The sequence below is a fragment of the Staurois parvus genome, unplaced genomic scaffold, assembly GCF_062004578.1.
Source record: "Staurois parvus isolate SC_StPar_1 unplaced genomic scaffold, SC_StPar_1.0 ptg001724l, whole genome shotgun sequence".
Classification (NCBI taxonomy): domain Eukaryota; kingdom Metazoa; phylum Chordata; class Amphibia; order Anura; family Ranidae; genus Staurois; species Staurois parvus.
In genome coordinates, this window is record NW_028319520.1 from 27000 (window position 1) to 99088 (window position 72089).

The following is a 72089-nucleotide window of genomic DNA, read 5'->3' on the forward strand; positions in this document are numbered from 1 at the left end:
GAGACTGTCACGTGCCTGGTTGGGGAGCCTGACGTGGAGAGGAGGCGTCCTCTTACTACTCCCGCCCGGAGCCCCTGATAGTGGGAACAGAGGGCGCAGAGCCAGGAGTGGCACGAGTGCCGGGTGGGTCTGGAGCTGGTGGAGACCCAGGAGATCCGGATGCAGGCCCAATGCGGATGCAGGAACGTGGGTGCAGCAGCAGGCAGGTATGGCAGCAATCAGGATGCAGACCAGGAACGGACACAGGAGTGTGGATGCGGCAGCAGGCAGGTATGGCGGTGACCAGGGTGCAGGACCGTGGGTGCAGCAGCAGGCAGGTATGGCGGTGACCAGGGTGCAGGACCGTGGGTGCAGCAGCAGGCAGGTATGGCGGTGACCAGGATGCAGGCCGGGTGCAGGACTGTGGGTGCAGCAGCAGGCAGGTATGGTGGTGACCAGGGTGCAGGACCGTGGGTGTAGCAGCAGGCAGGTATGGCGGTGACCAGGGTGCAGGACCGTGGGTGCAGCAGCAGGCAGGTATGGCGGTGACCAGGGTGCAGGACCGTGGGTGCAGCAGCAGGCAGGTATGGCGGGGACCAGGGTGCAGGACCGTGGGTGCAGCAGCAGGCAGGTATGGCGGTGACCAGGGTGCAGGACCGTGGGTGCAGCAGCAGGCAGGTATGGCGGTGACCAGGGTGCAGGACCGTGGGTGCAGCAGCAGGCAGGTATGGCGGTGACCAGGATGCAGGCCGGGTGCAGGACCGTGGGTGCAGCAGCAGGCAGGTATGGCGGTGACCAGGGTGCAGAACCGTGGGTGCAGCAGCAGGCAGGTATGGCGGTGACCAGGATGCAGGCCGGGTGCAGGACCGTGGGTGCAGCAGCAGGCAGGTATGGCGGTGACCAGGGTGCAGAACCGTATGGTGCAGCAGCAGGCAGGTATGGTGGTGACCAGGGTGCAGGACCATGGGTGCAGCAGCAGGTAAGTATGGGTGTGACCAGGGTGCAGGCCAGGTGCAGGACCGTGGGTGCAGCAGCAGGCAGATATGGCGGTGACCAGGGTGCAGGACCGTGGGTGCAGCAGCAGGTAAGTATGGCAGCAATCGGGATACAAGCCAGGTGGAGATACAGGTACGTAGGTGTAGCAGAGTCAGACAAGCCGGGTCAGGATCAAACGAGCAAATCAAGTACAAGGGAGCAGGCAAGCGGATAGTCGGGTAATCCGGGGTCGGTGCAGGCGGAGTTCTTTCTTAGTCAGATCAGATACAGGCAACAGAATCCGGTTATGGAGTGCAGGACGTTATAGACCAGAAGGCATTGATTACACTGTATTGCAGGTATAAATAGCCTGCCTTGCGGTGACATGTACACTACTGCGCATGCGCGCACTTGCATGCTCCTGCACCGCTGCGGCCCGAAGGGGTCCGTCGCCGTTGCACGGCGGCAGGATCCCTCACAGACCTTCTCTCTAGCTGCCTTGTCACCTCCTCCCACGCTCGCCTCCATTGATTTCTTCAGAGCCTCTCCCATCCTCTAGAACTCCCTTCCCCCAATGTGTCCGTCCATCTCTGTCCACTTTTAGACAATCTCTGAAAACTAATCTCTTCAGAGAGGCCTATCCTGCCCCACCTAACAACCGTACATGTATTTTGTCCATCAGCCCATCCCCCGCAGTTATTACCTTTTTTTTTGTATCTCTCGACCCTTCCTCTTAGATTGTAAGCTCTAATGTGCAAGGACCTCTGAATCCTCCTGTATTCATTTGTATGGTAATCGTACTGTCTGCCCTCATGTCGTAAAGCACTGCTGGCGCCATATAAATCCTGTATAATAATAATAAACCCAATGATTTCCAAAACGGTTACATTCAAGGCTTGCCAGGATTGATCACTCTGTTACATAGTTAGTCTGGCTGAAAAAAGACAAAAGTCCATCCAGTTCAATCATTAAAAAAAAAAAAAAAAAAGTTATAATCCTACACCCACAGTTGATCCAGAGGAAGGCAAAAAACCAGCAAAGCACGATCCAATTTGCTCCTGCAGAGGAAAAAAAATTTCCTTCCTGATCCCCCGAGAGGCAATCGGATATTCCCTGGATCAACGTCACCTATAAATGTTAGTATCCAGTTGCTTGTGCTCTCAACCAAACGATCAAGGCATCAGACGGTGTAATGGATTGTGATAGACAATCTGTGCTTTGTCAGATGATCAGTAAAATGACCATTTTATAGCCTTGCTTCTCTTTGCCTTTTGCTCTTTAACCATTTCCATACCGGGCAATTTTCCCCCTTCCTGCCCAGGCCAGTTTTCAGGTTTCAGCGCTCTCACACTTTGAATGACAATTGCGCGGTCATACAACATTGTACCCAAACTAAAATTTTATAATTTTCTTCACACAACTAGAGCTTTCTTTTGGTGATATTTAATCACCGCTGGGGTTTTTATTTTTTGCAAAATTAACAAAAAAGACCAAAAATTTTGAAAAAAAAAAAGTTTCTTTGTTTCTGTTATAAAAGTTTGCAAATAAATAATTGTTCTTCATAAATTTAGGCCGAGATGTATTCTGCTACATGTCTTGGGTGAAAATAACCCAAATTAGGGTGTATTATTTAGTTTGTAGGAAAGTTATAGAGTTAACAAACTATGGTATAGATCTGAAAATGATTAATCCTGAAGTACTGACAGCCAATCTAATTTCTTGAGGTCCAAGAATGTCAGGACAGTACAGATATCCCCCAAATGTCAGAACGGGACAGATATCCCCCAAATGTCAGGACAGGACAGATATCCCCCAAATGTCAGGACGGTACAGACATCCCCCAAATGTCAGGACGGTACAGACATCCCCCAAATGTCAGGACGGTACAGACATCCCCCAAATGTCAGGACGGTACAGACATCCCCCAAATGACCCCTTTTTGCAATGTAGACAGTCTGCCGTACTTTATAAGAGGCATGGCGAGTTTTTTGAAGTTGTATATTTTTTTTTGTCATTTTTCGGAAAATTAAAAAATTAAAATTAGTTTCACAATGTTTTTTTTTTTTTTTTTTTACATACTGTCACCAGTGCAGTACAGCGTCATCATATAACTGGCATGGCGGTGATCAGGGACACTGACTGGTGACAGTATGGGGAAAAAAAAATTATATTTTTTTAAATTTTTTTATTAAATTTTTTTTTAAGATCTTTTTTTTTTTTTTTTTTTCATATTTCACTATGACCAAAGTAGTACAATGTTACCATAGTAACATTGTACTACTTTGGGGAAGTGATCAGTATTTTTTTTTTTTTTTTTTTACACAATTTGCTTATAGCAAAGAATTACTTTGCTATAAGCAAGCATTTACCTGAATGACATCAATTCATTCAGGGTTTTGTTTTTTTGTTTTTTTGTGCTTAGCTGTGATTTGGCCACAGCTAATCACATGACATGTGCATGTGATTAGCTGTGAACATTCACAGCTAGGCAGTAGTATACAATGGATGGCATGAATGAAGCCATCCATTGTATACAACTGTCATGTGACCTGCTGTGATTGGTCACAGCAGGTCACATGGTACCTGCAAGGGGGCCGATACTCAGATCTGTCATCAGCCGTGTCCGAGGTACAGGGCCGGTGACAGATCGCGCCGCTCTGCAGGAGCGCAATCTGCGCATGTGCTGGAGGACGCCATATGACGTCCACCTGGAACGCTGATGACATTTGCCGCCCGCCGTTCGGCCATAGGGCGGGCGGCAAATGGTTAAATTCCTTACTCTCTTAGGTAAACAGTCAGATATGGGTTAACAGAACAATGATAATTAAGATGGCGCCTTCATCCGGAGTGTCGCCCGAGGTGACTCATTAGCAGGAAAAGCACCTTTCAACGTAAACAACCCCTATAAATGGGAATGAGTCTCATTTGTGACAATGATTGGAAGATATCAATGCGGATGAAAGAACACACAGGAAACTTAGGGGACTTTTCACCCAATCATCGCATATGCTTCGCTTACGTCATGAGACCTATAAATGTTACGATTGGTTCCTCAATAAAGTAGAATTTAGGAAGTTGGCAAACAGTGTCAGTGTCTTACTTCCACGTGCACGTATTTCTATACAAATTAGGCTCACTGGTAGATCACAGTAAATGGTCTGTGAGTGACCTAGTCCAAAACAATTTGGCGCCCAACGTGGGGCCCCGAGTTCCAAACACCGGACCAGCCGACCGAGAGTGGACGAGGGGGGCCGTGGGGCAGACCCGGAACCGGAGACTGATCACCTCCGAGAAGCAGTAAGTGAACTTATGTTAAATAATTCCTTACCTGCATAGTCTGGGATTGCCCAGCAGGACTACTCACCCGTCTGGCTGTCCGTTTGTCAGCAAAGGACAGGTACTTGCTCGGGGCCTCTTTGAACCCACCTGTCTGCTTAGCGTCATCTACCAGTGTGTTATGTGTTAAATGTTGTCTGTGCGCACCGCCGTGATTGGTTGTTGATGCGCCTGTAGGGGAGGGGAGAATTACGACACAATATTCCTCATCAGGAGTGGCCTGTCAGACACTGCGGGTCTCGCCGTGGCGCACAGGTCTGCGCATGCGCAGATTGCCTAGGCACTAGGACCTGGGCGGCGGCAATTGCGGCCACGCATGTGCACGCGGGCGCGCGCCTGGCACTAATGACGGTGCAGGGCGCACTATTTAAACTGGGCAGGCGGTGACTAGGTTGCCGCAAGGTCTAGTTCCTGTACCCGTGTTCTGAAGTACGTTCCTGTTGTACTTCAGAACACGGGTACAGGAACAGAGCAGAGAGAGGGAGGAGAGCATGTAAAAAGGTTGGGGAAGTTAGGCAAATTGGGTGGAACATGTAAAAATGGCGGGAGGTTACAGGCGGAGGATTGGAGAAAACTGTGTAAGGAGAAGAAAGGGCTTTTGATAATGCGTAACATGTTTGGTATCTATTTACTCAGCATAACATGTTTTATATTTTCTGAACAATTAAGCATTCTATTTTGTTTTTGCCCATTAACTCAAATTGTATTATTTTCCTAAAAAAATTGTGTTTGAAAAGCTGCTGCACAAATATCATGACATAAATTGCAACACCTGTCGCAAACGTGCGCATCAGCGATGGACACGGTTCAACCATTTTGGCTTCAACCTCCATCTTTGCGAAGGAGCTAACTGTCCTGAAATATATTTTTCCTTCATCCTCCCCCCTTCCTCTCTGTTCGGCCACAGTGACATCAGGGAGCCCAAAGCTACAAAGCCCCCCCCAAGAGAGCTGGAGTCTCCCTGGCCAAAGTACCTGTGTAATTTCACGCCTCGTGAAAAGATAATGGAGCCTTCCCAGGAGTTCAAGGCATTCCCAAGAAGCCTACACCAGATAACATTTTTAAGAAATCAATTTTTCCTCTGTCTCATATCTTGGAATATGAGAAACCTACATAAAAGCAGGACATCTCATCAGATGGACGATGAGCAGGCGAACAGTTTGATGGGTCACTCGCCTTATCTCGGGCGCCCGGGAAGGCAGAGAAATAGATCTCGCAAACCGTGTAGCAAACAATTTCATAATTCATATCTAAATAATCCCCAGGCTTGTCTGCATAATATACCTGTGGGTGGTCTGTCGCTTGTGCAGATGGTAAGTTATGAACCAGAATACGAATTATGAAAGATGTGGGCTCCAGTTTAGGGTTCCGCCCGACGATGCCTCCCTAAACAGGGGATTGGTCTCTTACTTCAGAACCACCCCCTGCTGGGAAACTTTAAAGCAGGCTGTCAAGCCTTAGAGAAGTTTAAGTTGAAGACATCTCCAATTTTAACATCAATATACCACCTGGGGAGACCTGTGCCTTTCGCTCTGAAACGTGATCTGCTTACATCCAACGCTTAATTGCAAGTAACTTAACCCTTTAACTTCTCCCTGTTATCTCTTTGCTGTGCTGTGCTGTTTTCTGTGTGTGTATATATATCTAAGTTACATCTTCTCTGTAAATATTTTATTGCACCTGTTTGACCCTTTTAGTAATAAATCTTTCTTTCTGAAAGTGTTGAACTGTTTCTATAGTTCTTAATTGCAATTTACGAATCCCTGCCTTTAAAGAGATGCTACTGTTTGTTTTGACCCTCTGTATAACAGGCCTGTGTGATGACCGTGTTATGCAGTCGATTAGATCAACCATTATAGTGTTATAGTGGAACGCTGAGTTTCCTCTTTCTCTGATTAAAAAGGAGGTGGTGGCAGTGTGAAGGGTTAATTGCGTAATTAACCTGACCCAGTAACAATCGATTCAGGCTGCTGGCACATCGATCGGTATCCATTAGCTGGAAAATCGTTGTGCAGGGTGCAGCTGGGTGTGGCATTGTTACGCACGTCACATCGCAGTTTTAGATCGGCTAGCCCTTCGGTCACAAGTTTGGGTGAGAAGGTCTGGGGTCTGACGCCACAATCGTGACAACACTATTTTATTCCCTAGGGCCTATGCTTAAAAAATATATCACGTTTGGGGGTTCTAAGTATCGCCTAAAAGTGAGCAGAGTAGGCGATAGTCTGATAAATTGGGGTAGTGCGTTCTTGTCAGGGCTCTGGGTATGACCAGAGGTATGTGAACTGACGCAGGGAAACGCAGGCTTCAGATAAGTTATAAACAATACAAACATAAACGCAGTGCACCAAACCCCAAGCTAACACAAATACATACAACAAGGTGAAACAAACCCAAACCTAGACTGATACAGATACACAGGTACATACACATATAGAGCACAACGTAATCAGGCAGGCCGGGTCGATAACTATCGGGCAGGTAGGTACAAGAGGAGCAGGCGGAGAGAATGGTCAGGGTCACAAGCCAGGGATCAAAACAGGAGAAGTCAGCAGAGGTCAGGATCAAGCAGGGTCAGCAACAAGTCAGGCAGAGGCAGGAACAGGACCAGGAACGCAGGTTACAAGATACAGGGGCCCAGGAAAAACACACACCAAGGCCCAGACTGCAGGTCTGGCCAGCCCTTAAATACACCTGCATAATCAGCTTCAGGTGTTTGGCTGGCTGCAGGGTTGAGTCTCTGATTGCTGAGAGCACCCGCTGGCCAGCCCTGGTACTGCAGCCCACAAGGCAGGTGAGTCCCACCATTACTGGCAAGTCCATTACTGACAGTTCTAGAGGATGGGGGAGGCTCTAAAGAAGTCCTGGAGACGAGCATGGGAGGAGGAGACAAGGAAGCTAGAGAGCAGGAGGTCATGCGAAGAGTACAGTTTGGGTGATATTATAATAAGTTCACTTTCATTGTTAACAGACGTTGGGGGTTATTTACCAAAACTGGAGAGTGAACAATCTGGTGCAGCTCTGCACAGAAAACATTCGGCTTCCAGGTTTTGTTGTCAGAGCTTAATTGAACAAGCTGAATTCAGAAGCTGATTGGCCACCATGCAGAGTTGCACCAGAGTTGGCTCTCCACCCGTTGTCTCTGGAGCTCTGTGCCCCCAGAACTGTACGGAGCTCCACCGATGTTTTTATGTGGCAGTAGGGCAGTGCACCACCCCCATCCCATAGTTCAATTACTGGTGCCAAGCTCTATTGCTAGACCTTGGCATGGTCTCATGGCACACAAGGGCTTGCCCGCATCTATGCAAATCACCTTTTTGGGAAAGTTGCGATTTGCATAGTTATATTGACGAGGCTTTAGGCTGAAAGAATGGAACGAGAAAGAAGAAGGTACCTTTTTCCTTGTTTATGCTGTCAGCCTTTTGTTGGCCTTAGTTTTGTAATTTTACTTATCTCACAAGTTTTACATTAATTTCGGCTGCTTCTGGGATTTAAAGCCCAATTCCATTTACTTTTATCTGAATGGACTAGTTTGCATTCCTGGACAAGCAGACAGTCTTTTGGCTGAGCATACATTTTTGGTTATTGTGTCATCCTATAAAATTGATCATGGGGGAGAGACCAAGTACTGTATAAGCTAATTCTGGGGTCCTATCGTGGGCCATGAAAGGAGGAGGAAAATGGTGGCCTTGAACAGACGTGGTCTGAATCATGTTAATGGAAAGGGCATCTGCTGCGTCCCCATCACTTTTGATTGCCTTACCTACTCACCTGTTCTTCTTGCTCCTCTGCAGCCGGTGAAAATACCTAACTTTTCTGAGCACAGGGGACCTTGTTACCACTCTGCCCCATGATGGTGCCTAGGCTTAGCAGGCCATTGATTGGCCTGAACTTAGTCACATGACCGGAGAAGTGACATCATGACTGTCCTGTGTCAGACACAACCAATGCTTGGAAAGTCAAAGCTGCCAAGAAAGTTATTGGTTATAGTACCCAAAAGAAAAGGGAAGATGGTCCTGATCACTGAGTCCGTTTTGAAAGATGGGATTCACAAATATACGGACTGGATGGTAAAGGAGGGTATTGTTTCAAAATGAAACCCAACCTGTGACACAAGAAACAGGTAAAGTACGTCATCAGTGTGGTCAGGTGGGCCATTTCCCTAGGGCAGGGGGTCTCCAAACTTTCTAAACAAAGGTCCACTTTATTGTCCTTCAGACCTTGAGGGGTCGGACTGTGGCCAGAGTGAGGAGAAAAGGCTCTGGTGTCATTGGGAATAAGTAATGCCCCATCGTTGGCGTCAGTGGGAGGAAAAGTGTCCCATCGTTGGCGTCAATGGGAGGAAAAGTGTCCCATCGTTGGCGTCAGTGGGAGAAAAAGTGCCCCATCGTTGGCGTCATTGGGTGGCAAGGTGCCCCATCGTTGGCGTCATTGGGTGGCAAGGTGCCCCATCGTTGGCGTCATTGGGTGGCAAGGTGCCCCATCGTTGGCGTCATTGGGTGGCAAGGTGCCCCATCGTTGGCGTCATTGGGTGGCAAGGTGCCCCATCGTTGGCGTCATTGGGTGGCAAGGTGCCCCATTGTTGGCGTCATTGGGTGGCAAGGTGCCCCATTGTTGGCGTCATTGGGTGGCAAGGTGCCCCATCATTGGCGTCAGTGGGATGAATGGTGCCCCAAGGTCCAGATAAAGGCAAGCAAAGGGCCACATCCGGCCCCTGGCCACAGTTTGGAGACCACTACCCAAAAGAGTGAATGGGTCACTAGTATGAGGCAGTAGTGACTTGACAAATTAAAAATGATTTCTGTGCTTTGACTGGGCATATCACCGGGCTCACGAAGGATGCACGATTAACAGCTGCCTCTGCTTTTTAAGGCTTGGTTCACACTTGTGCAGGTGGTTCTCGCTGCAGGTGGTTCTCGCTGCAGGTCTATGCCTGTTCCCGCAGCCACAACACCCTGCACAGGAAACCACAGGAGAAGCTCACGGGTGACATGAATCCTACGTTGTTGACACACAACTTTTTTCGATGTTTCAGATTGATATCTGCCGAGAAGTGGAGCTTCAATGGGGCTAGATTTGTGCCCTCAAATGCCAGTCTCTACATCTATGCGGATAGCAATGTGTGAACTAATGGCAACAATTTGAAGTAGAATGTTTACAAGCAGCAGGAGGGGACGTCCCCTCGCCTGAGCTGATGGGGTAAATAAAAGTACAGTTGTGAGGCAGGAAAGGCTTCTTTGAAGAGAAGGGTTTTCAGGGATGGTCTAAAAGCAAACAGAGTAGGAGATGGTCAGACAGATTGGAGTAGGGAGTTCCATAGGATGGGAGAGGCTCAGGAGAAGTCCTGGAGATGAGAATGGGAGGAGGTGACAAGGGCAGCGATTCTAACACCAGACCTCCTGTGTAAATCTAAAGTGGTGAAATAAATGACAAGCGGTAACCTGCAAAGGCTTTTAAAGTGTCGCATATGGTTCAGAAAATTATTATTATACAGGATATATAGCGCCAACAGTTTGCTCAACGCTTTACAATATAACGGGAGACAATACAGTTCAATACAAGAGGGTTAGGAGGGTCTGATCCTGGGAGCTTACAATCTAAGAGTCATCGTTTTTGACAGTGTCTGTTAAAAAAAAAAAAAAAAAAAAAAAATCACACAGCCGCAAATGATTTTAGTCCATGTATTTCTTTGTATTCTTTTGTTACTATAAAGATTGACAAGATGTCATTTTAACACTTCTATCCCTTTTGCCTAGAAAGTCCCATTATGGGGGTTCATGACAATGAGACCATTTGGGTAATGTAATGAGAAAACAAATGTGTCTAAACATTTTACTGATACACACCAGGGGTCTCCAAACTATTCAACCAAATGGCCAGTTTACTGTTACCTCGGGGTTGGTAGTTGGTTACATAGTGCCTGTGGTCAGTAGAGGGAAGAATAGCTCCCCATGATTGGTCTTACTGGAGGAAATAGTACCCCATCATTGGTGTCAGTGGGAGGAATAGTGCCCCATCATTGGTGTCAATGGGAGGAATAGTGCCCCATCATTGGTGTCAATGGGAGGAATAGTGCCCCATCATTGGTGTCAATGGGAGGAATAGTGTCCCATCATTGGTGTCAGTGAGAGGAATAGTGCCCCATCATTGGTGTCAGTGGGAGGAATAGTGCCCCATCATTGGTGTCGGTGGGAGGAATAGTGCCCCATCATTGGTGTCGGTGGGAGGAATAGTGCCCCATCATTGGTGTCGGTGGGAGGAATAGTGCCCCATCATTGGTGTCGGTGGGAGGAATAGTGCCCCATCATTGGTATCGGTGGGAGGAATAGCGCCCCATCATTGGTGTCAGTGGGAGGAATAGTGCCCCATCATTGGTGTCGGTGGGAGGAATAGTGCCCCATCATTGGTGTCGGTGGGAGGAATAGTGCCCCATCATTGGTATCGGTGGGAGGAATAGCGCCCCATCATTGGTGTCAGTGGGAGGAATAGTGCCCCATCATTGGTATCGGTGGGAGGAATAGCGCCCCATTGTCGGTGTTGGTAGAAGGAACAGTGCCCAGTCATCTGTGTCGGTGGGAGGAATAGCACCCCGTAGTCGGTGGGAGGAATAGCGCCCCGTAGTCGGTGGGAGGAATAGCGCCCCGTAGTCGGTGGGAGGAATAGCGCCCCGTAGTCGGTGGGAGGAATAGCGCCCCGTAGTCGGTGGGAGGAATAGCGCCCCGTAGTCGGTGGGAGGAATAGCGCCCCGTAGTCGGTGGGAGGAATAGCGCCCCGTAGTCGGTGGGAGGAATAACTCCCGGGTGTTGGTGTCGGTGGGAGGAGTAGCGTCGGTGTCGGTGGGAGGAATAACTCCCGGGTGTTGGTGCGAAGAATAGCTCCCGGTCGTCTGTGTCGGTGTGAGGAGTAGCGCCCGTCGTCGGTGTCGGTGGGAGGAATAGCGCCTCGGTGTCAGTGGGAGGAATAGCGCCCAGTCGTCCTCCGAGTCTCTTCCGACAAGTTTTCCTGGCACCAAGAGAAAAATGGTGACAAGAGAAGGCACAGTCTGTGATTTACAGCCTCAGCTTAGGTGAAGGGGGAGGGGGGGGGGGTGTCCCTTCCCTCCAATCAGCTTTCAAAGTTCTCTTCACTGATGTAATTTCAGCTCCCCACCCCCTGCTTTTCAGAGCTGAGAGATCCTGTGTAAATTCTGCACTTTGAATGGATGTGGAGGACAGGCTACAGATAAACAGGTATAACTTATATAGGAGGATTTGCGTATCGCCTGAGGCCAGTCATTTGAGGGGTATATTCCACTTTGGTAATGCTATATTCAATTTGCTTTAAAAGAGGTTTTTTTTTTAGACCTTTTTTGTATGTTAAAGAGCAACTCCATTTTTGTTTAGGGAATAAACAAGCCCCTCCCCTCAGGGTGATCTGTGTACCAAACTTTGTTGCAGATTCCTACCGTCTGTTATTCTGTTTGTTTCTCAGAAGTATGAGTATAAGGTGAAGAGCCGGAAACTCGTTCCCCACGCTTTATTAATAAAGTACTTTTATCCGGAGAAAGTTGTCAGCTCTTCACCTTCTACTCTCCTGCTGTATAAAGAGCCAGCAAGATATTGTGAGCTTTGGAGAATCGTTGGTCGACCTCCAGAGCAAATCGACCTAAGAGTACATTTTCGGTTGTTGGTTTGTCTGTGTCCCTGTGCAGAGTGAATGCGAATGGGAGTGATTTATATAATTGTCAATCAGGGTCATAATGAGGAAAGTGGCAGCGTCTGCATCCCTTTTAGACGTGATTTCCCTTTGGGAGTATCTCACCAACAAGGACACTTTTTGTTGTTGCAGGGAATGCCCACAATCTGACTTATCTCTTAGTGCAGACTTCTGGGAAAACCCGTGAGCCAATCACAAAATGAGATTTCTGTATACCATCTGTGTACAGAACGCCTCCAGGTTGCCATGTTGCATTTTTAAGAAAATTACAGCGGCTACAGATTAAGAAGGAACCACTACGCCCCCGGTAAAGCAGAGGTGCTGACCACTACGCCCCCGGTAAAGCAGAGGTGCTGACCACTACGCCCCCGGTAAAGCAGAGGTGCTGACCACTACGCCCCCGGTAAAGCAGAGGTGCTGACCACTACGCCCCCGGTAAAGCAGAGGTGCTGACCACTACGCCCCCGGTAAAGCAGAGGTGCTGACCACTACGCCCCCGGTAAAGCAGAGGTGCTGACCACTACGCTCCCGTAAAGCAGAGGTGCTGACCACTACGCCCCCGGTAAAGCAGAGGTGCTGACCACTACGCCCCCGGTAAAGCAGAGGTGCTGACCACTACGCCCCCGGTAAAGCAGAGGTGCTGACCACTACGCCCCCGGTAAAGCAGAGGTGCTGACCACTACGCCCCCGGTAAAGCAGAGGTGCTGACCACTACGCCCCCGGTAAAGCAGAGGTGCTGACCACTACGCCCCCGGTAAAGCAGAGGTGCTGACCACTACGCCCCCGGTAAAGCAGAGGTGCTGACCACTACGCCCCCGGTAAAGCAGAGGTGCTGACCACTACGCCCCCGGTAAAGCAGAGGTGCTGACCACTACGCCCCCGGTAAAGCAGAGGTGCTGACCACTACGCCCCCGGTAAAGCAGAGGTGCTGACCACTACGCCCCCGGTAAAGCAGAGGTGCTGACCACTACGCCCCCGGTAAAGCAGAGGTGCTGACCACTACGCCCCCGGTAAAGCAGAGGTGCTGACCACTACGCCCCCGGTAAAGCAGAGGTGCTGACCACTACGCCCCCGGTAAAGCAGAGGTGCTGACCACTACGCCCCCGGTAAAGCAGAGGTGCTGACCACTACGCCCCCGGTAAAGCAGAGGTGCTGACCACTACGCCCCCGGTAAAGCAGAGGTGCTGACCACTACGCCCCCGGTAAAGCAGAGGTGCTGACCACTACGCCCCCGGTAAAGCAGAGGTGCTGACCACTACGCCCCCGGTAAAGCAGAGGTGCTGACCACTACGCCCCCGGTAAAGCAGAGGTGCTGACCACTACGCCCCCGGTAAAGCAGAGGTGCTGACCACTACGCCCCCGGTAAAGCAGAGGTGCTGACCACTACGCCCCCGGTAAAGCAGAGGTGCTGACCACTACGCCCCCGGTAAAGCAGAGGTGCTGACCACTACGCCCCCGGTAAAGCAGAGGTGCTGACCACTACGCCCCCGGTAAAGCAGAGGTGCTGACCACTACGCCCCCGGTAAAGCAGAGGTGCTGACCACTACGCCCCCGGTAAAGCAGAGGTGCTGACCACTACGCCCCCGGTAAAGCAGAGGTGCTGACCACTACGCCCCCGGTAAAGCAGAGGTGCTGACCACTACGCCCCCGGTAAAGCAGAGGTGCTGACCACTACGCCCCCGGTAAAGCAGAGGTGCTGACCACTACGCCCCCGGTAAAGCAGAGGTGCTGACCACTACGCCCCCGGTAAAGCAGAGGTGCTGACCACTACGCCCCCGGTAAAGCAGAGGTGCTGACCACTACGCCCCCGGTAAAGCAGAGGTGCTGACCACTACGCCCCCGGTAAAGCAGAGGTGCTGACCACTACGCCCCCGGTAAAGCAGAGGTGCTGACCACTACGCCCCCGGTAAAGCAGAGGTGCTGACCACTACGCCCCCGGTAAAGCAGAGGTGCTGACCACTACGCCCCCGGTAAAGCAGAGGTGCTGACCACTACGCCCCCGGTAAAGCAGAGGTGCTGACCACTACGCCCCCGGTAAAGCAGAGGTGCTGACCACTACGCCCCCGGTAAAGCAGAGGTGCTGACCACTACGCCCCCGGTAAAGCAGAGGTGCTGACCACTACGCCCCCGGTAAAGCAGAGGTGCTGACCACTACGCCCCCGGTAAAGCAGAGGTGCTGACCACTACGCCCCCGGTAAAGCAGAGGTGCTGACCACTACGCCCCCGGTAAAGCAGAGGTGCTGACCACTACGCCCCCGGTAAAGCAGAGGTGCTGACCACTACGCCCCCGGTAAAGCAGAGGTGCCGACCACTACGCCCCCGGTAAAGCAGAGGTGCCGACCACTACGCCCCCGGTAAAGCAGAGGTGCCGACCACTACGCCCCCGGTAAAGCAGAGGTGCCGACCACTACGCCCCCGGTAAAGCAGAGGTGCCGACCACTACGCCCCCGGTAAAGCAGAGGTGCCGACCACTACGCCCCCGGTAAAGCAGAGGTGCCGACCACTACGCCCCCGGTAAAGCAGAGGTGCCGACCACTACGCCCCCGGTAAAGCAGAGGTGCCGACCACTACGCCCCCGGTAAAGCAGAGGTGCCGACCACTACGCCCCCGGTAAAGCAGAGGTGCCGACCACTACGCCCCCGGTAAAGCAGAGGTGCCGACCACTACGCCCCCGGTAAAGCAGAGGTGCCGACCACTACGCCCCCGGTAAAGCAGAGGTGCCGACCACTACGCCCCCGGTAAAGCAGAGGTGCCGACCACTACGCCCCCGGTAAAGCAGAGGTGCCGACCACTACGCCCCCGGTAAAGCAGAGGTGCCGACCACTACGCCCCCGGTAAAGCAGAGGTGCCGACCACTACGCCCCCGGTAAAGCAGAGGTGCCGACCACTACGCCCCCGGTAAAGCAGAGGTGCCGACCACTACGCCCCCGGTAAAGCAGAGGTGCCGACCACTACGCCCCCGGTAAAGCAGAGGTGCCGACCACTACGCCACTGTCGCTTTAAGTATTTGAAACTAATATTTTGTTCATCTATACAAAACTGATCACACCGATCTTTGTTCAATTAACCCTTTTAATAGAAATGAAAATGAAGCCTTGAAATGCGTATGGAGGACACAGCCTACCAGTTTGACTTCTGGTTGTTGTCCAGGTATGACCGTGTTCAACAATATGGATTTATTAAAGGGAACCTGTAGGGATGGCGGTTTTCTGGCACAGTCCATGTTCCCTACGAATGGAGGGTGTTCTTAGCTAAAATTGAGCAGGGCGATCTACCTGACCAGCATCTATTGTCACATGGTACAAGGCTGTTGTGAATAGCCTTGTACCATGTGACCTCAGTGATCACATGATCAAACTGGATGGACTTTTGTCTTTTTTTTTGCCAAACTAACTATGTCACCACTGTGGGTAAGGCAGGGACAGTGCTGGTTGATGGGCAGCAAATGGCCTCACAGACTACTTTTTAGAGATGCGTTGAAGAGACTTCCTGAACTTTGCACAGCTGCACTATTCTCACAATCGAAATCGCAGTTTTCAGCTAAAACCTTTTAATATGTACTATAAAAATTGTATACTTCTCAGACTGATTGGTGCGTTCTTCTTTTCTAGATGCATGTGACATTCAATGATGTAGCCGCGTACTTAACGGAGGAGGAATGGCGGAACTTGAACGGTGGTCAGCTGCAACTGTACATGGAAGTCATGAATGAAAACTATGCCAGTCTACAGTCGCTGGGTAATGATCGATCCCTTTACATGATGGACACGCAGGGCCAAAAGTGAATTTTCTTTATTCTAATGCTGTACCCGCACTCACAATACACACATGTGCCACAATACACACATGTGCCACAATACACACACGTGCCACAATACACACATGTGCCACAATACACACACGTGCCATAATATAACTGTGACCAGAGCAGTGAGTACCGACGGTAGAAGAAATCTGAAAAGTTTTAATTCAAGCATTGACTCTCCACAAACCTCTAAATTACTACAAAGTAAAATGCTTGCTCTGTATAGGGTCCCCTCTTTGTAGCCAGAACTGCAAAGTACCTGGTGCTTCCACATATGGGGAATATTAGACCCCTTCCCATAATGCAGTGCACAGTCATAATGCAGTCACTAGACCAAGGCGCTGGTCACATGATGAAGAGGGTGACATCACGGCCCCGACACCGGGTAATTTAGTGATGCTCTGATGGAGGAAGGAGGTGCAGGACATTAGGTAATGGCTGTTGCCTACAGTGGATATAAAACATCTACACACCCCTGTTAAAATGTCAGGTTTCTTTGATTTAAAAAGAGACCAAGATAAATAATTTCAGAAACTTTTCCGCCTTTAATGTGACCTATAAACTGTACAACTCAGTTGAACAACAAACGGAAATATTTTAGGTGGAGGGAAGTAAAATTAAAGAACTAAAATAATATGGTTGCATAAGTGTGCACACCCTTCGTTGAAGCCCCTTTTGATGTGATTCCAGCACTCCGTCTTGTTGTGGAGGAGTCTATCAGCACGGCACATCTTAACTTGGCAATATTTGCCCGCTCTTCCTTGCAAAAACACTCCAAATCTGTGTGATTGTGAGGGCATCTCCTGTGCATTGCCCTCTTCAGATCACCCCACAGATCTTCCATCGGATTCAGGTCTGGGCTCTGGCTGGGCCATTCCAACACTTCCATCTTCTTCTGGTGAAGCCGTTCCTCTGTGGATTTGGGTGGATGCTTTGGGTCGTTGTCATGCTGAAAGATGAAGTTCCTCTTCATGTTCAGCTTTCAGAAGCCTGAAGATTTTGTGCCGATATTGACTGGTATTTGGAACTGTTCATAATTCCCTCTACCTTGACTAAGGCCCCAGTTTCAGCTGAAGAAAACAGCCCCAATGCATGATGCTGTCACCACCATGCTTCACGGTGGGTATGGTGTTCTTTTGGTGATGTGCAGTGTTGTTTTTGCACCAAATATATCTTTTTGGAATTATGACCAAAAAGTTCAAACTTGGTTTCACCAGACCAGAACACGTTTTCCCACATGCTTTTGGGAGACTTCAGATGTGCTTTTGCAAAATTTAGCTGGGTTTGGATATTTTTCTTTGTACGAAAATGCCTCCGTGTTGCCACTCTCCCCCATAGGCCAGACATATGAAGAACACAGGAGATTGTTGTCACATGGCTACACTGCGGCCTGGCTAGTTCTGGGAGGGTGTCATATGACGTCCTTCCAGAACGCGCTCTCCTGCGTGCCCCCGGGGGCGCACAGCCAGCGACCCCTGTGATCGCTGTGTCCTACGGACACAGCTGATCACGTGATGTGGTAAAAGGCCAATCACAGCGGCCTTTTACCACGTGATCAGCTGTGTCCAATGACACGCTGATCACCGGGAAATGCAATTGCCGGTTCTCGGCTGCACTTTCCTCACGCTGTTAGAGTGCGAGGAAAGTACTGCCGAGAACCGGCAGTTGTCAGAGCAGGGATCGGCACCGATCATCAGGGCACTGATGATCGGTGCCCAGCAGTGCCACCCACCAGTTCCGCCCACCAGTACCCAGCGGTGCCACCCACCTGTGCCCATCAATGCAGTACTGCCAGTCAGTGCCTAGCGGTTGTGCCAGTCAGTGCCCATCAGTTGCGCCAGTCAATGCCTATCAGTGCCGCCTATTCGTGCCACCTCATTAGTGCTGCCTCATCAACGCACATCAGTGAAGGAGAAAAATTACCTGTTGGAAAAATTTTATAATAGAAACAAAGAAATTTTTTTTTTCCAATTTTTTTGCACTTTTTTTGTTTATAGCGCAAAAAGTAAAGTGCCCAGCGGCGATTAAATACCACCAAAAGAAAGCTCTATTTGTGATAACAATTTCATATGGGTACAATCTTACACGACCGCGCAATTGTCAATCAAAGTACGACAGCGCTGAAAGCTGAAAATTGGCCTGGTAAAGAAGGGGGTATAAGTGCTCGGTGGGCAAGTGGTTAATGTTGCTGTTGGCCTCTTGGCCGCCTCCCAGACCAGTCGTCTTCTCGTCTTTTTCATCCATATTGGAGGGACGTCCAGTTCTTGGTGACGTCACTGTTGGTGATGTCACTGTTGCGCCATATTTTCTCCACTTGATGACTTTCTTCAGTGTGTTCCATGGTATATATAATGCCTTGGAAATCCTTTTGTCCCCGTCTCCTGACTGATACCTTTTAAACAATGATATCCCTCCGATGCTTTGGAAGCGCTTTGCGGACCATGGCTTTTGCTGTAGGATGCGACTAAGAAAATGTCAAGACAAAACGACTAGAACAGCTGAACTTTATTTGGGGTTAATCAGAAGCACTTTAAATGATGGCGGGTGTGTACTGACTCCTATTTAACAGGATTGTGAAGGTGATTGCTTCATTCTGAACACAGCTACATCCCCATTTATAAGAGGGTGTGCACACTAACTTACTAACATTTATAGGTAAAGTTGATCCAGGGAATATCCGATTGCCTCTCGGGGGATCAGAAAAGAATATTTTTTTTCCTGCAGGAGCAAGTTGGATCGTGCTTTGCTGGGTTTCTTTTGCCTTCCTCTAGATCAATGGTCGGCAAGCCGCGGCTCGCGAGCCACATGCTGCTCTTTACACACTTTAATGCGGCTCTTCTGTGTGCCGGGCGCCCGCTCCCCTCCCTCCTCTCGGGCGGCCGCCCCAAAAGTCAGGACTCTGCAGCTAGCCCAGCAATGGGCAAACTACGGCCCGGCGGACCTTTTAATCCGGCCCGCGGAGCGTGGCAAACATTGGCTGTCAGGATGTAGGCGGGGCAGCGTGACGAACTCCTCTCCTCTCACAGTCCGCCCTGAAGACCGAAACGGCGCGGGAACATGGCGAGAGGAACGCGCGGAGCAAAGGTAAGTGAATTGACACAATATGGGGAATGAATTAATATATGGGGGATGAATTACTATGGGGGATGAATTACTATGGGGGATGAATTACTATATGGGGGATGAATTACTATATGGGGGATGAATTACTATATGGGGGATGAATTACTATAGGGGGAATGTATTACTATAGGGGGAATGTATTACTATGGGGGATGAATTACTATGGGGGATGTATTACTATAGGGGGGATGTATTACTATAGGGGGGATGTATTACTATAGGGGGGATGAATTACTATAGGGGGGATGAATTACTATATGGGGGATGAATTACTATATGGGGGATGAATTACTATGGGGAATGAATTACTATATGGGGGATGAATTACTATGGGGAATGAATTACTATATGGGGGATGAATTACTATAGGGGGGATGAATTACTATATGGGGGATGAATTACTATATGGGGGATGAATTACTATGGGGAATGAATTACTATATGGGGGATGAATTACTATGGGGAATGAATTACTATATGGGGGATGAATTACTATATGGGGGATGAATTACTATATGGGGGATGAATTACTATATGGGGGATGAATTTTCAGTTTTAAAAATGTGGCTCTCAAAATAAATTTCAATCGTGGTTTTGGCGAGATTTGGCTCAGTTGAAAAAAAAGGTTGCCCACCACTGCTCTAGATCAACTGTGGGTGTAGGATTATAATTTTTTTTTTTTTTTTTTTTTAATGGTTGAACTGGATGTACTTTTGTCTTTTTTCAGCCAGACTAACTATGTAGCACAGGTGTGTTCTATCGATGAGTTAGACTACATTCACACCAGCGATTAGAGCCGGTACGAATAGTAACTGCAGGATTCCGAGATTCCTGACGCTGGTAGGTGCGGCCGCCAGCCCCGTTCACAATAATGACTAGGTCGCCAGCGGCAGCAGCAATTCGCTGCTGTCCACACAGCCACTGATGAGCTGCGGTGATCGCTGCTGGATGAACTTTGTGTGTGTCCAGCAGCAATCACCTCAGGTAATTATTTGTTACAGGTACTTGTATAGCGCCGTCAATGTCCGCAGCGCTTTACATATATATTGTACATTCATATCAGTCCCTAACCCTCAAGGGGCGTCCAATGTAAGGTCCCTAACCCTCAAGGGGCGTCCAATCTAAGGTCCCTAACCCTCAAGGGGCATCCAATGTAAGGTCCCTGACCCTCAAGGGGCGTCCAATCTAAGGTCCCTGACCCTCAAAGGGCGTCCAATCTAAGGTCCCTGACCCTCAAAGGGCGTCCAATCTAAGGTCCCTGACCCTCAAAGGGCGTCCAATCTAAGGTCCCTGACCCTCAAAGGGCGTCCAATCTAAGGTCCCTGACCCTCAAGGGGTGTCCAATGTAAGGTCCCTGACCCTCAAGGGGCGTCCAATGTAAGGTCCCTAACTCACATTCATACATACACATACTAGGGCAAACAGAAACAAAACCTCCAGCATGCTGAACCCAACCAGAAAAAAATCCTTCAACACATTCACCGCTAGCAAATCTGTGTGAGTTTGATTGGCTGAGCTCCAATGATTCCTCTATACAGAACCTCTCATTTCATGTATCTGTTGATGGTTAGAGGCAACAACTCCACGACTGAAATGAATATAGAATAGTTCATGTGACGCTATTCTCTTCCAAAGTGAACCAAAGAAGTGCTGTATATTCACTTTTCTATCTTGTGCGGTGCTGCGCTCTTCCGCCTCGTGACACTCGCAGCTCCTCACCTCCATAATGTGATCCTAAATGAATATGAGGTCAAATTTGCGTGTCCTCTTTAAGGGATGATCAGCATAAGGTGCCCTTCAGGTAAACTGGGTAATCCAGACATCCGTTCCGCTTACATCCCCATATGACAAACCGCCATAAAAGAGAAGAAGCGGCTATATAGGACTTCTCCAGAGCTTCCTCTATCCTCTGGAACTCTCTACCCCAGTTTATCAGACTATCACCTACTCTGCTCACTTTTAGGCGATCTCTGAAAACCGATCTCTTCAGGGAAAGCCTATCCTGCCCTCAGCTAATAATGGAATCTTCTATTCTTCCTACCAGTCCATCCCCCACAGTTACTACCTTTTTGTACCACTAGCCCTTCCCTCCTAGATTGTAAGCTCCAAGGAGCCGGGCCCTCCTAACCCTCTTGTATTGAACTGTATTGTTGCTGTATTGTCTCCCGTTATATTGTAAAGCGCTGAGAAAACTGTTGGCGCCATAAATCCTGTATAATAATAATTATATATTGCTCTCTGAATTCACTCATTAAAATAGCCAAGGATTGAAAAACCCTTACAAACCCTTGCATGTTGCATCTCATCTTCCAACTTAACAATCGGCAAGAGCAGTGCACAGAGATCGCTCACCGCTTCAGAACTAACTTTTTTGGATCTGCCTAGCGTGATGACGTCATCTGTCAGGACACAAGGGTTTAGCTATTGACAAAAAGTAATTCATTCTTTTTTTTTTTTTTTTTTTTTTTTCTTTATCATCCATTGAGGGACGCAGCAAATCTTTCACTTTAGTATTATGCTGTTGCCTACAGGGCACTGGCAGACAAAAATTAGTAGGCTACCCAAGGGTAACACCCCTTCTACTACCAACATGCCCTGTTGTTTTTGTTTGCTAAATTCCTCGGAAAATGAACTTCATTTCTTGAGCTCTGTTGTGTAAAAGTCTAATCTAGTTCTGTTAGGACCATTTTTTACATTTTTTTTTTTTTTGTTCAGTCATGACTCTTCTCTACACTGCTGCTAGTCTGTCCAATTTGCAGCTATCCAGCTCAGCCGTTCTGGTTTTTGGAGTGCCGCGTCCAGAACGTGGTGGACGGCCCGGGCAGTGCCGCGTCCAGAACGTGGAGGACGGCCCGGGCAGTGCCGCGTCCAGAACGTGGTGGACGGCCCGGGCAGTGCCGCGTCCAGAACGTGGTGGACGGCCCGGGCAGTGCCGCGTCCAGAACGTGGAGGACGGCCCGGGCAGTGCCGCGTCCAGAACGTGGAGGACGGCCCGGGCAGTGCCGCGTCCAGAACGTGGAGGACGGCCCGGGCAGTGCCGCGTCCAGAACGTGGAGGACGGCCCGGGCAGTGCCGCGTCCAGAACGTGGAGGACGGCCCGGGCAGTGCCGCGTCCAGAGCGTGGAGGACGGCCCGGGCAGTGCCGCGTCCAGAGCGTGGAGGACGGCCCGGGCAGTGCCGCGTCCAGAGCGTGGAGGACGGCCCGGGCAGTGCCGCGTCCAGAGCGTGGAGGACGGCCCGGGCAGTGCCGCGTCCAGAGCGTGGAGGACGGCCCGGGCAGTGCCGCGTCCAGAGCGTGGAGGACGGCCCGGGCAGTGCCGCGTCCAGAGCGTGGAGGACGGCCCGGGCAGTGCCGCGTCCAGAGCGTGGAGGACGGCCCGGGCAGTGCCGCGTCCAGAGCGTGGAGGACGGCCCGGGCAGTGCCGCGTCCAGAGCGTGGAGGACGGCCCGGGCAGTGCCGCGTCCAGAGCGTGGAGGACGGCCCGGGCAGTGCCGCGTCCAGAGCGTGGAGGACGGCCCGGGCATTGCCGCGTCCAGAGCGTGGAGGACGGCCCGGGCATTGCCGCGTCCAGAGCGTGGAGGACGGCCCGGGCATTGCCGCGTCCAGAGCGTGGAGGACGGCCCGGGCATTGCCGCGTCCAGAGCGTGGAGGACGGCCCGGGCAGTGCCGCGTCCAGAGCGTGGAGGACGGCCCGGGCAGTGCCGCGTCCAGAGCGTGGAGGACGGCCCGGGCAGTGCCGCGTCCAGAACGTGGTGGATAACCTGGAAGTGACATTTGGCGCTGGGTTCCAAGTATGTAAGGTATGTAGGCCATTGGGAGCCCTAAAATTCCCCATGTCCTGCTGGATCCCATTGCGCGAGGGGTTGACTCTGGGAGAATGAGCACTGATGCGCATGTGTGCATTGTTTTCTCTTCCAACATACATTGTTGAGGAATTGTCTCCCTGCTGCGTCTGCTTTTGCAAAGAGCAGCGAGGAACTTTGGTCTGTTCCTGATGCCCTCCGGCCATCCGACCCTCACCTATAACTGTCTGGTACCTGTGTCCCGGCCGCTTGGCCCTGAGGCCCGGACGCTTAGCCCTGATGCCTTGTCACCGTAGTGCCACACCTTGCAACATGTGTGGCTCGAAGGAGAGAGAGAAAACAGGTGGCGCACATACCTAGTGCATTATCCAAGGTTTATTGTAGGAGTGAAAGAATAATAAAAACATACTCACAGACAAAGCATAGAAAAATGACAATGGCCACAACGGCAGGCAAGGTGTTCTCACTGTCAGCGCGGTCAAATGGCTGACGCGTTTCGGGGACGAATCCCTTTCCTCAGAGCTGATGACCAACCTCTGATGCAGATGTGTGATGAATGGGAAGTAGGAGCCTTGCTGTTGCTTTTTAGATACATGCTTCGTCTGTGAGTATGTTTTTATTATTCTTTCACTCCTACAATAAACCTTGGATAATGCACTAGGTGTGTGCGCCACCTGTTTTCTCTCTATCCAGTGGCTGATTTCCCCGTCTGATGAGTGCTACACCCCTGAAGCATTTCCTTTGGTTGTCGCTGTCCTGGTTCCCTTGGCTTCCCTTTTTGGCTGTGCATATCCTGAGGCGCTGGAGAGTACAATTGTGGGGGGTATTTCTGCTGCACCGGTTTCCCTCAGCCCACAATCTACTAACAACTGCTGCTGCTTGCCGATGACACGGCCGATGTCTGGAATACTGGAATCCTGTTGCCCTCTGCCCCTAGAGTCTATCCTGCCTTAGCACCATTGGATGTGGCAGGCTCATGTGCCCTCTTGGATGAACTTTTTACTACAGTCATGCAAGGCTTTGTGGTCCAAATCACCCAGATATTTGCTGACTGACTAGAGGCCCCAAAAGCACCTCGGTTTCCTCTAATTCTGTATCTGATCTACCTGCGACCTTTGGGCCACCAACCACAAAGGCTTCTCTGATTCCGAGTTGCTACTGTCTGTATCTGAACGGCTTGCCTCAGAGGAAGTGCAGCCTTCCGCCATTACTCACAAATTTTAAAAACCTTTCCACTTTTTCCGATGCAGTGTGCACCACTCTGAAACTAGAGGACTAGCCTGTTTGCTTCTACCAGTTCGATGATCGCTGTTGAGCCTTTTGGAGCCCCAAAGAGTGGAAAGATTTTTGAAGTGACTCGTAAAATTCTTCCTCTACGGAGATGGGAAATACCCTGATAAGATGTTTGCTTCCCCCGATCTCTTAGTAGCCTTGTAGCTATTTAACCCCTCGCCTACAGGGCACTTATACCCCCTTCCTGCCCAGGCCAGTTTTCAGCACTGTCGCACTTTGAATGACAATTGTACGGTCATGCAACACTGTACCCATATGAAATTGTTGGCATTTTTTTGAGACGGCTTTTTTTTGTTGGTATTTAATCACCTCTGGGTTTTTTTATTTTTTGCTAAACAAACCAAAAACTGAAAATTTTGAAATTAAAAAAAAAATTTTCTTAGTTTTTGTTATAACATTTTATAAGTAAATGATTTTTCTCCTTCACTGATGTGCGATATTGAGGCTGCAATGATGGGCACTGATGGGCATTGACAGGTATCACTGATGGGCACTGAAAGGCAGCACTGATATATGGCACTGATAGGTGACACTGAAAGACAGCTCAGATGGGCACTGATATGTGGCATTGTTGTGCACTAGTAGGCACTGATCTGTGGCATTGATGAGGCACTGATGGGCACTGGCAAGTGGCATTGATGGGCAATGACAGGTGGCACTGCTGGGGCTACACTAATCATCAGTGCCCTGATGATCAGTGTACATGTTCCCTCCGCGGAATGCCGATGCTCGGCTCTCCTCTCCCAACGTGACAGCTCGCGAGGAGAGAAATGCGGATTTACCGGCATTTCCCTATTTACATGCGATCAGCTGTGATTGGACAAAGCTGATCACATCACCGAGTCGGCATCTTCGGCTCTTTCCGTTGATTGGTGATCCGCTGTGTCCGAGGGGCACAGCGCATACCCAATCGCCCCCGGAGCCGCGCATGCGCGGTTAGAGTGGGAGGACGTCATATGGCGTCCTCCCACAACGAGAGAACGGGCCTTGCACCCATCATTTCCTTATATCGCGGGTGCGAGGCGGTTAAAGAGAACTTTTTAAAACCGCTGAGGATCCTGCAGTGTGCTGCCCTAAGGGCTCTTTCACACGAACGTTCTGATTGGGTCCGCCTGCCCGTTTTTCAGGAATATCCGATCGGAACCTCCGGTTTCCCTCTATGGAGAGGCGGGTGTAAACGAACATGTGTCCTTTTCCACCCACCAACATCCGATCCGCCAAAAAGGAACAGATGGGGATCCAATTCCCCTTCTGTCCGTCGGATCAGATGGGATAAAACCGGACTGGCGGTCCGTTTTCATCCAACCACCCGTTGACAGCGAGCAGGTCTGTGTCCGCTCTGCAGCAGCGGAGGGGACACAGAGCTGTCATCTGTTTGCTCAGCGGAGAGATCCCACACTGAGCAAGCGGATCCGCTATACGGGTCTGCCCCATGTGAAAGAGCCCTTAAGTGGTTGTAAACCCTTCCATATACCCAGTGTAGTGACCGGTTTCGGGTTTTACAGAGATGAAACACATCCTTCTACTTAAATTGCAGACTGTGAGCCAGGCCTCCTCCCCCGACATCAGTGCCTGACCTGACAAATGTGCTTCTGGAAGAATGGTCCAACCTTCCCATAAACACCCTCCTAAACCTTGTGGACGGCCTTCCCAGAAGAGTTGAAGCTGTTATAGCTGCAGAGGGCGGGGCCAACTCAATATTGAACCCTACGGACCAAGACTGGGGGGGCCATTAAAGGTCATGTGTGTGGAAAGGGCGGGGCCAACTCAATATTGGACCCTACGGACTAAGAATGGGGGGCCATTAAAGGTCATGTGCGTGGAAAGGGCGGGGCCAACTCAATATTGAACCCTACGGACTAAGACTGGGGGGGCATTAAAAGTCATGTGTGTGGGAAGGGCGGGGCCAACTCAATATTGAACCCTACGGACTAAGACTGGGGGGTCATTAAAGTTCATGTGCGTGGGAAGGCCGGCGGCCCAATACTTTTGGCAATATTGTGTATTTGGTAGTCAGTAGGAAGGCACAGAGAGTTGGAAGAGGTGGGAACAACCAGTAAGCTGTGGTCACCATTTGGGTTTTGGGGACAGAGGAGTGCAGTAGAAATGATCAAAGAATGCATGTCTTTTCAATGGTATCTGCTGTCCCTGTCTGAGCCTGAACCCAGAACCCAGCACTGTGCGACTCCAGTGCTGTATTGTCTGAACATGTGCTTCCAACACAAAGGACTCGAGTTAGGGCCTTAGTCTGCATATAAAAATGAAATGTATATGAACGTTCGATGTTTATAGAAATATCCTGTTCATTAGGATGACATTGCTCCAAACTAATAGGAAGGAATAGAATACAGACCTCTAGAATGTCCCATGTATGACAAAGTGCAGTCACGATTTACAACAAAAAATACAACTTTTATCTGCATTAACCTCCCTGGCGGCAATCCCGAGAGTGGCTTGGGGTTAATTTACAGTACCAACACCGAGCCACACTCGGGATTACATTGTAGTGCTTGTCCTGCGATCCCCCGATCCTCATCTTGTCCCTGCAATCCCCCGATCCTTACCTTGTCCCTGCAATCCCCCGATCCTTACCTTGTCCCTGCAATCCCCCAATCCTTACCTTGTCCCTGCGATCCCCCGATCCTTACCTTGTCCTTGCGATCCCCCGATCCTCACCTTGTTAAACGATCCTCACCTTGTCCCTGCGATCCTCCGATCCTCACCTTGTCCCTGCAATCCCCCGATCCTCACCTTGTCCCTGCGATCCCCCTGATCCTCACCTTGTCCCTGCGATCCCCCCCGATCCACACCTTGTCCCTGCGATCCCCCCCGATCCACACCTTGTCCCTGCGATCCCCCCGATCCTCACCTTGTCCCTGCGATCCCCCCCGATCCTCACCTTATTCCTGCGATCCCCCCCGATCCTCACCTTGTCCCTGCGATCCCCCCGATCCTCACCTTGTCCCTGCGATCCCCCCGATCCTCACCTTGTTCCTGCGATCCCCCCGATCCTCACCTTGTCCCTGCGATCCCCCCCGATCCTCACCTTGTCCCTGCGATCCCCCCCGATCCTCACCTTGTCCCTGCGATCCCCCCCGATCCTCACCTTGTCCCTGCGATCCCCCCCGATCCTCACCTTATTCCTGCGATCCCCCCCGATCCTCACCTTGTCCCTGCGATCCCCCCGATCCTCACCTTGTTCCTGCGATCCCCCCGATCCTCACCTTGTTCCTGCGATCCCCCCGATCCTCACCTTGTTCCTGCGATCCCCCCCGATCCTCACCTTGTTCCTGCGATCCCCCCCGATCCTCACCTTGTCCCTGCGATCCCCCCGATCCTCACCTTGTCCCTGCGATCCCCCGATCCTCACCTTGTCCATGCGATCCCCAGATGTCCTCCCGCTGTGCCCTACGGCTGATGCTGGCATCCATCTTCCAGATTCCCTTCCCTGTGAGCGTTGAGACGTAGGGGGGCTGAACGGGCAGGAGATTAAAAAAAGTAAAAATATGACATACACACAATACATTGTAATCTGTTAGGATTCCATTCCTGTATCAAACCATTTCACATACATTTTGTCCGGCGCCCTGCCTGCATTTTTACTGTGCTTTCTGCCTGGAAACGCGAGAACATCCATGGCGTCCAAAAAGCGTCCCTTTATGTCAGACGCGGTTTTAGACCGGCTAGAGAACAGCGATAGTAAATCAGAACCACTTGCAGAATTGAGTGATAATGATTGGTGGGGGAAATTCCTCATCAGACACTGAAAACGATTCTGCGACTGAGCTCAGCGATGTGTGAAGTTTGCGCTCTATTTCACGTTTCAGTGTTTTTGGTTTGATTACATTACTGAATTACATTTATTATTATTTTTTATGATTTATTATATTATAATTTATGATTTTGTGTTTCAAACTTTATCCTCCCCGGGATGTTTACTAGACTCTCGTTTGGACAGATTTAAGTGAGTTATTCCTAAGAATTACAGGCCTATAATATAAAACAACAAATTTCCATGCAGAACAATGTACCGCTCTGACATTCAAAAATATTGATTAGTTAGACCGCCAGGGAGGTTAAAGGATATGTTCACCTTTAAAAAATAAATAAATAAATAAATAAGTGCACGTTTTTGCAGGTAAAAAATAATGTGCTTGCAAAACCAAAAAATGATAGGAATAGAAAGCTGAATATGTGGCATCAATAAAACGATAAAACACAAAATCAATTCGATCAAAGGCAGCTGCCCCTCTAAAGCGTGAAGCACACCATTAACTATTGGAAAATTTGTGAGTTAAGAAAAAAGTCGCTGGCCCTTTAAATTTGTATGCAATAAACCCAATATGCAAAAGTATTTTAACAAAACCTATACAAACATGTACAATGCATCCATAGATTCACTGAACAGTGTGTCTAAAATAAATATCCATAACACAAGTGATCAAAAAGTCCCAAATCACCAAATATCTTGTGCTAGCAGATCAATAGGAGTGACCAGTTCTCCAAAAGATCACGAATAATGTGGTGGTTTTGTTTTTTTTTTTTTCTTTGAGCAGTATTCGTTTAAAAATAGTGTTTCTGCAGCTGTGTGTACATTTTTAGTCTTTAATTTTACCTACTAAAATTATGATTCTGGTACAAAGCATTTTGAAGTTATTTGCAAATGAAATAAAGATTGTTTTTTCAGTTTTTGTTTTTTTTAAATAGGAAATAAGGACATTTTGTTCAACTTTTTTTGCTTTTGATTTTTGTCAATATTTTTAGACATTTACATAGTTATGCAGGCCATAGATGGGTCGAAAATCGGCCGATTTTTCGGCCGAAAATAAAATCGGCCGATTTTCGGATCGTTAGTGGGCGATTTGGTCGGCTGTTTTTCGGTATTTTGGCCGTTTTTTTTTTTCGGTAAAGTTGGAAAAAAATCGGCCGATTTTCGCGGCAATTAGTGGGCAAATCGGCCGATTTTTTACCGATAAAAAATCTGCGCATGAGCAGTGACCTGCAAGAGGAAGACAAAAAGAAGAAGAGGAAGACGATGAAGAAGAGGATGAAGTAGAAGAAGAGGATGAAGAAGAAGAGGATGAGGATGAAGAAGAGGATGAGGATGATGAAGAAGAAGAGGATGAAGATGAGGATGCAGAAGAAGAAGAGGATGAGGATGCAGAAGAAGAGGATGAGGATGCAGAAGAAGAAGAGGATGAAGAAGAAGAAGAGGATGAAGATGAGGATGCAGAAGAGGATGAGGATGCAGAAGAAGAAGAGGATGAGGATGCAGAAGAAGAGGATGAGGATGATGAAGAGGATGAAGAAGAAGAGGATGAGGATGAAGAAGAAGAAGAGGATGAGGATGAAGAAGAAGAAGTAGGATGAAAATAAGAAGAATTCCAGTCCAGCAAAAAGTGTCTCTGCAGAGAGCTCCGCTATTTCTGACAGTTCTCTGACAGTTCCTTGACATTTACAGTGGTTGAAACATTGTATCTATTTGTTTCCGAATAAAAACATCTGTATCCTAAATGGAAACAAATAGATACATTGTTGCAACTTCTATAAATGTCAAGGAACTGTCAGAGAACTGTCAAAGAAATAGCAGAGCTCTCTGCAGGGACACTTTTTGCCGGCTCTAGACGGGTAGAAAATCGGCCGATTTTTTTTTTTTACCATTGATGGTAACGTCGGCCACTTGAACAACCGATTTTTCGTTTTTTAAAAGAAAAATCTGCAGTTTTTCTCCCCATCTATGGCCTGCATTAGTCTGGCTGAAAAAAAGACAAAAGTCCAGCCGGTTCAACCATAACAAAAATAAGAAAAAAATATTCAGATATTCCCTGGATCAACTTTCCCTATAAATGTTATATTCTGTGTATCCAAGAAAAAATCCAGGACTTTCCTACAGCAATCCACTGAGCTGGCCACACCCAACTCTTGAGGGAGTCTATTCCACATTCTCACAGCTCTTACTGTGAAGAAGCCTTTCTGTGGTTTGGAGATGACATTTCTTTTCCTCCAGACGTAAAGAGCGCCCCCTTTTTAAGTTTTAATAAAATAGAAACAAACAGGAAAATCATAGTTAAACAGAGGGGACTGAGGAGGTAATCAAAGGTGATTAGAGTAAACTAAGGGTTAATAAGGGGTTAAACATTAAAAAAACAAAAAAAAAAACACTTGTGTTGCTTTAACTGGCATCATTTGCAGATGGCAGTTCATCCCTTTGATCTGCAGATGAATAAACAGAATGATAAAATCACACACCTACTGAGCGACATATCAGACTGGATGTCGCTCCACTTCCTTAAACTGAACCTCTCCAAAACAGAGTTTCTTGTCTTCCCCCCCAGCTCAGACCCCCCCCCCATTGACTTCTCCATCACATCCAACAACGCCACCATCAAACCCACCCCGCAGGCCAGAGTACTTGGTGTCATTCTGGACTCCAACCTATCCTTCCAGCCCCAAGTCCAATCTTTAACAAACTCGTGCAGACTCCACCTCCGCAACATGCAGACTCCACCTCCATAACATGCAGACTCCACCTCCGCAACATCGCCAAAATCCGCACGTTCCTAACCCCAGAAATCACTTAACAGCTCATCCACTCCCTCATCATATCACGACTCGACTACTGCAACTCCCACCTCACTGGCCTGCCTCGCCACAGGCTATCCCCGCTTCAGTCCATCCTGAATACGGCTGCCAGACTCATTCACCTCTCCAACCGCTCCATCTCCGCCACCCCCTCTGCCAATCCTTCCACTGGCCTCCACTCAGTGCCCTCCACCCCCCTCTGCCAATCCCTCCACTTGCCTCCACTCAGTGTCCTCCACCCCCCTCTGCCAATCCCTCCACTGGCCTCCACTCAGTGTCCTCCACCCCCCTCTGCCAATCCCTCCACTGGCCTCCACTCAGTGTCCTCCACCCCCCTCTGCCAATCCCTCCACTGGCCTCCACTCAGTGTCCTCCACCCCCCTCTGCCAATCCCTCCACTGGCCTCCACTCAGTGTCCTCCACCCCCCTCTGCCAATCCCTCCACTGGCTTCCGATTGCGCAACGGATCAAATTCAAAATCCTAACACCGACGTACAAAGCCGTCCACCATACTGCCCCGAACTACATCACCGACCTAATATCCAAGTACCACCCAACACGCACACTCCGCTCCTCACAAGACCTCCTTCTCTCTAGTTTCCTGGTCTCCTCCTCCCATGCCCGCCTCCAGGACTTCTCCAGGGTGTCACCCATCCTCTGGAACTCCCTGCCCCAACCCATCAGATTATCACCTACTCTCCTCTCCTTTAGGCGCACCCTGAAAACCCGTCTCTTCAGGGAAGCCTACCCCACCCCCTGCTAACTTGCCGACCTCCTCCACTCTTCCTACCACTCCATCCCCCACAGCTATCTCCTCCTGTGCCACCATCCCCCCCCCCCCTCCTAGATTGTAAGCTCAAAAGAACAGGGCCCTCGATCCCCTCATGTTTTGCATTGTATTGTATTGTTGTTCTGTCCCCCTTTGTAACGTACAGCGCTGACTGAACTATTGGCGCTTTATAAATACTGTATAATAATAATAATAATATGTTACTTTGTATCTTTCTGTATTCACCTCTGTGCAATGTCATCTATAAACTCTGCTTTTTTGACAGCTACAGTTGCCGATTTTTATTTTCTGAACATACAATAATGCCGGCTGTGATTAATCACAGCCAGCAATTACGGTATACTAGTTGGGGGTCCTAGAAGCAGGCCAAAGAGACTGGACATGCTACACACTCCCTGCGTATGATGTTTTTTGGGGGGCATGTGTAGCATGCCCAAAGTCTGCAACTACACTGCATCTGAGCACCACAAACCAAAACACTATGTAATTCATTTGTAATATTCAAAGCAAACACTCCCACCCATTCATGTCTCCATGCTTTATTTTGCTGGGAAATCACTTTGAATCCCCCCCCCCTAGCATTTCTGGTTGTGGCCATCTTGAGTAAGGGCAGATGATTCGTGTAGCTTTTACTTCCTTTCTGCCCCAGCTCAGGTATTCAGGCAGTGTACTTGGCTGAGAAGAGTCCTCCGGAAGACTCCTGGGATGTATGACATCATTTGCAGATGGCAGTTCATCCCTTTGATCTGCAGATGAATAAACAGAATGATAAAATCACACACCTACTGAGCGACATATCAGACTGGATGTCGCTCCACTTCCTTAAACTGAACCTCTCCAAAACAGAGTTTCTTGTCTTTCCCCCCAGCCCGAACACCACCCCCCATTGACTTCTCCATCACATCCAACAATGCCACCATCAAACCCGCCCTGCAGGCCAGAGTACTTGGTGTCATTCTGGACTCCAACCTATCCTTCCAGCCCCAAGTCCAATCTTTAACTAACTCGTGCTGACTCCACCTCCATAACATGCAGACTCCACCTCCGCAACATGCAGACTCCACCTCCATAACATGCAGACTCCACCTCCACAACATTGCCAAAATCCGCACATTCCTAACCCCAGAAACCACTAAACAGCTCATCCACTCCCTCATCATATCACGACTCGACTACTGCAACTCCCTCCTCACTGGCCTGCCTCGCCGCTGGCTATCCCCGCTTCAGTCCATCCTGAATACGCCTGCCAGACTCATTCACCTTTCCAACCGCTCCATCTCCGCCACCCCCCTCTGCCAATCCCTCCACTGGCCTCCACTCAGTGTCCTCCACCCCCCTCTGCCAATCCCTCCACTGGCCTCCACTCAGTGTCCTCCACCCCCCTCTGCCAATCCCTCCACTGGCTTCCGATTGCGCAACGGATCAAATTCAAAATCCTAACACCGACGTACAAAGCCGTCCACCATACTGCCCCGAACTACATCACCGACCTAATATCCAAGTACCACCCAACACGCACACTCCGCTCCTCACAAGACCTCCTTCTCTCTAGTTCCCTGGTCTCCTCCCATGCCCGCCTCCAGGACTTCTCCAGGGTGTCACCCATCCTCTGGAACTCCCTGCCCCAACCCATCAGATTATCACCTACTCTCCTCTCCTTTAGGCGCACCCTGAAAACCCGTCTCTTCAGGGAAGCCTACCCCACCCCCTGCTAACTTGCCGACCTCCTCCACTCTTCCTACCACTCCATCCCCCACAGCTATCTCCTCCTGTGCCACCATCCCCTCCCTCCTAGATTGTAAGCTCAAAAGAACAGGGCCCTCGATCCCCTCATGTTTTGCATTGTATTGTATTGTTGTTCTGTCCCCCTTTGTAATGTACAGCGCTGACTGAACTATTGGCGCTTTATAAATACTGTATAATAATAATAATAATATGTTACTTTGTATCTTTCTGTATTCACCTCTGTGCAATGTCATCTATAAACTCTGCTTTTTTGACAGCTACAGTTGCCGATTTTTATTTTCTGAACATACAATAATGCCGGCTGTGATTAATCACAGCCAGCAATTACGGTATACTAGTTGGGGGTCCTAGAAGCAGGCCAAAGAGACTGGACATGCTACACACTCCCTGCGTATGATGTTTTTTGGGGGGCATGTGTAGCATGCCCAAAGTCTGCAACTACACTGCATCTGAGCACCACAAACCAAAACACTATGTAATTCATGTGTAATATTCAAAGCAAACACTCCCACCCATTCATGTCTCCATGCTTTATTTTGCTGGGAAATCACTTTGAATCCCCCCCCTAGCATTTCTGGTCATGGCCATCTTGAGTAAGAGCAGATGATTCGTGTAGCTTTTACTTCCTTTCTGCCCCAGCTCAGGTATTCAGGCAGTGTACTTGGCTGAGAAGAGCCCTCCGGAAGACTCCTGGGATGTATGACATCATTTGCCTAGGCGAGAAACCAGGAAGTACGTGAAGAAACATAAAAAAAGAGTTTAAAACGAGTAAATACGGTATGACGTCCGATCTATTTACTAATTCTAGCAGAATAAAGATAAAAATAGGCAATGTTGATTTGAGGGAGTGAAGTTCCACTTTAACCTCTTCACGCTGGCCGAACGCAAATGTGCGGCCTCCCGGAATCTGGGCCTAAACGCCGAGCGGCTGCACATTTGCGTTCTATTAAAAAATGACGTGCTGAGAGCACGCGCGCCCTGCACACTCCCAGCACACATGTCCGGTACTCATGGAAAGGTCCCGATCTCTTTCGATCGGGACCTTTCCCGATGATGTGATGGCGCATCACGGGGGTCACATGACCCCGCCCCACCTCCCGGCTTCTGAAACTCTTAAAGGGTCGGGAGGCGCCGGCGTGAAGGGGTTAAGTAAAATTAAGAGTACCTCTCTTTCCATGAATGGAGGGGGAAAAAAAATTTCTAGTCATGTGAATTGAACCAAGGCAGCTCATACAACCAGCGCTCTGTCTGCCACGAGCATTGTGAGTGCTTTGCCTCATTGGAGACTGCAGATCGTTCAGCAACCCTGACCTGTTGATATGCTGAATATGTAACTAGCCAATATGGCTCCCCCTTTGTTTTCCTGATGTACAAAAAAAATGAATGGCGCTCCCCTTTACAGGAATATCCTCCACCCCCCCCCCCCCCCCCGCCTTCTGTTTAGTGACATTTTACTTTCTGTTTTTCTCATTTAGATAAAGCTTCGTATGGACTCAGTGAGACGATATCACGGACTTCTGGATCTCCAGAAAGAGAAGTAAACGGTGAGAATTTAGGAGATCTGTAAGGGTGAGGGCCGGGAGAGGGGGCGGGCAGGAGGGGCGGCTGCCCTGGGCCCCCAGTATTATGCGAGGTGGGGGGCACTGCGCAGGAGTAGTGATAGCCGCTTCAGAGTAACAAACATTTGTCCTTGTGGTGAGAATATTTGTGCTAGGGGGGAGAGGGGGAAGAGGATAAATGCTAGGAGGGGGGTGTAGGGGGGATATGTGCTAGGATGGGGGATTGGGGGGAGAAAGGATTTGTACTGGAAGGAGGAAATTTGGGGGCAGCAGTGGCATATGATATATTATAGGAGGCCAAGTTTGGGGGGGATAGATTTGCTAGGAGGGGTGATTAACCACTTCAAGTCCGGACACTTTCACCCCCCTTCCAGTCCGGACACTTTCACCCCCTTCCAGTCCGGACACTTTCACCCCTTCCAGTCCGGACGCTTCCCCCCCTTCCAGTCCGGACGCTTCCCCCCCTTCCAGTCCGGACGCTTCCCCCCCTTCCAGTCCGGACGCTTCCCCCCCTTCCAGTCCGGACGCTTCCCCCCCTTCCAGTCCGGACGCTTCCCCCCCTTCCAGTCCGGACACTTCTCTCCCCCTTCCAGTCCGGACACTTTCACCCCCCTTCCAGTCCGGACACTTTCACCCCCCTTCCAGTCCGGACGCTTTCACCCCCTTCCAGTCCGGACGCTTTCACCCCCCTTCCAGTCCGGACGCTTTCACCCCCCTCCAGTCCGGACGCTTTCCCCCCCTTCCAGTCCGGACGCTTTCCCCCCCCTTCCAGTCCGGACGCTTTCCCCCCCCTTCCAGTCCGGACGCTTTCCCCCCCTTCCAGTCCGGACGCTTTCCCCCCCCTTCCAGTCCGGACGCTTTCCCCCCCCTTCCAGTCCGGACGCTTTCCCCCCCCTTCCAGTCCGGACGCTTTCCCCCCCCTTCCAGTCCGGACACTTCTCCCCCAGGCCAATTTTCAGCTTTCAGCGCTATCACACTTTGAATGACAATTGCGCGGTCATGCAACACTGTACCCATATGAATTGTTTAGCATTTTTTTGAGACAGATAAAGCTTTATTTTGGTGGTCTTTATTCACCGCTGGGATTTTTACTTTTTTTGCTATATAAATGAAAGTCCAAAAATTTTGAAAAAAAAGTTTTTCTTATAAAATTTTGCAAATAAATAATATTTCATCATAAATCTTGGCCAAAATTTATTCTGTATCTTTTTTGTTAAAAAAAAAAAAAAACCCAAATTAGTTTATAACCAAAAAATTATAATTTTTAAACCTTTGTTTTACATTTTTTATTTTTATATTTTTTTTTTCATACTGTCACCCTAGCAGTACAGGGTCACCATGGTGACACTGTACTACTTGTAGGGGGTGATGAAGTTTTTTTTTGTTTTTTTTTTTTACACGGATTGCTTTTACACCCATAAAGGCTGTAAAAGCAATCATTTCTCCTTCTCTCTGTCTGCATTCTTGTAGCCATTGGAAATGCTGTGTGAGTTGTGATTGGCCACAGTTTGTCACATGGTACAAGGCTGTTGTGAATAGCCCTGTACCATGTGATCTCTGTGATCATTCACAGATTTCACATGTAGTAAGCAATGATGTCAGAAGTGACATCTTGCTTACTACTATTCATGTGATCAATCAGTGATCACATGATCGGGACCTCACACAGAGGTCCCGTACGACGATCGGTGTTCCACTGGTGTCTGGAGGACACAGCGGCCACTGGATCGCAGTGCTGCGCACTCCCAGGGAGCGTGCACAAGCAGGGGGCAGGGACGCCGTTTATAAACGGCCACCTGACCCTGCACTGCCACTGTCTGGCCGTTTATATACAACGGCTGGACGGGAGGTGGTTAAGGGAGAATTTGTTAGGAAGAGGAATTTGGGGGGGGGGGGGGGATTTGTGCTGGTAGGGATGAGTGGGGGAGGGGGATTTGGGCTAGGAGGGGGAATTTGGGGAGGTAGAGGGTTCGAGCTGGGAGGGGGGAGAGTGGGGGTAAAGATTTGTGCTGGGTTGGGAATTTCAGGGGGTGGGGTGCACTGGAAGAGGGGTATGTGTTATTTGGGGAGAATTTTGGCTTGCAAAGGGAATTTATGTTTGGGGATAAGCAGATTAGTGGTCAATTTTTTTTTTTTTTGGGGGGGGGGGGGATTTTTCTTGACACATAATGCTCATACATTTTGAGGGGGAGGGGTGCTGTTTGTCATCTGTGGCCTGTGGGTCGGATGATCTTGTTCCCGCACTGGTAAGTGTTGAAGGTTAGATTCACCCAAGAGTCACTCTAGATTTACAGACTAACACGTTTTGGGAGAGCTCATCACTGGAGTCCCCCAGATTGAAGCGCTAGCCTGGGATTTATATAGGGGGCAGCGCCTGACCAAATCTACTAATACTGGGTGGGCAGTTTTGATCTGGGTGGTGGGACGGATACTGTAGATTCACACAGAAAACCTGGATAGATATTGGTCCAGACACTGCTGCTGTTCCCCCGTATGTAGATGATGGGTTCTCGGGATTAACATTAATTTGTTATATCCCAATGCCAGAGTGTGGATGGATGCTGTGCAGATGGCAGGAGCCTAGGGGGCGCTCATCAGCACCTTTCCCTATATTTACACGAACAGCAGTAAAAGCTCTCGGTTGCTGTGTGCGTGTCCATTGAAGGGGCCGATTCTAGTACTAGAGACTGCCTATCATCTCACCTTGAATAAATCCGAATCACATCTCAGCTATAAGGTAGATCTGTGGTCAAAGTGGTGGAAAAAAAAATATATATATATATTTGTGCTCAAAAGTTTCCCTCCACTGGCAGAAATTATGAAATTTTGGCATTGATATTGAAAATAAGACTGATCATGCCAAAAAATGCTCTTTTATTGAAGGATGGTGATCATATGAAGCCATTTATTATCAAATAGGTGTTTGACTCCTTTTTAAATCCGAATGATAACAGAAATCACCCAAATGGCCCGGATCAGAAGTCTCCGCCCCCTAGATCAGAAGTCTCCGCCCCCTGGAATGTTCAGCCTTGGTACAGACACACAAGGGGACACACACGGGTTTAAATGCCAATTAGAGGTTAATGTCCCACATCTGTGGCTTTTTAAATTGCAGTTAGTGTTATGCAGGCCATAGATGGGTCAAAAATCGGCCGATTTTTCTTTTAAAAAAATGAAAAATCAGTCGTTCAAGCGGCCGACGTTACCAGCAACGGTAAAAAAAATCGGCCGATTTTCATCCCGTCTACAGACGGCAAAAAGTGTCCCTGCAGAGAGCTCCGCTATTTCTTTGACAGTTCCTTGACATTTATAGCGGTTGCAACAATGTATCTATTTGTATCCATTTAGGATACAGATGTTTTTATTCGGAAACAAATAGATACATTGTTGCAACCGCTATAAATGTCAAGGAACTGTCAAAGAAATAGCGGAGCTCTCTGCAGGGACACTTTTTTTGCTGGACTGGAATTCCTCTTCATCCCCTTCTTCTTCATCCTCTTCATCCCCTTCCTCTTCATCCTCTTCTTCCTCCTCATCCTCTTCATCCTCCTCTTCATCCTCCTCTTCATCCTCCTCTTCATCCTCCTCTTCATCCTCCTCTTCATCCTCCTCTTCATCCTCCTCTTCATCCTCCTCTTCATCCTCCTCTTCATCCTCCCCTTCATCCTCCTCTTCATCCTCCTCCTCTTCATCCTCCTCCTCTTCATCCTCCTCCTCTTCATCCTCCTCTTCCTCTTCCTCTTCCTCCTCCTCTTCCTCCTCCTCTTCCTCCTCCTCCTCCTCCTCCTCTTCCTCCGCTGCTTCATCCTCTTCCTCTGCTTCTTCTCTCATGCGCAGATTTTTTATCGGTAAAAGATCGGCCGATTTGCCAATCATTGCCGCGAGAATCGGCCAATTTTCGACCCATCTATGGCCTGCATTAGTGTATAAATAGTCAATGAGTTTGTTAGCTCTTACGTGGAAGCACTGACTGGGTTAGATACTGAGCCATGGGGAGCAGAAAAGAACTGTCAAAAGTCCTGCGTAAAAAGGTAATGGAACTTTATAAAGATGGAAAAGGACATAAAAGGATGATTATGCCAATCAGTACTGTTAAATCACCTATTAAGAAGTAGAAAGTTCGGGGATCTCTTGATACCAAGCCAAGGTCAGGTAGACCAAGAAAGATTGCAGCCACAACTGACAAAAGAATTGTTCGGGATTCAAAGAAAACCCCACAGGCGACCTCAAAAGAAATCCAGGCTGCTCTGGAAAAAAGATGGTGTGGTTGTTTTTAAGGAGTACAATACAGTGATACTTGAACAAAAATGAGCTGTTTAGTCGAGGTGCCAGAAAGAAGCTTTTACTGCACCAATGCCACAAAAAAGCCCGGTTACAATATGCCTGACAACACCTTGACATGCCTAACCGGGCCTTCTTGTGTCACTGATGCAGTAAAGGCTTCTTTCTGGAACCTCCACCATGCAGCTCATTTTTGTTCAAGTGTCATCATATTGTGCTCCTTCAGAACAACCACACTGTCTTTTTTCCAGAGCAACCTGTATTTTTCTTGTGATTTCCCTTTGTATCCCGAACAATTCTTCTGGCAGTTGTGGCTGCAATCTTTCTTGGTCTATCTGACCATAGCTTGGTATCAAGAGATCCCCGAACTTTCCACTTCTTAGTGGAAGTCATGACTGGCATATTCAAGGCTTTGGACATCTTAAGTCTCTTTTCCATCTTTCTAAAGTTCCATTACCTTGTTACGCAGGACTTTTGACAGTTCTTTTCTGATCCCCATGGCTCAGTATCTAGCCTAGTCAGTGCTTCCACGTAAGAGCTAACAAACTCCATTGACTATACACTGACACTAATTGCCATTTAAAAAGCCACAGATGTGGGACATTAACCTCTAATTGGCATTTTAACCCGTGTGTGTCACCTTGTGTGTCCGTACCAAGGCCAAACATTCCAGGGGGCGGAGACTTCTGATCCAGGGGTGGAGACTTCTAATCCGGGGCATTTGGGGGATTTCTGTTATCAATAGGATTTAAAAAGTAGCCAAACAACTATGTGATAATAAATGGCTTCATATGATCATGCCAAAAAATGCTCTTTTATTGAAGGATGATGATCGGCCATATTTTCAATATCAATGCCAAAATTTCACAATTTCTGCCAGGGGAGGGGAACTTTAGAGCACAACTGTATAACTATAGCTGGAATATGTTTTGGTAAATACCTGAACCAATAGACTGCGGACACAGTACAGGGAGGACCAGAGACTGTGGACACAGTACAGGAGATGACCAGAGACTGCGGACACAGTACAGGAGATGACCAGAGACTGCGGACACAGTACAGGGGATGACCAGAGACTGCGGACATAGTACAGGGAGGACCAGAGACTGTGGACACAGTACAGGAGATGACCAGAGACTGCGGACACAGTACAGGGATGACCAGAGACTGCAGACACAGTACAGGAGATGACCAGAGACTGCAGACACAGTACAGGGATGACCAGAGACTGCGGACACAGTACAGGAGATGACCAGAGACTGCGGACACAGTACAGGAGATGACCAGAGACTGCGGACACAGTACAGGAGATGACCAGAGACTGCAGACACAGTACAGGGATGACCAGAGACTGCGGACACAGTACAGGAGATGACCAGAGACTGCGGACACAGTACAGGAGACGACCAGAGACTGCGGACACAGTACAGGAGATGACCAGAGACTGCGGACACAGTACAGGGATGACCAGAGACTGCGGACACAGTACAGGAGATGACAGAGACTGCAGACACAGTACAGGAGATGACCAGAGACTGCGGACACAGTACAGGGATGACCAGAGACTGCGGACACAGTACAGGGATGACCAGAGACTGCGGACACAGTACAGGGATGACAGAGACTGCAGACACAGTACAGGAGATGACCGGAGACTGCGGACACAGTACAGGAGATGACAGAGACTGCGGACACAGTACAGGAGATGACCAGAGACTGCGGACACAGTACAGGAGATGGTCAGAGACTGCGGACACAGTACAGGAGATGACCAGAGACTGTGGACACAGTACAGGAGATGACCAGAGACTGTGGACACAGTACAGGAGATGACCAGAGACTGTGGACACAGTACAGGAGATGACCAGAGACTGTGGACACAGTACAGGGGATGACCAGAGACTGCGGACACAGTACAGGAGATGACCAGAGACTGTGGACACAGTACAGGAGATGACCAGAGACTGTGGACACAGTACAGGAGATGACCAGAGACTGTGGACACAGTACAGGGGATGACCAGAGACTGCGGACACAGTACAGGAGATGACCAGAGACTGCGGACACAGTACAGGAGATGACCAGAGACTGCGGACACAGTACAGGGGAATATGAGAGACTGCGGACACAGTACAGGGGATGATGAGAGACTGCGGACACAGTACAGGGGATGATGAGAGACTGCGGACACAGTACAGGGGATGACGAGAGACTGCGGACACAGTACAGGGGATGACGAGAGACTGCGGACACAGTACAGGGGATGACGAGAGACTGCGGACACAGTACAGGGGATGACGAGAGACTGCGGACATAGTACAGGGGATGACGAGAGACTGCGGACCTTTTGGGGAGTGAGGGGGAACGGGTACCTGAATTTGACAGGTACCCGCTCCCACATCCGCGGAGTTGTCCTTCCTTCTTCCTGCGGCGGCTTCTGTGACAGCCGGGTGCCCACTGCGCATGCACAAGAAGCGCTGCGCTTTGTGAATGGTCCGGAGCCTTCTGGGACCTGTCGTGTCCCAGAAGGCTCTGGGCCATTCACAAAGCGCAGCGCTTCTCGCGCATGCGCAGTGGGCATCCGGCTGTCACAGAAGCCGCCGCGGGAAGACTGCAGCGCTGGAGAGAGGAACAGGTAAGGTCCTGCAGGAGAGAAGAGCTGAGCGGCCGGCCCGGTATTCTGACATGGTGGCGGCAGAAATACCGGACCGGCCGCTTTACATTCGTTCCATAAGACGCACTGACATTTTCCCCCCTTTTTGGGGGGGAAAAAGTGCATCTTATGGAGCGCAAAATACGGTATATATCTGCATGTACAGTAAATATGGGGGAAAAAGCTCAATAAATGTATGTTCTGGATAAAACATGAACCCCCTCTATCCTGTTCCATGTCACACAGGCATTAGCGTGGATACCCTGAAGAAGGAACCTGCCACCCGTAAACAGAAGCGGTTACAAGGCTGGGGACTGGAGCATCACATGATTGCAGCTTTGGGTGAGTAAAAAGGGGATTTATTATATATATATATCTATCCTGGTGATCAGCTTTATTTCAAAAATAAAAAAATTTGTATATCGAACACCTCAAGTATCAGTTGTGTGATATGGTGGTTTTTATCCAAGGTGTACTGCTTTCCAGTGAGTTCAGTCCAGCCAGCAAATACTGTTTTAGGGCTTATTGGCCAACCTTTATTCAAAGAAGAAATCCAAGTTCCAATGAAAAGAAAAAAAATACCTTTGCAAGGGTTTCCACCATCACTTTAAACACCAAAGTAAAATTGTTAGGCCTCCTGGCTTCCTCGCACCGTCGCTGCTCAGGCCTCAAACTCGGGATCTTTAGCTGGTCCCGCAGACTACAAAGCACCAAACATAAAGTTCTCATTGCTTAAGAAGTCCATTAAAAATGTGCATAAATAAATCCATGACTGCACTCCTTGTGCTCCTATGATCACTCCGTGACCCCCCTGTATTCTACCACACTCACCAGAAGTATATGACCGTTAGAGCTGGCATATGAGTCAAACAAACGCCTGTTTTTCTCCACTTATGGGTGTCTCCCGATGCTCCAGTGCCTTCAGCTGGTATGGTATGGACTTATCCATTGTGCAGGTGTTTTGCCAAAATCTCTCATTTGTAAACCCGGTACTAATGGCAGGCATAGAAATAGAGAGGGGAAAGCTACCTTCGTGCAATCCTCCGTTTATTAGGTTTAAAACCATTAAAAACCAATTCACTCATACGGACTTGTATTACCATCGCAAGTAACCTAGAAGCACTACTCCGGTGTGCGCTTCAAAAACCTTTGCTCTGCCCATGCCCTGGCCTCTGGGCAGGATACCTCCTGTCATCCGGGGGGAGCCCTGAACTATGACCAGGCCCTAGATTATAAAGCCTTCCGGTCTCTTGTAAAACCTGGAAACCGGGTTAGAGACTTCTCCAGTCCCAAAGTTCTTTGAAGCTTCTGAACTCCAGACCCAAATCCAGGAGTGTGACGGACCACCTGGATTTGGGCCTGGAGTTTAGAAGCTTCAAAGAACTTTGGAACTGGAGAAGCCTCTAACCCGGTTTCCAGGTTTTGTAAGAGACCGGAAGGCTTGAGAACTGCTTCTTTGCCACTGGGACACAGGACCAAAGTATTATAGCTGAGCATTGCTCCCAAGGCCTAGAAGACACTAGCTTAGGTGCAACTGGTACTCTACTTCAGTGTTTCTCAACTTTTTTTTTTTTTTTCAGTGAAGGCACCCTTTAAAATAATGGACAGTCCCGAGGCACCCTTTAAAATAATGGACAGTCTTGAGGCACCCCATTCTAAAATGTGAAAAACTATTTTAATAGTTTTTTTATGACGCACCAACATCCACACATGTAGGACACCCAACATTAGAGGAGATTTATGCTTCCAAAGCAAATACACTTTTGTACACTGGTACCAACTAGTACTCCATTGTTTCTCTTCTCCCTAAGTTTTTCCTCCATCAGTGAGCTAATGTGACCCCAGCACTGATGGAGAGGGCGGGCGAGGGTCAAACAAGAATGCTGTGCAGATGACCAACGTCCTCCTTATCAACTGATGATGCCATTGGTTGTCAGGATGCTGGCGGCTAAAAGTTTGTAATGGCACACAATGAAAACCTGTGGCTTTGTGTAACTAAAAGGCAGGCTTGTTCCACCCGCTGACTTGTATACACGTTTTGGGCAATTTCTAGACATTTTGCCAAGGCACCCCTAAAGAAACCTCAAGGCACCCCAGGGTGCCTGGGCACCCTGGTTGAGGAAGGCTGCTCTACTTTATTGAACAGGTTTTTATACACTTCAAAAATAGGGGCAGTCCCCACATGAACAATAAAAACAAATATTACACACTGGGATAAACATCCCACACTGATTAGATAACGAGGTCAAGTTGACACTAGACTAATCCCATATTAGTATCATGTAGGAACCTCCAGGAGGACTACCAACAGAAAGAAACAATAAGAATCAATTAACAATGTAAGCGAGGCACAATGATAAACTCGTCGCACCTTAATAAACAGATTACAGCAGGAGACCTCAGCATCAGGTTGTTTTGAGCTGATTATATTAACATTGCTTAGAGTCTGAGTCTAGGATGGGGGTTGAAGCAGTCAATACTTAATCCGGGTCCTCCAGTTCTCAGGGTCTGTGTTTTCGGGAACACATGGACTTGAAGCCAAAGGTCTCCCCAGGCACACACCTCCCATAGAACAGAGCCCCTCAGATGCCGGGGCCCATGGTCAGTAGGCAAGTGAATACAAATAACAGTGCTGCGCTTTTCTTAAATGATATCCATCGCCTTAATACCATCTCATCAAAGCAAAATAACTGATAAATGGTCTCTATATTATTATACAGGATTTGTGGTGCCAACAGATTGCGCCGAAGCGTGGGCATGCGCAATGCGCGCTCCGGAAAGGACGCCATATGGCGTCCACCCGGAGGGACAAGCTGTTCACCCGGCCGCCATCTAGCTATAGGCTGGGCGGCAACAGGTTAATCCACCACCAAAAACACCAGATATGCCCTTACCTGGAGCTTTTGACCTCATACAAAGTTTGGTCAAATCATGCGTGTGTCCCTTGAAGTGGAGATGAGATTAAGATGTCTCTTGAGTTTAGAGCAGGGGTGGGCAAACTTTTTGACTTGAGGGCCGCAATGGGTTCATATATTGGACCCGGGGGCCGGACCAAGAGTAGATGAATGATGTGTATGTGTCATCCATAGTAAGTATAGTAATATTCCCCCATAGTAAGCATAGTAATTAATCCCCCATATAGTAATTAATCCCCCATATAGTAATTCATCCCCCATATAGTAATTCATCCCCCATATAGTAATTCATCCCCCATATAGTAATTCATCCCCCATATAGTAATTAATCCCCCATAGTAATTCATCCACCATATAGTAATTAATCCCCCATATAGTAATTCATCCCCATATAGTAATTCAACCCCCATATAGTAATTCATCCCCCATAGTAATTCATCCCCCATATTAAGTCCCCAAGTCCCCCCTGTGTCAATTCACTTACCTTTGCTCCACTCGTTCCTCTCGCCGTGTTCCCGCGCCGTTCCGGTGTAGCATGAAAATCTGTCTCCTATGAGGATCTGTCCCCCTCGACGTATCTGCGCATGTGCCAGTTTCAGGCATTAGCAGCCGATCGGCGATCTCCGGCACATGCGCAGATACGTCGAGGGGGGACAGATCCTCATAGGAGACAGATTTTCATGCTACACCGGTCTCCTGACAGCCATCCTGACAGTATCACGCTCCACGGGCCGGATTAAAAGGTCCGCCGGGCCGTATACGGCCCGCGGGCCGTAGTTTGCCCATTGCTGGTTTAGAGTCTTCCTCGGTAATGAACGAGCTCCTTGATACCTCCTCCTCCACTCAGCATGCATATATCAGAAAAAGCAAGTAAAAAAAAAAAAACAGTGCTTTATCCTTTTAAAAGACTAGTTTTATTAAAATATTGAATTTGGCCACTCACATTGTAGAGGTGCCCCGTCGCACCTGATATCATGTGCATATAATAACAAAATCCAACATCCTGTAGACCTACAGATCTCCCTTAGCTTTCAATTCCCCGATCCGTCATACCAGTTAATCTCCTGACCGTTAGCGTCATGACATCGCCAAGCCCCTTCTCTACGCGTTACGCCACAGGGTCACATGGCTTCCTCAGGGAGCGTCACCACGGTCTTGATGTTTATATTATAGTTTAACCCGCGGCTGTTTTTCTTGTAGCCTTTGCGATCTCCACCTTCAAAGTCCTACTGTTATATTACTAAAACCTCCCCGTTGTTATAATTCTACCTACGAGAATATCTGTAGAAGACAGAACTAACTATAAAGATGTTTATAAAACATATCTGTCCTTTGTAATGGAACTGAATCCAATCTGATAATACAACTAAACTAAGTTGTTCTATTAAGACAATTAACACAAAATACTAAAAACGCTATTTATTTATTTATTTCAGGTACTTGTATAGCGCCGTCAATGTACGCCGCACTTTACATATATATTGTACATTCACATCAGTCCCCGCCCCCAAGGAGCGCACAATCTAAGGTCCCTAACTTACATTCATACATACACATACTAGGAACAATTTAGACAGGAGCCAATTCACCTACCAGCATGTCTTTGGCGTGAAACCGGAGTACCCGGAGGAAACCTACGCAGGCACAGGGAGAACATGCAAACTCCAGGCAGGTGGTGCCATGGTTGGGATTCGAACCCACAACCCTATATACAACCAGGTGAACCATCACACAAGTAAAAATTCATAATTCAAATGATTAACTGTATAAATACTGTAAATAACCAGACTTAAAAGATACTTTAGAAATCAACCAATGATATGAATATAATGAATTGGCAAAAAAAATATATATAATAATCTCAGTCTGTCTACACTTGAGAGAGAGATATATATATATATATATATATATATATATATATATATACAGTATATACACACAGTGAGGAACAAAAGTATTTGAACACCCTGCGATTTTGCAAGTCCTCCCACTCCCCCCCCCCTTCCCATCAGAGATGCTCAGCAATCACCGGTTGGGACCTGGTGATTGACAGCCAAGGGAACGGATAGGGCGCGCTCGCGCCCCCTTCCCGGTAATGCAAAATCACATGTATATATACGTGATTTTGCGCACCCGTGCCGCACTGTAGCAGTACTTCTGCTATAGGGCGGATGGGAAGCGGTTAATTCTCCCCTAAATGATGAAATGCATTCCCATGGTTACTTCATATAAGAGGCTAGCCTGCAGTCCCCTCCAAAAGCCCCTGTCCCAGTTGGGTCTGTCGCAGGGAGAAAAATAAAAATGTGCCTCCTTGAGAACCCTGTGTAACTTTTGCCTATTTCAACCCAAAGGCCAGGCATAGAGATGTCACAGTTGCCAGAATACAATACGTTCCCCTTAAGTGGGCCTTTTATTTGATGTCCTTTTTCCTGACCTCTACCTGTATGATGTCACAATCTTGCAGAATTGTAATCGTTTTGTCATTTTGTTGTAGACCACGAACCTTCCGACCCAAACCAGAACATTCCAGAGTCGCACCAGAAGGAGCAGAACAGTCTTGCCTCTTTTAGGAAGAAAATGTTACGCGATTCCAGCCTAGAGCCAAAATGCCTCGAATGTAATGGGATCTTGAGATGCTACTGTGACATTCTGAAACAAAAGCGAAGGAAGCCATACGCGTGCGAGGACTGTGGAAAAGCTTACCGCCTGCAAATGTACCTCCTTCTACACCAGAAGACACACTTCCAAGATCACCTCTACAAGTGCCCTTTGTGCGAAAAAAGCTTTGATAAAGACGTGGTGCTACGAAAACACATGAGAACCCACCAGGGACTGACCGGAATACCCCTGGATTTCTGTCAGAGAGACGCCAGAACACCACCGGCACCGGTCACCTGTCCGAATGCCATCGGGACACCACCAGACACCCTGCCGAAAGCCATCGGAACACCACCAGACACCCTGCCGAAAGCCTTCATGACAGCACTGGGAACCCATAAGGCCGCCGTATACAACTGTGAACAATGCCAAGCAGTCTTTCCAAATAAAAACCTTCTAAAGATCCACAGTCGGGACCACAAGAAAGCGAAGACACACTCATGCTTGATATGTGGGCACATCGTCCAGAGTTATGCTGAACTTAACATTCACTTGAAGGGGCACAGGAAGCCCTATATATGCACTGTGTGTGAAAAGATCTTTACCAATAGGCCAGATTTCATGGCCCACCTCCGGGAACACTCCGGGGAGCAGATATACAAATGTAAAATCTGCATGAAAGGTTACAGTAGGATATCCTTTTTATTTAAACACCTGAATGTTCATTTATCTCAGGCCGCCCGCATCGACATATCAAAGATGGACCAGCCGTCTCTAACAGAAGAGAACGAGCAGGAGCTTAAAGAAACCAAAACGACGGTCTTCCATGGATTGCCCCAAAAGAAGGAGAAGGACTTTGCTGAAATGGCCCTCAAGTACTTTCCTTCAATACCAAGGCTCAACATGGACACAGCAAAGGAAAGAGAACAAACTTTCAAAGTTTTGCATGAACTTCCTGTAGAATTTACAGCATGTGAAAAAGGGAAACTGATAAAGTGCAAAAAATGTAAAAAGCGTTTCAGATACCGAGAATCGTTCAGAAGACACAGAGAGTCCCACCGGATCAGGTTCACATGCCGCCAGTGTGGACAGGTCTTCCGCAAACTGGTCAAATTATACCTCCATAGACGCGAGCACAAGAACCACAGGCCGTACATGTGTAAGCGCTGCACCAAAACCTTCAGCTTTGGATCGCTGCTCCTCCTGCACCTCAATTCTCATGACCCTTCCGAGACGGAGAGCCGATATCCGTGTGCCTATTGTAGGAAGGTCTTCCGGTCAAAAGTCAACTGTGTTTTACACCAGAAAACCCACATCTATAAGCCAGCTGAAAGCGCACCAAAAACTAAGTTGGCAACCTTCAGCAATATACAGATCACTCCATTTACTGACCCGAAAAGTGTGGAGAATAGACAGCATCAGGAAAGTCTGCCCTCTAAGAGCTACGTCCAGCGGCTGTGCTACCGGCCCTGCACTTGATTTATCACTTTGCAGCAATATTTCTAAAACTGTACTTTTTGTGTAAATTGAAAAACCAAGAATGTCAAATGTTTAGTGAGTTGCCAGTGATATTAATGTTGTGTCTGTCTGAGCATCCAGTGCTCGTGGTGCTGTTGTATGTGGAAGATGGCGGAAGGGGTAATGGTGGCCCATTGGTACGCGGCCTGTGTGTTTTTTGGGGTAGAGACCTTACCTTCTGACCTTGTGATATGTATGAGACCTATACACATCTAAAGAGGTCTCTACCACATGCCTTCCTGGGGATCTTGTATTTGTACTGTTTCAAACAACTCAATACAGAGTGGTTCCAAAGCATTTCCGTTACTGAAAAGGAAAGTGTTCCAGTTTGGACCAACAGATGGTTCCTTTTTTTTTTTTGTGAACTTGTGCTCTGTTTACACTTGCTGTCTAAGACACCACAAGATGGCCGTTAGCGCCTTTTTATTATCTGAAAAAAAGCAGCTTATGTACCCCTCTCCGATTTTAGATTCACGTTATCGGACCAGACTTTCCCCGACATGATGGCCAAGTCAACTGTTAAATGGGACTGCCCTTTCCAAATAGACCACCTCATTGTGAATGTGCTGTTGTTAGGCAGGTGGGTGGACTTGGGTGACCATAGCCATGAAATCAAGGAAGGTCAGGTCCCAATGGAAAAAGAGAACTAAATCTGATATGGGCACTTATTAGCTCTGAATATCCCCATTCCTGCTCGCCCCTGTGTTCCTTTAAGCAGTTAGCATCATCTGAGGGGTAAGAAGGATTGGCAGTCATGTGACCTCTGTTACTGCGGTCACATGATTGGAAACCAGTCTCACCAGCTACCTTTCTTTAGCCCAGAGAGTTGTCTTAAGAGGGGTTAAGAGTGATAGCAGGAAGGCTTTTAAAATCATTGAGGGGATCATTTAGAAGGAAACGCTCACCAGCTGCTCATATATGTATGTAAGCACTAGAGCCTCATTCCCGCACGTAACTTTTTAGGGCAGCTCATTCATTTCAATGGGCTGTCCTATGCATGAGAAACGGGGGGAAAAAAGGCACAATTTTTTTAAATTGCGGTACCATGCGCTTTGGTGGCTGCGAAAGTGTTTTCTCGTGTCATATACCTGGATGGAGGCAGACTTGGCGAGAGGGCTTCCCTTGTGGCTGAGCGCCGAGCACTCCTGAAGGTGAGAAGCTGGAGTACAAGCCCAAAGAAGTGCGTTTGCCTTTCAGGTAGCTCTGCTGGTGGTTGCTGGCAGCGAAGTCTACTGGACAGTTGTCAGTTGGTGTGTCAAGACTGATGGCAGGACCTCAGTTTCCCTTGAAGATGCAACGGGACCAAGGCAGCGTCCACAAGTGAGTTGGCACCCGAGGTTGTGGCATGGTCAGACTGGCAGGAAGTGTAGTCAGGATCTGAAGCCCAAGTCCTACACGGAGAGGCAAACCAGAGAGTGGGCAGGAGCATGGTGAGGAACAATAGCCAAGATCATACACAGGAATCCGGCAGAAGAATAGTCAGGTGACAGGTCAGAGTCATGCACGGCATGGGGCAGAGTCCTTAGAGCAAGCCGGGTTCAAACCAGGAATCGGGCAGCAGGAAGGTCCAGAGACAAGCTGGGTTGGTAACAGGAGGTCCAAAGAATACAGGATACACAAGATCAAGGAGTACTGGTAGATGAAGATCATCCAATGCAACCACTGTCCTTTTATATAGGGTGTTTGGCGCCAGTCCCGGTAGCGTTTTTTTTTTTTTTTTTTTATAGGCTGGTTTGATCCTGAAACATATAGGCCACCTTTTGCAAAAAAATAATAAAAGGAACCCTACGGTTCCAGGGCCATCTTAATGCATGGGCACTGCCCAGGGGGCCCCATAATAATCTTTCATTACACCATACTTGTCACCTGTCCTGGATTTGCTGGGACAGTCACCCTTTCATTATAGGCTGTCCCAGGATGACTGAGTCCTGGGCAGCATCCCAGAATCTGGACTGCGTGGACAGCAGCAGCCCATCACTTGGTTAAATCTACCATCGGAATACCATCTTCCCACGCTACATGTTTACTTTCTGCTTTCAATCTTGAGAGTAGGTGTGTAAATTGGGGCAGGCTGGTAGGGGCCCCATTGCATAACTTTGCCCAGGGCCCCATGATGTTGCTACGACTGCCCCGCAGGGTTCCACAGAACCGTGGTTAAGAATGGCTGCTCCAGATGGCCCCTGTAGGGAATTTGTTGATGGATCAGGTAGACCATCTTCCATGTTGATGGACCAGGTAGACCATCTTCCAAGTTTGTGGTCTATGGATCGAGACTCTTATTCCCGTCAGTTATTCCCCACTAAATATTTGTTTTCTCCAGGAGTAGTTATTCGTTCCCCATGCTAGGTTACCACCTGGCCTTGTTTTCACGTTCTTGTTACCAGAAGGACTTTGCAGCCTCCTCCATTGCCAACTTTTTTAGGTGCTGGTCCTTCAGGTGGTCTCGAGCTGCAGAAATCCCCGTTTTTGTTTTATTCATGTTGGACCCTTTCGTGTTCGTTTTTGCTGTGATGCCCACCCCTCAGTTGGACGTTCCTACAGCGAGACTTCTTCTGTCCTTCAAGGGAGGAGAAAGAGAATAGGATTGTCGCACTCCATCCTAAAATCTTTTTGAGGGACACACTCCTCTGCCTACATTACAGGGGCATGCTGGGAGCAGGAGGGGTTACCTAGGTTCACTTACCCTGTCATTGTGCGCCGGTGTACCTCCTGCAGACAACCGCATAACCCAACAGCAATTTTTGGATTCGCTGTAAAATCCTTTTCTTGGAATCCACTGAGGTATATAGGCAGTTGTATACGAACTTGTCATACTGTACGCTGTCTGAGGTCAAGTGTCAACATTCAACAAGAACAAATATTTTATATTGCAGTCCTGAGATGTGACTGTTTTGGTTTTCTTTTTTTCAGGAATTTTTACCTTTTTTTTTAATTTTCACCTGATGATCCTGCCAGGGTCCTAGGGTGACCACACTCGCTCACTCTACTGGATCTATAGAAGAGCACCCTAGGACAGGATATCGGGACCCCTCCCCCACTCCTCCATCACTAGTACATAGGGAAAGAGGTCTTGTACCACTGCTTGAGAGTGAACTTGACCGTTCTGGATTTCTGGCAGGATCAACAAGTATATATATTTTTTTTTTTTTGCACAGATTTTTATTTAATAGACGAAAAAAAAAAATAAGAGAACAACTTATAGACGTTTGTTGGGGTTTAGGTGCCCTTTAAAGGAGGCAGCAAATGCCAGTTGTCAGTGTTATTGTGTGGGATTACTATTCAGGAAGTTGGTTATGTATTGGCAGCGCCGGGATGGGTTTGTACAACGCCCCGGGAAAGGATGCCGAACTGCACCCTCTCTCCCACTCCTAGCGCATGCCGTAAAATGGGTGTTGCGCCTTGTGCCCATTCACTGCCCCTTGTACCGCCTTGTGCCCATTCACTGCCCCCTTGCACCAGCTCTCCATAGTTGGCGTGGAGTGTGCACTGCGCATTCATGGCCATTTTCTTGATTTTTGTAGCAGTAGCTCTCAAAGCAGAGCCTTTGGCCCTGTTTACTAGCCAGTAGTGCTTGGGTGCAGTAAAGGGAACCCGCCAACTGCTGCGCCCTAGGCGGCTGACCCTCCTGCCCACCCCTTGCCTCTGCCCTGTCTTCCCTCTATCCCACAATTATTTTATACGGTTCTGTTCTTTAGAATGTTTGTTAGCACCTTCATGAAATATGTTCCTTTCCTGGCCTCTTACCCTGACTGTGAGAAATGTATCCGCCTGGGTCAGGGGGTCACATCCATCCCTCCAGCTGCAACGGTGACCCTCTTCTCCGGCTATACACGCGTGAGGCTGGTCAGATGGTAAATCTTTAAAGGAACACTAATGCAATTTTGTACTTTTTTTTTTTGTTTTTTTTTTAAGTTTATTATATAATAAAACATTTTAAATAGTACATGTTCTTTATTTGCCGTGTAAGTGTTTTTATTCACATACATGCACCGTACTTCCTTTGCTGCTGCACCAGGGTAGAAAGCTCTGTGTGCATGGAGAGCTGCTGGACTTGGCACTTATCATCTGAGACATGCAAGTTCTGCCACTGCAGACAGCTGGTGAGATGGAGGTGCAGGGGACTTGGGGTGTCCTTTTACACGGACATATTCTTTGAAGAGTCAGTCGGTGGCACAAAAAGTGAGTGGGAAGTGGGCAGCCAGTACAGAACATCTCACACTGAGCAGGAAGTGGGTAGCCGGTATAGAACATCTCACAGGAAGTGGGAAGCCGGTACTGAACATCTCTCACACAAAAAGTGGGCAGCCGGTACAGAACATCTCACGGGGGGAAGTTGCCAGCTGGTACAGAACATCTCACACACGGGGGGAAGAGGGCAACCAGTACAGAACATCTCACAGAGTGGGAAGAGGGCAGCCGGTACAGAACATTTCTTACAGAGCGGGAAGTGGGCAGCCGGTACAGAACATTTCTCACAGAGCGGAAAGTGGGCAGCGGGTACAGAACCTTTCGCAGAGAGCGGGAAGTGGGCAACCGGTACAGAACATCTCACACAGAGCGGGAAGTGGGCAGCCGGTACAGAACATCTCACACAGAGCGGGAAGTGGGCAGCTGGTACAGAACCTTTAGCACAGAACGCGAAGTGGGCAGCCGGTACAGAACATCTCACACACGGGGGGAATTGGGCAGCCGGTATAGAACATCTTATAGGGGGAAGTTGGCAGTCGGTACAGAACATCTCACACACGGGGGGGGAAGAGGGCAACCGGTACAGAACATCTCACACACGGGGGGGAAGAGGGCAACCGGTACAGAACATCTCACACAGAGTGGAAAGTGGGGAGCTGGTACAGAACCTTTCGCAGAGAGCAGGAAGTGGGCAGCCGGTACAGAACATTTCTCACAGAGCAGAAAGTGGGCAGCCAGTACAGAACATTTCGCAGAGAGCGGGAAGTGGGCAGCCGGTACAGAACATCTCACACAGAGGGGGAAGTGGGCAGCCGGTACAGAACATCTCACACAGAGGGGGAAGTGGGCAGCCGGTACAGAACATTTCTCACAGAGCAGAAAGTGGGCAGCCGGTACAGAACTTTTCGCAGAGAGCGGGAAGTGGGCAACCGGTACAGAACATCTCACACACGGGGGGAATTGGGCAGCCGGTATAGAACATCTTATAGGGGGAAGTTGGCAGTCGGTACAGAACATCTCACACACGGGGGGGGGGGGAAGAGGGCAACCGGTACAGAACATCTCACACACGGGGGGGAAGAGGGCAACCGGTACAGAACATCTCACACAGAGTGGAAAGTGGGGAGCTGGTACAGAACCTTTCGCAGAGAGCAGGAAGTGGGCAGCCGGTACAGAACATTTCTCACAGAGCAGAAAGTGGGCAGCCGGTACAGAACTTTTCGCAGAGAGCGGGAAGTGGGCAGCCGGTACAGAACATCTCACACAGAGGGGGAAGTGGGCAGCCGGTACAGAACATCTCACACACAGGGGGAAGTGGGCAGCCGGTACAGAACATCTCACACAGAGCGGGAAGTGGGCAGCCGGTACAGAACCTTTAGCACAGAACGCAAAGTGGGCAGCCGGTACAGAACATTTCACACAGCGGGAGGTGGGCAGCCGGTACAGAGCATCTCACACTGAGTGGGAAGTGGGCATCTGGTACAGAACATCTCACACACGGGGAGGAAGTGGGCAGCTGGTACAGAAGATCTCACACAGAGCAGGACATGGGCAGCCGGTACAGAACCTTTAGCACAGAGTGGGAAGTGAGCAGCTGGTACAGAACAGTTCACACAGTGGGAAGTCGGTACAGAATATTTCACATAGAGTGGGAAGTGGGCAGCTGGTACAGAACATTTCACACTGAGTGGGAAGTGGGCAGGCAGAACAAAACATCTAATGGGGGGGAAGTTGGCAACCGGTACAGAACATCTCACACACGGGTGGAAGTGGGCAGCCAGTACAGAACATCTAACGGGGGGGAAGTTGGCAACCGGTACAGAACATCTCACGCACGGTGGGGAAGTGGGCAGCTGGTACAGAACATTTCACCTAGAGTGGGAAGTGGGCAGCCGGTACAGAACCTTTAGCACAGAGCGGGAAGTGGGCAGCCAGTACAGGACATTTCACAGAGTGGGAAGTGGGCAGCGGGCAGCCGGTACAGAACCTGTAGCACAGAGCGGGAAGTGGGCAGCTGGTACAGAACCTTTTGCACAGAGAGGGAAGTGGGCAGCCGGTACAGAACCTTTAGCACAGAGCGGGAAGTGGGCAGCCGGTACAGAACCTTTCGCACAGAGAGGGAAGTGGACAGCTGGTAAAGAACATCACACATGGGGGGGGGGGAAGGGGGAAGGGGGCAGCCAGTACAGAATATCTCACACTGACTGGAAAGTGGGCAGCCTGTAGAGAACATTTCTCACAGAGCGGAAAGTGGGCAGCTGGTACAGAACATCTCACACATGGGTGGAAGTGAGCAGCCGGTACAGAACATCTCACACATGGGTGGAAGTGAGCAGCCGGTACAGAACATCTCACACATGGGTGGAAGTGAGCAGCCGGTACAGAACCTTTAGCACAGAGCAGGAAGTGAGCAGCCCGAACAGAACATTTCACACAGAGTGGGAAGCAGGAAGCTGGTACAGAACCTCACACAGAGCGGGAAGTGACCAGCAGGTACCAAACATCTCACACACAGAGAAGTGGCCAGCCAGTACAGAATATTTCACAAAGAGCGGGAAGTGAGCAACCGGTACAGAACATCTCACACAGAGTGGGATGTGGGCAGCCAGAACATAACCTTTTGCACAGAGCGGGTAGTGGGAAGCTGATACAGAAAATCTCATGCTGGGCAGGACATAGGCAGCCGACGCAGAGATTTTCATGCGGAGCGGGACATGGGCATCCGGTAGAGAACATCTCACACAGAGTGGGAAGTGGGCAGTCTGTACAGAACTTTTCACGTGGAGAAGGACATGGGCAACCGGTACAGAACCTTTTGCACAGAGCAGCATTTGGGCAACCAGTACAGAACCTTTTGCACAGAGAGGGACATGGGTAGCTAGTACAGAACATCTCACACAGGGTGAAGTGGACATTCGGTACAGAACATTTCACACGGGGAAGTGAGCAGCTGGTACAGAACTTTTCATGCTGAGTGGGACATGGGCAGCCAGTACAGAACATCTCACACGGGGGAAGTGGGCAGCCGGTACAGAACATTTCACACGGGGGAAGTGGGCAGCCGGTACAGAACATTTCACACGGGGGAAGTGGGCAGCCGGTACAGAACATTTCACACGGGGGAAGTGGGCAGCCGGTACAGAACATTTCACACAGAGGGGGACATGGGCAGCCGGTACAGAACATCTCACACTGAATGGGACAGGGGCAGCTGGTACAGAACCTTTTGCACAGAGGGGGGAGTGGGCAGTCGGTACAGATCCTTTTGCACAAAGGGCACCTCCATCTAGCTGTAAATATTTATTAGAAGCAAAAAAAAATGCTCATTAATGAAAAGATCAAGGCTTCCCATAAAATGCCTATAAAGACCTCCAAAGGACCACCATGAGGTTGCAGAGCTCGGCAGGCAAGTGGCTGGCTTAAGCAGAGTTTGGCCGGGAAGCTGCTGGTAAGAAATCAGTCTTCAAGCTGGGACATAGGCAGTGGTGGCTTCTGGATGTAGATATATAGCTGGGGCTCCAATTGGCTGGGTGAAGACGTCAGGATGTGGAGGGGGCGTGGCTACATGTTTTAGAGCAGCAGGACCGCCCCTTTTATCAAACCATAAGGATTTTTTTTTTCAGTACAATTGGTTAGCAAAAATTATTTCATGTTTTAGGAGTTCATCAGGACTGTTTAGGGTAAACTAATGTTTCTTAAAAGAGGTTTACTAGAATTTATTTAAACACTGCTACAGGGCGGCGCAAAATCATGTGTATGTACGTGATTTGCATTTGCGGGTAGGGGGCGCACGCGCGCCGACCTACCCGCACCACCATTGGCGGCTTCAGATGTCAATCATCAGGTCCCGGCCAGAGATTCCCCACTGGTGATCGCCAAGAAACAGTGACGGGAGAGACCTGTGTGTAAACAACACAGGTCTCTCTCCTGCCGGCAAGGACATGCTGCTGTGTACTTCTTTGCACAGCTAAAAAACACAGCACATACATTAAAACGCACACAGCTAACCCTTTGATCGCCCCACATGTTAACCCCTTCCTGCCCGGTGCCATTAGTACAGTGTCAGTGCTTTTTATTAGCGCTGATCACTGTATTGGTGTCACTGGGGATGTCAGTGACACCAAGTCAGTTCCCCCCCATGTCAGAATGCCCACTATAAGTCACTGATCACCACCATTCATAGTAAAAAAAAAAATCCCAGTATCTATACCGCCATTTGTAAACGCTATAGAAAAGACACGGAGCAGAATACATTTTGGCCTAAATTTATGATGAAATTTGATTTTTAACATTTTTTTACTGGAGGTGTTTAATAGCAAAAAGTCAAAAATATTGTTTTGGTTTTTTCAAAATTGTCTGTCTTTTTTTGTTTATAGCGCAAAAAATAAAAAACTCACATGCAATCAATTACCAACAAAAGAAAGCTCAATTGGTGGGAACAAAGGACATAAAATTTAATTTGCAGCGTTGCATTGCCTGGTCAGGAAGGGGGGTAAATCCTCAGGAGGGCAAGTGGTTAAAAGCAAAAAGGGCTCTCAAGACCTTCGCAACTTTATTGTTGCAAAACATACTCGTGGCATTGGTTACAGAAGGATTTCTAAACTTCTGAACGTTCCAGTGAACACTGTTGGGGCCATAATCTGGAGGTGGAAAGAACATCATTCCACCATAAACCGGCCATGACCAGCTGTTCCTCTCAAGATTTCTGACAGGAGTGAAGAGAATTATCAGAAGAGTTGTCCCAAGAGCCAAGGACCACTTGAGAGCTGCAGAAAGACCTAGAATTAGCAGGTACAATTCTTTCAAAGAAAACAATAAGTAATGCACTCGGTCAAAATGGCCTGTACGCATGTCACCACGCAAGGCTCCATTGCTGAAGGAAAAGCATGTTGGAGCTCCTTTAAAGTTTGCTGCACAACATTTAAACAAGCTTGTGAAATTGTCAGGGTCCTGTCCAGGGCAGAAGTTCTGGAAGATCTGGCATTTCTGCCAGTACCCTGCATGGCCGCAGAAGCATGCATCAGCCTCAGTTTGGTGCCAGACGGCCTTTATAAGGAGGCTCATCACTTCAAGTTGCTGGATGATCTCTAGCTCCCCGTGCCTTGTTCTTGTTTCCTGTGATCGTGACCTGTGATTTCCTGATACCGACTCGGCTTGCTCCTGGACCTGTCTACTCTGATTTACCCCTGATCTGACCTCGGCTTGGCTTACGGATACTCTCTCTCTCGCTCCTCTGTGTATGACCTCGGCTATCCCTTCTGACTACGTCTGCCCTGATTCCCACCTGGTACCTAACCTCGGCTTGAACCAACTACCCACTAAAAATCTAAATCCCAGAAGGGCTTGCATACCACGCACAGGCGCCTCCTGTCTGCAGACCTCATGTCAGTGCACCAGGTGTGCTTCTGAGTGGACCACCAACCAGCACTCCTACAGGCGTCCTGTGCAACTTTGGGCCCGACTCCCGCTGTCCCACTCTCAGGGGAGTCCGGAACTTAGCCTCAAGGGAAGCCCTCTCTCCATTGGCCTCCATCACCAGGTACGTGATAAAAATACTGGGAGAATATCATCTGCTCACATGAGACCAACATGGAACTCTTTGGAGGCCTAATACACCCTATGTTTGGAGGTCACATGGCACTGCACATCACCCCAAAAACACCATCCCAACAGTGAAGCATGGAGGTGGGAACATCATGGTGTGGGGCTGTTTTTCAGCATACGGTACTGGCAATCTGCATGCCGTTGAAGGAAAGATGAATGGAAAAATGGACCAAGACATTCTTGATAAAAATCTGCTGCCATCTACCAGGATGATGAAGATGAGACGAGGGCGGACATTTCCACAAGACAACGATCCCAAACACAAAGCCAAGGAAACTCTCAACTGGTTTCAAAGAAAGACAATAAAGCTGCTAGAATGGGCCAGCCAATCACCGGACTGGAATCCAACAGAAAATCTATGGAAGGAACTAAAGATTAGAGTTCATACAGTAGAAGAGGCCCATGGAAACTTCAAGATTTGGAGACTGTGTGGAAGAATGGGGCAAAATCCCACCTGAGCCATGCATGCGACTAGATTCTCCATACAGGAGGCGTCTTGAAGCTGTCATTACCAACACAGGATTTTGGACGAAGTGTTAAATACATTTCAGTTAGCGTGTTCAATACTTTTTCCCTGTGTCATTCCATTTTATTACACATAACATAATGAATGAAAGTATTTGTTTTGGTTTCTTTGTGTGTATGGACTGAATGGGTTGTTACCAACATTTCATAGAAATATATTTACCGAGACAAATGGTGACGCGTCCAATACTGCGTTTACCCGCTGTATGTAGTGTGTGGTATTTATTAAAGGCAAGGTACATCTATACCCAACTGTGGGTGTAGGATCATAACTTTTTTTTTTTTAATGGTTGAACTGGATGGACTTTTGTCTTTTTTCAACCAGACTATGTAAATAACTATTTTTGTTTTAGAGTCATGTCATCTTTCTCCGTTTCTTCAGCAGGTCTATGTGGGCAGAGCTGTGTGGATCACATGATTGATTTAAAAAAAAATGTTAAACGCAGATCCCATTATTTGGCTGAAGCACATGAAAACAAAACAAAAAACAGCCCATGGTGGGTGCGCAAAACCTAAACAGCAGTAAGTGAACCAAAATAGTGGACTTGGGGTGTGTCTGGTCCACCTCCTGAAGAAGTAGAACCTTCCCTGACCCTCCGGGGCGCAAGGCTCCTGACAGGGAGAGACTTCCCCCAAGGTAGGTTGCTTCCTTTCATGTACTGTACATGGACATTCGTTTTATATTTTTCTTTTTAAATGTCTGTACTATTCTCACCCGCCCCACGTGACACTCGCTCACATCAAGGGGGGGGCGGCTCAAGGATTGTGACTTCCTTTTTTGCTCTGATGTTGACCATTGCTGTCTATGAAATATGAATGGTGACCAAGTGATTCATTAAAACCCATTAGGATTGGGTTTTATTGAATCTTGTGCCCACCTACGCTCCGTCCATTCATTCCCATTGACAGCAAAGGGAAACAGTAGAGCAATGAGAAGGTCTATGGCAGTGGTATGGAAACTGCGGGCCATGGGGTGGATGTGGCCCTTTGCTTGCGTTTATCTGGTCCTTGAGGCACAGTTCCATCCACTGACACCAATGATGGGGCTCTATTCCTTCCACTGACACCAACAATGGGGCACCATTCCTTCACTAAATACCAACAGTGGGGAACCATTCCTCCCACTAATACCAATGATCGAGAACAATTCCTCACACTGACACCAATGATGGGGCACTATTCCTCCCACTGATACCAATGATGGGGCACTAATCCTCCCACTGACACCAATGATGGGGCACTATTCCTCCCACTAATACCAATGATGGGGCACCATTCCTCCCACTGATACCAATGATGGGGCACTATTCCTCCCACTGATACCAATGATGGGGCACTATTCCTCCCACTGACACCAATGATGGGGCACTATTCCTCCCACTGATACCAATGATGGGGCACTATTCCTCCCACTGATACCAATGATGGGACACTATTCCTCCCACTGATAACAATGATGGGGCACTATTCCTCCCACTGACACCAATGATGGGGCACTATTCCTCCCACTGACACCAATGATGGGGCACTATTCCTCCCACTGATACCAATGATGGGGCACTATTCCTCCCACTGACACCAATGATGGGGCACTATTCCTCCCACTGATACCAATGATGGGGCACTATTCCTCCCACTGACACCAATGATGGGGCACTATTCCTCCCACTGATACCAATGATGCTACACTATTCCTTCCACTGACACCAATGATGGGACACTATTCCTCCACTCACACCAATGATGGGGCACTATTCCTCCCACTGATACCAATGATGCTACACTATTCCTTCCACTGACACCAATGATGGGACACTATTCCTCCCACTGACACTAATGATGGGGCACTATTCCTCCCACTGATACTAATGATGGGGCACTATTCCTCCCACTGACACCAATGATGGGCCACTATTCCTCCCACTGATACCAATGATGGGGCACTATTCCTCCCATTGACACCAATGATGGGACACTATTTCTCACACTGACACCAATGATGGGGCACTATACCTCCCACTGACACCAATGATGGGGCACTATACCTCCCACTGACACCAATGATGGGGCACTATTCCTCCCACTGATACCAATGATGGGGCACTATTCCTCCCACTGATAACAATGATGGGGCACTATTCCTCCCACTGACACCAATGATGGGGCACTATTCCTCCCACTGATACCAATGATGCTGCACTATTCCTTCCACTGACACCAATGATGGGACACTATTCCTCCCACTCACACCAATGATGGGGCACTATTCCTCCCACTCACACCAATGATGGGGCACTATTCCTCCCACTGATACCAATGATGCTACACTATTCCTTCCACTGACACCAATGAAGGGACACTATTCCTCCCACTGACACTAATGATGGGGCACTATTCCTCCCACTGATACTAATGATGGGGCACTATTCCTCCCACTGACACCAATGATGGGGCACTATTCTTACCACTCTCACCAATGATGGGACACTATTTCTCACACTCACACCAATGATGGAGCACTATTCCTCCCACTGACACCAATGATGGGGCTCTATTCTTACCACTCTCACCAATGATGGGACACTATTTCTCACACTCACACCAATGATGGAGCACTATTCCTCCCACTGACACCGACGATGGAGCACTATTCCTCCCACTGACACCAATGATGGGGCACTATTCCTCCCACTGACACCAATGATGGGGCACTATTCCTCCCACTGACACCAATGATGGGGCACTATTCCTCCCACTGACACCAATGATGGGGCACTATTCCTCCCACTGACACCAATGATGGGGCACTATTCCTCCCACTGACACCAATGATGGGGCACTATTCCTCCCACTGACACCAATGATGGGGCACTATTCCTCCCACTGACACCAATTATGAGGCACTATTCCTCCCACTGACACCAATGATGGGGCACTATTCCTCCCAGTGATACCAATGATGGGGCACTATTCCTCCCACTGACACCAATGATGGGGCACTATTCCTCCCACTGACACCAATGATGGGGCACTATTCCTCCCACTGACACCAATGATGGGGCACTATTCCTCCCACTGACACCAATGATGGGGCACTATTCCTCCCACTGACACCAATGATGGGGCACTATTCCTCCCACTGACACCAATGATGGGGCACTATTCCTCCCACTGACACCAATGATGGGGCACTATTCCTCCCACTGACACCAATGATGGGGCACTATTCCTCCCACTGACACAAATGTAATCAAGGGGCAGATATTAATAAATCTATGCATATTTGTAAAATGTTCAGTAAAATTAATATTAAACGTGTAGTCCATTTGGCTAGGCTCAGAAGCCTAACTTCCAGTTAGGAACCACCATGTCCTGGCTTATTGCTAGGACTAAAAAGCTGTTGGACTCTAACTCCCAGCATTGCAGGTTTGAAAACTAACGATTTTTACCGGTTTTTCAACTAAACACAGTAGCTCTTCATTTTTGAGAAGACATTCTATAGAAAGCTACGCTGGGATGGAAGCTCCTTGGTCCATTGGTTAGGTATGTAAGACTCAGTTCATCCCCGTCAATGCCATTTTATCTAGTGGTAGCAGCACTGGCCTGCAGGGTGACACCTCAGGTTGGGGTGTCCTTGGAGGAAGACTCAGTGCCAGTGACCTCTATAGAAGGCTACGCTGGGATGGAGGCTCCTTTGTCCATTGGTTAGGTATGTAAGACACAGTCCATCCCCATCAATGCCATTTTATCTAGTGGTAGCAGCACTGGCCTGCAGGGTGACACCTCAGGTTGGGGTGTCCTTGGAGGAAGACTCAGTGCCAGTGACCTCTATAGAAGGCTACGCTGGGATGGAGGCTCCTTTGTCCATTGGTTAGGTATGTAAGACACAGTCCATCCCCATCAATGCCATTTTATCTAGTGGTAGCAGCACTGGCATATAGGGTGACACCTCAGGTCGGGGTGTCCTTGGAGGAAGACTCAGTGCCAGTGACCTCTATAGAAGGCTACGCTGGGATGGAGGCTCCTTTGTCCATTGGTTAGGTATGTAAGACACAGTCCATCCCCATCCATGCCATTTTATCTAGTGGTAGCAGCACTGGCCTGCAGGGTGACACCTCAGGTCGGGGTGTCCTTGGAGGAAGACTCAGTGCCAGTGACCTCTATAGAAGGCTACGCTGGGATGGAGGCTCCTTTGTCCATTGGTTAGGTATGTAAGACACAGTCCATCCCCATCAATGCCATTTTATCTAGTGGTAGCAGCACTGGCATATAGGGTGACACCTCAGGTCGGGGTGTCCTGAGAGACAGACTCAATGCCAGTCATGTAATATTTGGGTTGTCAAGACCAGGGTCGGACTGACCATTAGGGCACTCAGGCACTGCCCGAGGGCCCAGGGTCAGTAGGGGGGCCCCATGAGATGCCCCTAGTACCTTTCATAGGCTGTGGTTTGAGTGTGGGTGAGGACACAGGGGCCCCATGAGCCCCTATTGCCCCCATGAGTTGTCAGTCCGCCCCTGCTTTGGGCCCAGAGAGATCACTTTTTTTGGCAAAAAAAATAAATAAAATATAAATATACGTATATATATAGATACACATATACTATATATACAATATGATTCCATACTTGCAAGAAGGTGCCATGTTCTAGCGAACGCAGATTTTTTTTTTCTTAATTACTGTAAAGGCTCATTTCTCCTTTTCCAGAAATGTCCTATGCAAGGGGCCCCAGGGGATATAAAAAAAAAATATTTTTTTTTTTTTGCAAAAAAAGTCCAAAAACACCGGTTTGTCACGTTTTCCAGCATTAGAGCGTTTGTACAGCTAAAAAACTCCTCTAGAAACCTTCTAGTCCTGTTTTTTTTCCAGCCAAAAAATGTTGATTCCAGTCTGTGTGTGTATGGACACCTAAGAGAACATGCTGGGGGGGGGGGGGTTACTGGCTGTAGAAAAAAGCAACAAAAGCCAAAAACTGCTGCTGTAAAGACGTCCCGTGTGCGTGAGGACTAAAATGTTCAATCATATTGTTGTCATCCCTGTAGGCCCCCGGTGCCCAACCTGCGACTCTTTGGCAGTTTCTGTGTGGCCTTCGGGGCCCCTGCACACAATAATCGTTATCGTAGGGATTTCTTGCAGTTTAATGTAATATGTCTCCAGTCTCCAACAACTCCTATAGCATGTTCACTGTCTCTCATAGCCTCCTGTAGCGTGTTCACAATCTCTGACCATCTCTTGTATCATGTCTGCAATCTCTGACCATCTCTTGTATCATGTCTGCAGTTTCTAACCATCTCTTGTATCATGTCCTCAGTCTCTGACCATCTCTTGTATCATGTCTGCAGTCTCTGACCATCTCTTGTATCATGTCTGCAGTCTCTGACCATCTCTTGTATCATGTCTGCAGTCTCTGACCATCTCTTGTATCATGTCTGCAGTCTCTGACCATCTCTTGTATCATGTCTGCAGTCTCTGACCATCTCTTGTATCATGTCTGCAGTCTCTAACCAAATCTTGTGTCATGTCTGCAGTCTCTAACCATCTCTTGTATCATGTCTGCAGTCGCTAACCATCTCTTGTATCATGTCTGCAGTCGCTAACCATCTCTTGTATCATGTCTGCAGTCGCTAACCATCTCTTGTATCATGTCTGCAGTCTCTAACCATCTCTTGTATCATGTCTGCAGTCTCTGACCATCTCTAGTATCATGTCTACAATCTCTAACCATCTCTGGTATCATGTCTGCAGTCTCTGACCATCTCTTGTATCATGTCTGCAGTCGCTAACCATCTCTTGTATCATGTCTGCAGTCTCTAACCATCTCTTGTATCATGTCTGCAGTCTCTGACCATCTCTAGTATCATGTCTACAATCTCTAACCATCTCTGGTATCATGTCTGCAGTCTCTGACCATCTCTTGTATCATGTCTGCAGTCGCTAACCATCTCTAGTATCATGTCTACAATCTCTAACCATCTCTGGTATCATGTCTACAATCTCTAACCATCTCTAGTATCATGTCTACAATCTCTAACCATCTCTTGTATCATGTCTGCAGTCGCTAACCATCTCTTGTATCATGTCTACAATCTCTAACCATCTCTGGTATCATGTCTGCAGTCTCTGACCATCTCTTGTAACATGACTGCAGTCTCTAACCAAATCTTGTGTCATGTCTACAATCTCTAACCATCTCCTGTATCATGTCTGCAGTCTCTAACCATCTCCGGTATCATGTCTGCAGTCTCTAGCCATCTCTTGTATCATGTCTGCAGTCTCTGACCATCTCTTGTCATGTCTACAATCTCTAACCATCTCTTGTATCATGTCTGCAGTCTTTAACCATCTCTTGTGTCATGTCTACAATCTCTAACCATCTCTTGTATCATGTCTGCAGTCTTTAACCATCTCTTGTGTCATGTCTACAATCTCTAACCATCTCTTGTATCATGTCTGCAGTCTCTAACCATCTCTGGTATCATGTCTGCAGTCTCTAGCCATCTCTTGTATCATGTCTGCAGTCTCTGACCATCTCTTGTGTCATGTCTACAATCTCTAACCATCTCTTGTATCATGCCTGCAGTCTTTAACCATCTCTTGTGTCATGTCTACAATCTCTAACCATCTCTTGTATCATGTCTGCAGTCCCTAACCATCTCTTGTATCATGTCTACAATCTCTAACCACCTCTGGTATCATGTCTGCAGTCTCCGACCATCTCTTGTGTCATGTCTGCAGTCTCTAACCATCTCTTGTACCATGTCTGCAGTCTCTGACCAGCTCTTGTATTATGTCCCCAGTCTTTGACTATATGCTGTTGTTCAGCCTCCCAACCCATAGTGTCATAAAGTTATTACTTATCACCATTTAGTATTTTTCTTGAAGGACAGTCTAGGTCTCTAGGATGTATATTTTGGTTCAGTATCAGAGGGTGCAGCAAATGAGTAATGTCTGGTGAGGGTGTTCATTGCCCCCATAATTGGTGTCCTTCAGTAAAGCCGAAATGCAATACATCTTGTATCTAGTTTGATTTCAAACTGAAAAATTGGCTCTGGAGGTGGTATATGTCTGTGTGTGTATGTATCTATTTATGTGTATATATATATATATATATATATGGTCCCATACTTGCAAGAAAGTACCATGTCTTAGGGAGGGCAGATTGAAATGGGAAGGTCGTTTTTAATTACTGTGAAGGCTAAATTGACCTTGTCTAGGAAATGTCAATGCAATCAAGGGGCAGATATTAATAAAACTGTGCCGATTTTATAAAACGTTCCATAAAAGTATTATTAAACATGAAGGCCATTTGGGTGGACTCTGAACCCTTAGCAACCACCGTGCCGTTGCTTGTTGCTACAACTCAAAAACCCTTGGTTTTAAAACCTGCAATGCTGGGAGTTGGTGTCCAACGATTTTCACCAGTTCTCGGCAATGCTGCAACTGAACACAATGACTCTTTAGCTTTTGAGAAGAAACCCTATAGAAGGCTACGCTGGGATGGAGGCTCCTTGGTCCATTGGTTAGGTATGTAAGACATAGTCAAGCCCCTGTCAATGCCATTTTATCTAGTGATAGCAGCACTTGCCAGGGTGACATCTCAGGTTGGGGTGTCCTGAGAGCCAGACTTAATGCCAGTCATGTAATATTTGGGTTATCAAGACCAGGGGTGGACTGACCATTTGGGTGCTCGGGCACTGCCCAAGGGCCCAGGGTCAGTAGGGTGCCTCATGAGATGCCCCTAGTACCTTTCATAGGCTGTGGTTTGAGTGTGGGTGAGGGCACAGGGGCCCCATGATCCCTATTGCCCAGGTATGTAAGACATAGTCAAGCCCCTGTCAATGCCATTTTATCTAGTGATAGCAGCACTTGCCAGGGTGACATCTCAGGTTGGGGTGTCCTGAGAGCCAGACTTAATGCCAGTCATGTAATATTTGGGTTATCAAGACCAGGGGTGGACTGACCATTTGGGTGCTCGGGCACTGCCCAAGGGCCCAGGGTCAGTAGGGTGCCTCATGAGATGCCCCTAGTACCTTTCATAGGCTGTGGTTTGAGTGTGGGTGAGGGCACAGGGGCCCCATGATCCCTATTGCCCAGGTATGTAAGACATAGTCAAGCCCCTGTCAATGCCATTTTATCTAGTGGTAGCAGCACTTGCCAGGGTGACATCTCAGGTTGGGGTGTCCTGAGAGCCAGACTTAATGCCAGTCATGTAATATTTGGGTTATCAAGACCAGGGGTGGACTGACCATTTGGGTGCTCGGGCACTGCCCAAGGGCCCAGGGTCAGTAGGGGGCCTCATGAGATGCCCCTAGTACCTTTCATAGGCTGTGGTTTGAGTGTGGGTGAGGGCACAGGGGCCCCATGATCCCTATTGCCCAGGTATGTAAGACATAGTCAAGCCCCTGTCGATGCCATTTTATCTATTGGTAGCCGCACTTGCCAGGGTGACACCTCAGGTTGGGGTGTCCTGAGAGCCAGACTTAATGCCAGTCATGTAATATTTGGGTTATCAAGACCAGGGGTGGACTGACCATTTGGGTGCTCGGGCACTGCCCGAGGGCCCAGGGTCAGTAGGGGGCCTCATCAGATGCCCCTAGTACCTTTCATAGGCTGGGGTTTGAGTGTGGGTGAGGACACAGGGGCCCCATGATCCCCTATTGCCCAGGTATGTAAGACATAGTCAAGCCCCTGTCAATGCCATTTTATCTAGTGGTAGCAGCACTTGCCAGGGTGACACCTCAGGTTGGGTTGTCCTTGGAGCTAGACTCGGTGCCAGTGACCTACATTAGGAGATAGCTTTCTGACCTCCGAAGGTAAAGTCTCCAGGCTTGGGTGTGGTTGAGCGTTTGAGTAAAGCTCTTCAAACCACTTTGTGAGGTTGAGTGTTGTCTCCTCCTGGGCCCCTGAACACCACCTTATCTTCTGCTATGGGGTCCAGAGAGATCACCTGAAAGTATTTCATATACTGTATATATATATATTTAGTACTGTGCAAAAAAAGCTTTAGGAGGGTATGAAAAAATGCTGCAAATGAAGAATGCTTTCAGAAGTAGAAGTGCTGATAGTTTATTTGTATCAATTAACAAAATGGTAAAAAAAAAGTAAATGAAGAGAAGAGAAATCCAAATCCGGTCAATATTTGGTGTGAGCACCCTTTGCCTTCTCCTAGGTGGACTTACACTCTGTATTTGAAGGAACTCGGCAGGTAGGTTGTTCCAGACATCTTGGAGAACTAACCGCAGATCTTCTGTGGATGTCGGCTGCCTCCGATCCTTCTGTCTCTTCATGTCAGCCCAGACAGACTCCATGATATTGAGATCAGGGCTCTGATGGGGCCAAACCATCACTTCCAGGACTCCTTGTTCTTGAGAATAGTTTCTAATGACATTGGCTGTATTTTTGGGGTCGTTGACCTGCTGCAGAATAAATTTAGGACTATATATATATTTATTTATTTATGGAAAATGTGAACTTCGCTTTTAATGTAGAACTAAAAAAAAATGATAACTACATCTTCAAAGGCCGCCCTCACCATTAGGGCAGAGGTAAAATCAGACTTAGGGTCAGAAGTTAATCAGGTACAATAAACTAGAAGGGACTGGCTGTTGTTCCATCCATGAGTTTATGGAAGGAAGCGGCTTGCGCCATATTGTACCCAATTGTCTTGTAGAAAGTCATGTAAACAAGGGAGAAGAGCACTGAATGCCAACTGATACAATATGTCTGATCCTCAGATATATTGGATCTACAGATTCAGTTCAAGAGCGATGGGGGGGGGAGGGGTTAGGAGAAATGTTTTATTTCAAATTGTGAAATGACTTGTGTAGCAGATAGATTGTGTAGATCTTGCATGCCCTGTTTTCAGTTTTTATAGCAAACAATTATTCCTTTTCCTACTGTGGGGAGGTGTCAGGGGGTGTGGCTTACCGGCGCTGTGTGTGCTTATGGATGCACATACCCCAGTGCTTGACCCTACAGGAGAACCCACACACACGGGTGCCCTTTAGCACCCAGCTAGCTACAGGAGGCACCTGAAGGAAGAAAAGCACCTACAGTGCCAGCAGGGACTGTGAGAAGAGCAGGAAAGTGGTGTTTCTGTCCTATATTGTTGCTCAGAGTAAGTGTTTTTGTTTTGAGTATTTGAAACTAAAATTTTGTTCTTCCATATGAAACTGATCACATCAATCCTTGTTCAATCAAACCCTTTAATAGAAGTGAAAATGAAGCCTTTGGTATGCACACGGCCTACCAGTTGAAGGCTTCTGGTTGTTGTCCAGGTATGACCGTAGTCCACAATGTGGATTCATTGAAGGGAACCTGTAAGGATGGCGGTTTTCTGGCACATTTTCCAAACCAATGGAGTGTATCCTTTCCTAATACTGAGGAGCAGTGCTTGGTGATCTACCTGACCCGCATATGGTGAGCAAGGCAGGAGCAGTGCTGGTTGAACGGCAACAGACGGCCTCACAGACTCCCTTTAGAGATGCATTGAGGGGACTTTCTGAACTTTGCACTGTTGCACTATTTTCACAATAGCAGTTTGCCAATTCCTTTTCCTTGCTTTTTAATTTTGTTTTCTCAGTCAAAGGCTTTAATATCTAGTATAGAATTTGTGTTCTTCTCAAACTGGTTGACGTTCTTCTTCTCTAGATGTATGGGACATTGAGCCATATAGCTGTGTACTTGACGGAGGAGGAACGGTGGTCAGCTGCAACTGCACATGGAAGCCATGGATGAAAAGGATGCCAGTTTCCAGTCCCTGGGTAATGATGGATCCCTTTACTTGATGGATACAGAGGGCCAAAAGTTTGTTTTGTTTCTGCTAATGCTGTACCCATGTTCTATCGCAATACACACCAAAGCCATAACATAATAGAGACCAGGGAAAGGTCTTCAGTGAGCGTATTATTGGAAGTTTGTGGGGTTTTGTAACAGAACCAACCCAGACTGCGCTTGAGTACTTCCGTTAGAATACCGTTTCCCCGTTCGAAGACCGACAACAGACACCACGCCGACCATACAAGACTAAACGACACCAGTCCTGAAGTAAACCAGGAGGTAGACTAGTTTATTTGAACACAGATATATACACTCAGGGGACAATCCCCCCTCCCTGCATAATAACACAGGGTGGGGCAATCTACATTTAGTAACAAGAGACACACACAGGTATTCAAACTTCACACCAGCAGACAGTCTCATCAGGAGGGAGGGTTGCTGGAGACACCCCCCCCCCCCCCACTAAGCTAATACACATAACATTAAACAATCAACATCCCCCCCACCTATCTCCTAAACATGTCTACACAATCTGAGACAAAGCCCATACAATATTAGGACAGATCACCCTGTACCCCTAACAGGCACAGGGTGATTTACACATAAGAGGGATATGGGGAGCTGAGACAGGGGTCTCCCCACCTATCCAAAGTGAGCTGGGTTCCATGGGCCCCCCACCCAATGTGACTCCCGTCACAGGTTTTTTTGCTCATTTAGTGACAATGTCTGGTTAGGTCCTCCCCCACTAACCATGAGATATTGGCCTCCATAGTGCTCCCCGCCATGCCTTCCTCTGTGGTCACCACCGCAAAATACATGGTGCTTCCATGTAGAGCAGAATATGATCTCCTATCATGATGCAATGCACAGGCCAAACAGAACAGGGTGACATCACTGAATAAATGTATACCCTCCTCCTTTCCACCCCTCAAAAAGTCATACTTCCTCCCTAGAAAGTGCAATATTATATATAAACCTTTTTGTGATATATTACAATAAATAAAATAAACTAAATTAAAACATAAAGTGTTCAAATAAAAATCACAAAAGCCCAAAAAACCAAAAAGTGTCCAAAAAAATGTCCAAAAAAAGTCCAATGTCCAAAAAAAAATCCCAAATTTTCAAACTTTTTCATCAAATAAAAGGATTGACTCCTATTCCATCCAGTAAGAACATTTAAAACATAGACATTTCAGCTCCAGACATGGCTCTAGGCGAGTTCCACCAATGTAGAAAACCATGTGTGGATAACCGACAAAATGGCCGCGGCGACACTTCCGGTCTGCGTGCGTGCGTCTTGAGGGGAGTGACGTCAAGACGCACGCACGCAGACCGGAAGTGTCGCCGCAGCCATTTTGCCGGTTATCCACACATGGTTTTCTACATTGTTTGGTGGAACTCGTCTAGAGCCATGTCTGGAGCTGAAAAGTCTATGTTTTAAATGTTCTTACTGGATGGAATAGGAGTCGATCCTTTTATCTGATGAAAAAGTTTGAAAATTTGGGATTTTGTTTGGACATTGTTTGGACTTTTTTTGGACATTTTTTTGGACACTTTTTGGTTTTTTGGACTTTTGTGATTTTTATTTGAACACTTTATGTTTTAATTTAGTTTATTTTATTTATTGTAATATATCACAAAAAGGTTATATATAGGGTGACATCACTGCTTCAACACTGAGTATTATGGTGGCCGCTGCAATGGTGGGTGTAGGTGCTGGACAGTAGGGTTCCATGCTGTTACCATAATTAGCCTGTAGGACCTCTTCTGTCCCTCTTTCTTATTTTACTCAACTTTGTTACTGGGCCCGGGTTTTGTGACTAAGCCCTGCCAAAGGTTATTATACTGTCCCGTAGTGACCAGTAGAGTGCGCTCTCTTTAAACAGGGGGTTGTCAGAGAAAAGCCGTGTTGTCAGATCCCTAGATTTCCCACCCATAAAAAGACCAAATTTCTGTGGAATTATCAGAATCAGGTCCCCTTGTGATAATACCTACTCACTTCACAATCGGCTTTCCAAGAGGTAAAGTGTTGTGTAAAAGGAAGGCGCTGCTCTGTTAGGTACGATCTCCCCCAGCCTGCCCCCTCTTCTGTGGATCTGTGTGTATTGGGTCTTATTCAGATGGGCGCTGACACCTGTAGCCCGTGAATGAGCACCTTGTTCATTCAGGTTCCACCGCCAGGCTCTGCGTGCAGGAAGCCCATTTACGTCCATTGGGATGCAGCGGCTGCTTTATCGGGTGGGCGCCCATCTAAATAAGGCCTTAGGCCGACCATACATGGATCAAAGTGTGTGGATGGGTGAATCTGATCATATTTTTTCATTCAGCCCCAAAAAATGATTAATG

The 72089-nt window shown here is 48.2% G+C and overlaps 1 protein-coding gene across 1 annotated transcript; it reads left to right on the top strand.

Annotated features, from left to right (window-relative positions):
• Nucleotides 1–8297: 8297 nt before the first annotated feature.
• On the top strand, nucleotides 8298–52603 carry LOC149434609 (uncharacterized). Its single transcript, XM_089663586.1, has 6 exons — nucleotides 8298–8357; nucleotides 11758–11937; nucleotides 15594–15720; nucleotides 34601–34669; nucleotides 41865–41960; nucleotides 47028–52603. The coding sequence occupies exons 1-6, from the start codon at nucleotides 8298–8300 to the stop codon at nucleotides 48608–48610; spliced, it is 2115 nt and encodes a 704-aa protein (XP_089519712.1). The 3' UTR covers nucleotides 48611–52603.
• Nucleotides 52604–72089: the final 19486 nt, after the last annotated feature.

Bases quoted from the DNA above. Each gene is read 5' to 3' on its own strand.
- LOC149434609 (XM_089663586.1), top strand. From the start codon at position 8,298: ATGGTCCTGATCACTGAGTCCGTTTTGAAAGATGGGATTCACAAATAT. The intron at 8,358-11,757 runs GTAAAGGAGGGT...TTTGTTTCTCAG, and splicing joins ACAAATATACGGACTGGATG to AAGTATGAGTATAAGGTGAA. The intron at 15,721-34,600 runs GTAATGATCGAT...TTTCTCATTTAG, and splicing joins TGCCAGTCTACAGTCGCTGG to ATAAAGCTTCGTATGGACTC.